This window comes from Miscanthus floridulus, chromosome 7 (assembly GCF_019320115.1).
Source record: "Miscanthus floridulus cultivar M001 chromosome 7, ASM1932011v1, whole genome shotgun sequence".
NCBI classification, from domain to species: Eukaryota; Viridiplantae; Streptophyta; class Magnoliopsida; order Poales; family Poaceae; genus Miscanthus; species Miscanthus floridulus.
The window spans coordinates 126,336,262-126,398,472 of record NC_089586.1 but is presented as its reverse complement, the minus strand read 5'-3'; the positions used below and the strand labels follow the sequence as shown (position 1 = coordinate 126,398,472).

Here is a 62,211-nt window from a genome sequence, read left to right as displayed (position 1 = left end):
CTATCCACTGAAGCCCAGACCCGGCAACATGCAAACGATGAGGCGATGGCACTGCCAGTCGCGGGCGGCGGGCGGATGACCGGTCGTGTCCTTGCCGCTGGGGACGGCCGGAGGAGAGATGGTAGTGGAGGCGACCATGCACAGGTGACGCAAACAAACAACATCGGAACCAGCAGCCGCTACGCTACAGGTTGAAGACGGTGATGCAGCCATTCAGGCCCCCCTTCACTTCGCTGAAAAAATAAGCTGAAATACTATTTCGGCTGATTTGTTATGAGAGAAAAACACTGTTCCGACTAAAAAAACAAGCTAAAAAAGTGGATTATAAGAGAAGCAAATAGGGCCTCAATCAAATCCAATGGTTGTACAGTATCGCTTGAGAGGTGGTTATTTTTCAGGCGCCTGTAAATTAGCATCTCCCATATACATGATAAAAGTTGTATCCTCTTTAACTACACAATCTCAGCATAAACTTTGGACATCTACATATCTTTTGGCCAGATTATTGCCATCTAAGTAGGAACATGGATCCCCTGTCCGGGATTTATTCTGGAAGGTGTTAGAAACGATAGGCAACATAAACGACGAAGAACAGTAAATCAAACACAGGAGACACAAGATTTTAACGTGAAAAACCCTCCCAAGGAAGAAGGGAAAAACCATGAGCACCAGCCAACAAATCTTCACTATATCGGGTGAGGTTACAAACGTCGGGGATTTACAACTTTTCTTATCCCAAGACGACGGCTTACATGAAGTATATATAGAGATGGAAAAACCCTAATAGGCGACGATCCGTACGACGGGCCTCGCTTCGCTCCGTTAAAAGTTAGCCTTTATCTTATATATAACTGAATTTGGATCATAACTCAACAGAAAGGATAGAGAGAAAATGTCCCCGTTGGCGAGGAAGGGACCGGGATGGGGAACCAATCCACCATGGAAAAATCCTTTAGGTCATGTTCGTTTCACCAGGAATGAGCTCTGGGAAGAAATCCTGGCCGGATTGTTACTTTAATTTATATAAGCTTTCACTACCGGATTGATTCCTGGCCTCTTAAAGCCGTAACCGAACGAACCCTTATTGTCATCCCTACATGGGAGGCAATATATGGATGGCTAACAAAATCTATCCAAGAGCGCACTGAGCACTGTATTGAGAATTATACTGTAACGTCTTTCACTAAAAATGACGACTAAACCAGAAATATAAAGCAGACATGTATCTGTCAGAATGGTTTAACTAGCAGCCAGTGAAATAATTGACTGGAACTGAACATCCTGAGCACAAGCTCCAATCTGCAATCTTGGAAAGGGCCGAATCTGAATGGTTCTCATGCTTTGCTTTGTTGCGGCGGCCCCGCTCTGGCAGAAGCACATACCACATGCTAGCACGTTAAAAAATCTCCATCCTGTCCCCGCCTCTTTTTCAGCTGCACGCACGCTTCCTGGCCCTGTTTCTACTACCTGCAGGCTCAGGCTGCAGTTACCACCACCACTCCACTCCACTCCACGGCTTGGAGTTCGATCACATCCCAAGCAGACACCGAACTAACCCACGACACCAGCTGATCAGCACGTACACCTCCCGCCGCTAAACCTATAACACCACCGCTACCGCGACGCGGCATCAGCCGCCCGTCGATAACTAACCGCGCGCAGCGGCAGACGACGAGAGCACAGGCATGAGAGCCTACGTGGCGACCCCGGCCGTGGCCACGCTGCCGTCGGCCGCGCCGCCGCTGACACCCGACGCCGCGGCCGTGCTGTCCTGCGCCGCGGCCGACGCGTCCAGGCGCCGCCACGCGCACACCACGCCGCTCCACGCGGCCGCCGCGCTGCTCTCCGGCCCGGCGCCGCTGCTCCGGGACGCCTGCGCCGCGGGGCTCGCGTCCCCGCACCCGCTCCGCTGCCGCGCGCTCGACCTCTGCTTCTCCGTCGCCCTCGACCGCCTCCCCACCTCCACGGAGCTCCAGCACCACCACGACGGCGGCGGCGGCGCCTTCCACGCGGCGGCCGCGCCGCCGCTCTCCAACGCGCTCGCTGCCGCGCTCAAGCGCGCGTACGCGCACCACCGCCGCATCGGGAGCGGCGGCGTCGAGGCCGACGACCACCGCGTCGGCGTGCCGCACCTCGTGCTCGCCATCCTCGACGACCCGTCCGTGGCGCGCGTCATGCGCGAGGCGTCCTTCTCCAGCACGGCCGTCAAGGCCGCCATGCTCAGGTCCCTCTCCGACCCGGCGGCCCCCGACGCCGGCGCGTACGTCAGCGCCAGGGTGATGCACCGGCAGGCCTCCCACGGCCGGGAGGACGAGCTGGCCAAGGTGGTGGAAGTGCTGAAGAGGGGCAAGAAGCGCAACCCGGTGCTGGTCGGCGACACGGCGGACGTGGACGCCGTGGTGCAGGAGGTGATCACGCTTATACAGAGGCAACGGCTCGGCAACGCGCGCATCATCTCCTTCCCCAAGGAGTTCGGCGACCCGGTCGACATGGACAGGGCACAGCTCACCGCCAAGATCAAGGAGCTCGGCGAAGCGGTGAGGTCCGCATCGAGCAGCGCCGGCGTCGTGGTCAACCTCGGCAACCTGCAGTGGCTCGTCGAGGAAAGATGCGCGGCTCATCAGGGCGAGCAGCAGGAGAAGAGGAGGGACGTGGTGCTCGACACGGCGCGAGCCGCCGTGGACGAGATGGCGCGCGTTCTCAACCTGTCCGGCGAAGGGGAGCACCGCGTGTGGGTGATCGGCACGGCGACGTGTGCCACGTACATGAAATGCCAGGTGTATCACCCGGCGCTGGAGAGCGAGTGGGACCTCCAGGCCCTGCCCATCACGCCCCGGCCTCCTCCTCCGCCGCCGCCGCCCCCGCTTGGGCTCTCGCCGAGGTTCGCTCCTCCGCCGCAATCACAGCACGCATCGCCGAGCTAGCTGACACAACAATTGCTCACTGAATCCTCCTATGTTTGTTTTCCTGATGAGACAGTGCTGGAGTTAACAAGGGCATCCTGAGCAGCTCGGTGGAGGTGTTGTCAACGGCGATGACGTCCCCAATGCAACGGGCGCCGAGCCTTTGCAGCGTCTGCATAGAGGGCTACGAGCGCGAGCGCGCCGAGATGGCTTCATCCGAGCGTGCTCCCTGTCCGGCCGAGCAGCCGATGTCGCTGTGGCTGCAGATCGGTACGCCGAGCAGCAGACTCCCGGCCGACCGCGTGCAGGTCGGTTAGTTGTTGTTGTTGTTGCACGTCGTGTCGCGCACATGTCGTACACGTCTCACAACTCCTATATGTCGTGCGTGTCAACGTACGCTCTGACACGTGGAAACTGTCGCTTCTCATTTCAGGAGAAGGCGCGGGAGGCTGACGAGCTGCGACGCCGGTGGCGCGACCGGTGCGCACAGCTGCACTCGCATGGCCGCCCACCGCTGGTCACTTGCTCCGAGTGGAACGGGGCTACCATTCTTGCAAACATGCAGGCGCCGCCGCCGGTGGTACGGCCATCGGTGCAGCATAGGGGTGCCGTGGACACGGATCTTGCGCTTGGCCTGGCGGCGGCGAGGCCGGCGTGTGAGACGGACGACAAGCTGCTCGTGAGACGGCTCACGGAGGCGGTGAGGTGGCAACCCGAGGCTGCTGCTGCAGTGGCCAGTACGATCGCGAAGGCCAAGTCCGGCGAAGCCAGGCGGCGAGGCAAGGCCGACGTCGACGCGTGGGTCGTCTTTGCCGGGCCTGACGTGGCCGGGAAGAGGAGCATGGCCGAGGCGCTGTCCAAGTCCGTCTTCGGCACGGGGGCGGCCACCGTGCGCCTCGGCTACCCGCAAGCCGGCGATGACGGCGGCGAGTCCATCGTGTCGTGCCGTGGCCAGACGGCGCTGGACCGCATGGCGGAGGCGATACGGGCGAACCCGTTCCGAGTCGTCGTGCTGGATGGCATCGACCACGCCGACAGCGTCGTGCGCGGGTCCATCCTACGTGCGATCGAGTCGGGCCGGCTCTCCGACTCGCACGGCCGCGACGTCGCCCTCGGCACCAACATCTTCGTCGTGATGTCGCAGTGGTCGCCGCCGTTGCCAGATCACCTGAGGAGCTCGCAAGAAGCCGAACCCTTTCTTCCTGACTTGCCATGGAACCTGGAGCACGGGATGATCTCCGGCGGGAAGAAGCGCAGGCCGGAGCAGCAGCTCGAAGGATACCGGCGCACAAAGGCACGTAAACACTCGGCACGGGAGCCGCTTCCCCTGGACTTGAACCTGTCCATGTCCGATGACCACACCGTTGCCGTAGACGACAGCGGCGGCGAGGGATCACGGAACTCATCCAGTGACCTCACCGTGGAGCACGAGCAGGAATACGGCCAGCCCGCTTATTCCGCCAGGTGCTCGGCGCCACCAACCGTGTCCGAGCTCATCAAAGCTGTGGACGGAGTGGTCGTGTTCAAGCCACCGGTGAACTTGGAGCCACTGATGAAGCGGAGCGTCTCCGACTTGGTGGTGCCGGCGGCGAAGTTTGGGGACATCACGGTTGGCGGGTGGTCCCTTCACGTCGACGACGGCTTGCTCGGCAGGCTAGCCGCCGGTGCCGCCCGGGCAGCTGGAGCGACGGTGGCCACGCCCATGGAGGCGTGGACCGGCGAGGTGCTGTGCCCTAGCAGCTTATGGCAGTTCAAACGTAGCTTGAGCACCAACGACGTGGACGGAGCGACGGTGGAAGGCGGCGGACGGAGAAAGGACGGCGAGATGTTCCCGATGATGCCGGTGACGGTCGACGGCAACTGATGACGCGCCGCACACTCCGACGACCTCCACGTTTTTCCATCTTTATTTGCTGGTCATCAAGATATGATCATGCACGGTGTACATTAGTACATTCATGTAAATTTTTTCAGCAATCATCAGTTTTTTGGTTTTCGGTTGGAGAGGAGTAACAATCATGAAGTAGAGACGGGACAAGAGACTAGGTAGCTAGTAGCTCCTTTTCTCATTTTTGGCCTGTTCGGCTGGGCTTATACGATCGTGGATTATAAGCTGAAACAGTATTTTCTCTCACACTAAATTAACCAAACCAGTCAGCAGTAAATAATTCACGATCGTTTACGTACTATTTCACGAAGATCATGGATTCAGTTGGCAGCAATCCATGATGATTCACACCTGCATGCTGAACAATCGTGTTAGCCTAATAGAGGATTACGACTGCTGCCTGCATGCAGTTGAACATGAAACTAAGCGGTCCAAGCAAAGGATAGTAATACTAGTACATTACTACACTTCCAAGTATAGTACTGGTCATTTCTACCGTCATTTAGCTAGTTGGTTTCTGGGTTGATAAGCTCGGCTGGTGCTGGTTTATTGTGAAAGAAAAACATTATTGGCTGGCTGATAAACCTTAACTGAAACCAACAAGCAGGCCGCCTCGGGTATGATGGCAGTATGAGCGAGCTCCGGCTCTGGCTTCTGCGCCACAGTTGGAGCAGAAGCACTGAAATCACGGCTCCTTCGTACTTGTGAGGGGGGGGGGGGGGGGGGGGGAGTGCTCCTCATTCTCCTCCAACAGTTTGGTGCGGCTTCATTCACCCAGATGCGAGAGCGGGTCTCGGAGCTGGAGTGGCATCGGAGCCGCACCTAACTGAGGGCGATGCTATATCTACTGTCACATGCAGTGGTCCTGTTCGTTTGTTTTATAATTCATACTTTTTAGCTTATTTTTAGTTGAAATAGTGTTTTTTCTCACAATAAATTAGCTGCAACAGTGTTCGGTTCGTTTTTTCAGCGAAGCGAACGGAGCGACAATGACACATTGCATTGTAAGACTGACTCCAACAGCGTAGGCAAACGGCGACCCAAACCTAAAATTAGGTCGTGCACAGTGTTTTGCGTCCCCGAAACACGTTCCAACGGAGCACGCAAAGAAGGCAGCCATTTTGCGTAGCAATGGAATCGGAAGGCAAAAAAGTGTCGTCGAGAACGACGACGCAAAACACTGCAGAGAGAGAGGGAGGAGCTCCGCTGACACGCCAGAGCCCTCCATCTCCCCTATCGCCTTGCCGCCGCCAGAGCTTGTGGCTGGCAGTCCGTGCTACTGCGAGGGCGGCGGCGGTCCGACCGGCAGGCTCGGTTCCGGTGTGGCCGCGGACAGATCCTTGGCCTTGGGGTCTGGATCCACCGCCCCTCTGGCCGGATCTGTGGTCTGCGCTCCTCGGTGGCGCGGCGGCGGCACTGCGGGCAGCGGCGGCCATGACGCAACGTGGTGGCCGGATCCGGTCCGGTGGAGCCTGCCGGCGTCCTTGCAAGTTAGCGCGCGTGGTGGGCGATAGCGGTTGCGGGCGGTTCGGCGCTGAGGTGGGCGGTAGCTGCGGGTCCAACGGCGTGGAGGTGCGACAACGGCGGCTCCTTTGGCTCCACCGCGTCCTCCTCCTCGTTGTCCGTGGTGCAGGGCGAGGTGGATGTGGACGGATCCGCGTGCTCGGCAACTGGATCCGTTCGCCGGTGGCTGGATCTGGTGGTGGCGGCCGAGCTCGCCTCCCTGCAGTACTTCCGGCGACTGGACTCCGCGCGGGTCGCCGGAGGTCGCGTGCAATCGTGGCTGCCTAGGCCGGTGCTCCGGCTGGTTGGCCCTCGGCTGCGTCTGGACGGGCTCCGATCTGGCGTCGGCGGTGGCTCCGGCCCAGGGCGCCGGGAACGGCACCGGAGCTTTTGCGTCCGTTGTTGGAAACGCAAAGTTTTGGGTGCGCTAGCTTTTTTTCTGTGCGTGGCCTATAGGAACGAATGCGTCCCATATTTGGGTTCGGTCCGTTGGAGACAGTCTAAGTACCAACTGATAATATGGTGTATATATATACAAACTGCAGGCTGTGCAGCAGTATCATCCAACAGCTCATGCCGTAGGCCGTACCACCACGTAGCATGCACTGCGTAGTGTAGGTGTAGCACATCCACCATCCATACCAAGCGCAGGGCGCAGGCGAGGAAAGTCGATCGGTCAAAAGCGGGCAGGTTGTTCCGCGTCCGCGGCGCGCGCCTCGGGAGGCCGGCAACGACCCGGAAAGCGGCACGCAGCAGTGCAGCCGCAGCTGCAGTGGCAGTGCCAAGCCGAGTTGCGCGCACTGCACACGCCGGGAGCGCGGTCGGCGACGCCCACGCTGCTGCCACTGCCACTGCCACCCGGCCGATGAGCCGAGGAGGCGCCGCCGCTTTATCCATGCCACGCATCGATCCGCCAACCGGCCAAAAGGGGGCCGGGGCATGAGCATGCATATGACGCGAGAGTTGATGAAAAGCGAAATAAAGCCACCGCAGGTGCACGCGGTAACTAATTCCGCTACGCATGGATCCGATTGGTTTGGGGGCAGTGGCCTCCAAAGATTCACCTTCACCCCACCTTCTCCGGCCGGCCTCCATGTCTCCATCCCTGTACGGACCCATCGGCCATTGCGTCGCGATATTTTTACTGCGTCATCTAGCGTCTTTTCATGGAAGATTATTTCTGCTGCGCTGCTGGTGTATTTTAATTTGATCGCGGCGTTGGAGGCAGGGATAGATGCTCTGCATGGCATGGATCAGCATTCAGCCCACTTGTATAATGTGATAATCATATTGTTTAGTGATTAATCCGCCTGATTTGCTCAGGCAGTATGCAACTTGGGTGATAAACAAGGACTCAAAATGTGCGATTATCGATCATCGTGTGATGATGAACAATTAGTCTGTCCTAACACTAATGAGCTAATTAACGCAATAAAATCTGTGTTTTCGCTTGTTCTCCAAGCATAATGTTAATAACGCTTCTCCTCGACCAGTGTTTTAAATCATGGGCTATATCATTTAGCGACCTATCTCCTCAAACAAACTAATAATCACCGGTTAAATTGCACTGTAGCGCCTATAAACCATACACAGGAGCAACTAGCTAGATCCTTCTCAAACAACTATCTACAACAACTTTGAGAGCAAGATGCAAAGACACAAATGAATCACTGTAGAGGGAGTTGTTTTTGTAACTGCTGTATTTCTTTTTCTAATAAATCTTTTTTTTTGCAACAATTGAGTTCCCAGCACCCTAACCCCTGGCGATAAAATTAGGCATCCAAGGATTTCTATTTGTAACAGCTGATTATATTAACTTTACTGAACCATGTCCTGAAAAAAAGGAATAAGAACTTTACTGAATTGCATGTAGCACCGCCCTAACTGGCTAGTCTTTTCGGCAGCAGCAAGTTGTATTTCTTTTATACACCCTTTTGTTCCAAGAAAGAGAAAGAGAGAAAGGATTCAAGATCCAAACTACTTCTGCTGCTGTGGGCATTTGAATAATCAATCTTGCCTGTACACAAGCACCAATGCTATCCCCTAGAAATACATGAACAATACTACGCTATCCCATCACGCCGCATGATGCCGCATGCAGTACGTCGTAGGTACGTACATCGTGTGCTGAAATGGAAGGGGATAGAGAGGGAATGATGATTTGTCTCCGTGCTGAAATCCCTTTTGCAGGTAGTAAAAAACAGAGTAGTTAAGCGGCGGTAGCTGACAGAGACAAAATGGCTGCATGTTTAGGGATAAGAGCCAGAGGACAAATGCACACTGTAAGTTTCGTTATAACCACTCTCTGCTGCGTACAGTCTCTGAAAGGACATGCATTAATATACAAAAAGGTCTCAGCTAGTCCATGCGGTACGTGGAAAACAGCATTTTCCTTACATATGTCGGCTTTGTTCGGGTTACTCTATATTTGACTTGTTCGACTTTTTTTTTAGTCGGAACATTGTTTTTCTCTCACAACAATTCAGTCGGAACAGTGTTTTTCAGCCAGTTTTAGTCAAGTTTCAGACCAGCGAACGGGGCCGTCTTCTGGATATATACCTCCAATTCATCTACCGTACATGACCGGATGTTAAGCATCCATGTTCATCCTGCAGTTTGGAATAACAGGAGAAGAATGAACACAGTGAAAATCTGAAATATATGCATGCATGCATGCATACTTTGCTTGAAGTAGTTCTAGTAGATAAATTAATGAACGATGATAATGGCGGCAGTGATTTATGACTAGTAGAAACCCAGTAAACAAAACCACAAGCTTTTATCTTTTTGCAGTAGGTGAAGCTTGCTCGCGACAAGGAGATGGAGCAGAGGGTGGCTAGGTAGACAAGGCCACAGATGGTAGCAACAAAGCGGATCGAGAGCAAGACGCCAAGGACAAAACTGCTGCATGTTTAGGGATAAGGGCCAGAGGACAAATGAGGCGCACGTTAAGCACGTCGTAACTGCCTTTGTGCGTTTATTTGCGGTCTCGCCCACACCGGTGGGGGGGGCTGGGGGCTGCAGATGATAAAGAGCTAAACTATCCCGCAGCTTTGGCAGCTACGAGCCTACAACCCGTTGGAATGGAATCGACGAAGGAGAAAGAAGCTGCTGCTGCTGAATCCACTCATTCTTTCATTTCTCGTTTCAGACTTTGGCCGCGTGAAAGTCCGCGCCACTGAAGCCACGGCAGCTTTGTGAATTTACCACCCCTCCTCCGCGGTCAGGTACTCCGGTCCTCACCGCTTTCAGCGCCTGCCTGCCATGCCATCGGTAAACAAAACAAACAACTCCACCTGCAAGCCCCATGCCGCCTGTAGACGGTGGGTGGACGGTGGTACCAGCACACCATTGCAGCGGCGGCAGAGATGTGCCTACGGCGACAGTGGCAAGAACAAGAAGTGGCCGATGCATGCAGCCATGCACAGCACAGCAGCTGCTACTCCAGTCTCCTGTCTCCAGTTTGTGTTTGTTGTGTCTAGTGCTTACTGCTTTTAGAGGTTAGCAATTTAGCAAGTTGGGGCATTCAGCTTCGTACGTCCCTGCCCACGCTCAAGAGTCAAGTCTCAACCATAGCTTCTCCGAAATGACGGATTGTACAAAAAAAAAACAGAACCATGACCATTTTTGGACGAAAAAGAAACTAAAATGATTTGAAATGCTTCGCTGAGCTGTGAAGAGTAGTGGGCCTTGCAACTGATCGCGCCATTTGCAACTATGCATCTGCATGGTCATTCCAAATTGTAAGTCGTTCTGGCTTGTCTCTAGACACAATTTAAATTTAGATACGTAGCAGAAGTTATGTATACAGAAAAAAACCAAAACGATTTACAATTTGGAACCGAGGGAGTACTACTTTAAAAAAAAACGTAAGGACCAAATGCTAGTGAATTGAGAATCTCAAAATTTAAAACATCAAACCTTAATCTAATTAAAACAACTTCACCCTTAGCGAGAATTAGCTAAAATATTAAGGCAAAAAAACTAATGAGCATACACACAAGCAAAGGTCCAAAAGATTTGCTGAATTAAAAGCAAGTCTAGGAGCAACTCAACATTTCAAGTGCACACAAATATAGCAATAAAAGGACATATGAAAAATGAAAGAGTTGGATAAGAGACAACTAGAATTTTCTAGTGAGTAGTTACCACTACCCCTAGTCCATGTTGGAACACCCACCAAGGGTTGAGATCTCTTGAGTCACAAAGGCTCAAGATCCACTGGGAGTAACCATTCTCCATTATGGATTGACAGGTATCAAACCAAGCATAAAGTTAAGAGTTTGCCAATAAGATCTCCATTATAAAGGTCACCTAGTTCTAGACCATCTTGGATCTGGTGAACTCCAAGAGTAACAAGTTCTCCATTGGGCCATCTTGGCTAACTTTGTTTTGCAATGCACTACGGGAATCAGTGGCTTTGCCGAGTGCCAGGGGCACTCGGCAAAGCCCAATTTGCACTCGGCAAAGGCTTTGCCGAGTGCTGCACTCGGCAAAGAACACTCGGCAAATAACCCGTCGGCAAAGGCGTCTTTGCCGAGTGTCTTTTGTCGGGCACTCGGCAAAAATGGGAATTTTTACCAAAAAAAATAGAATTTTTTTTATCGATGGAGGCCCCCACCGATCAGCGCCCACCCATCTCCGACATTTTTCGCGTGAATTTCATGGCTACGCGGCCGACGCGATTCGAACCCGAGACCTCCCGCTGTGCACGTACCTCCTCTACCACTACACCACACTCTCACTTGTGTCTGGATTCCGTTTTAGTTCCCAATATATTATACTAAACCGAGTGTAAATTGCATGTTTGAGGCCCTAAACGAATTCAAATAAAAAAGTTATAAACTACAAAGTTTCATAACTTTTTGAGATCTACACTTTTAGTTTAGGAAGTTTTTCCATCCGAGGTCGTTTACAAAATTTGAATTTTAAAATTTTGAAATTCAAACGCAGTTTTGCATGACAAGATGTTTTCAAATCAAAAAGTTATCAACTACAATGTTTCATAACTTTTCGAGATCTACAGAGTTTATTTTGGTTGTTTTTTCATCCGAGGTCGTTTGAAAAGTTCGAATTTTAAAATTTTGAAATTCAAATGCAGTTTTGCATGACAAGATGTTTTCAAATCAAAAAGTTGCCAACTACAATGTTTCATAACTTTTCGATATCTACAGAGTTTATTTTGGTTGTTTTTTCATCCGAAGTCGTTTGAAAAGTTCGAATTTTAAATTTTTGAAATTCAAACACAATTTTGCATGACAAGATGATTTCAAATCAAAAAGTTGCCAATTACAAAGTTTCATAACTTTTCGAGATCTACAAAGTTTATTTTGGTTGTTTGGTCATCTGTTCATCCGACATGGTCGTTCTAACATTGTTCACAAATCTTATATATCTCTCTTAAACTACAAGAGAGATATGTTAGATTTGTGAACAAATTTACTTTCACTTTGTCATATGAAGAAATGACCAAAACAAACATTGTACATCTTGATGAGTTATACAACTTTGTAGTTGAAAACTTTTTCATTTGAATTAATTTACTGCTTCAAAATATGCTTTGAAATTTTCTTTGCCGAGTGTCAAAAAAATAACACTCGGCAAAGAAGCTCTTTGCCGAGTGTCAAAAAAAAACACTCGGCAGAGTGTTAAAAAAAACACTCGGCAAAGAGCCTCTTTGCCGAGTGTCAAAAAAAACACTCGGCAAAGGCGGCTTTGCCGAGTGCCCGAAAAACAACACTCGGCAAACCACCTGGCACTCGGCAAAGAGCCGGTCTCCGGTAGTGATGATAATGACAAAATGTTAGTTGCATTGAGGACACTTGGTTTTCAAGGCCCCTGAGATATTGGATTTAACTTGGTGTATGTTGCATGGATATCCGTGAAAACTAAGGACACTTTAGTGCCTATATATCTGTATGATTTGGTATTGGGGGCACCGAATGCTCTAGTGATTAGCCTGTTGTTTACTTTACTTACTAGAACTGTGCAGGAGATTGCTTGTTTGGCTTGCTAATTCCTTAGCTTTGCTCCTGGCTTGTGTAGGGATGCTTTTGTTAGACTAGGCTTGAGTAATGATTATTAGAGTTCCTAATTATCTAACAAGTTTAGTGTGCTCTATAGAAATATTAGTAGACTATTCAAGCCTCCTTTAGTCTTTTTTTTTTCTCGATCACGCAAAAGGCTTGCGCGTCTTTGTATTAAAGTAGAGAAAATAGATTGATATAACATGTCTTAAAGGCATCCTAGAGGGTCAGAAGAGTTTTACGTGGACGCTCATACCCTCCGTCAACCGATTCTTTTACCAAGTAAATTGGAGTGGCAAGGAGTCACACCAAGCCAAGTGAAGGGTTATTTCTCAAAAAGATGGTCCTGTACGTATTGCGATTAAAATAGATTAATATAAAGGCTAAAATAAACACGTAATCCGATGAAAATGCAGATCTCGTCCTGTGCCCTTCTGTTGGCCTTTTTGATCTACACTGCAGCAGTGCAGTAGTAGTGAATAGTGACCATGTTGTGTGTGCTCCCAGTCATAAACGGCAACTCGCCGTGATCATGACTGCGGCAACTCGCCGTGATTATGACTCGATTTGTAACTTTTCCACTTTCATTTAACGAAGCAAGTGCTAATGCATGCTTTCGGGAAAAAAAAGATCCATATGACTAACACAGTTCGCAGGACCTTTGAAAGCCCAACTATCAGCTGTTGGGCAGTTGGGCTTGGTCTTGGGCCCAACTATCAGCAGCCTAAAAGGCCCAGAGAAAGGAAGAGGGAGCAGAAAACAGAGGAAACGAGAAACCTTACCCGTCCACCACTCTCACAGCGAAGGCCATATCCTTCCACTGCTATGGCGGCGGCTGCGGCGGCGACGACAACCTCTCCGGCGTGGGCTTCGTGGCGGTCTGCGGTTCCTGCGACCTCCGCATCGGCAGCAGGAGGCTGCTTCCGTGTTGGAGCGAAGCGCTTGTGAGGCCCCACCTCTGAACTCCGTCTTGCCTTATTTTGCAGAATGTTCTTTAGTCGAGCGCTCGAGAAATAATTCAGCGAAATTGGGTTATGCTTGCTTTCCGCGTGTCTGCAGTAGGCGTTTAGGGGCAAATTTGGGACCTCGGATTTGATTAATTTGATGTGTGCCTCTTGTATTGACTAGACATGCTTAAGCTCGTCGTTAAGGGTTTGAGTTCTTCCCCCAGTCACATCATCACAAATTCACAATAAGGAAATGCAGCATCAGAGACATACTAGTAGTAGTTTATGCAAACCAATAGAAGATGTCTTCTTCTTTTTACAATTTTTCCAATGAATAATGTAACCTCTGTTCTGGCTTTGGTCTTCCTGATGATGTTTAGCTTTACTCCTAAAATAGGTGGCCCGAGAAGATTATCTGAATCGAAACAAATTTGCCTATTTCTCCTCTTCCTCTCTTCTCTGTCTTCATCAAGTTCAATCTAGCGTATGTGCACTCACGTCATCGGTTTCATAATTTTTTGTTGTTTTGCATCGATTTTCTTTCCCTTTGGAAATGTGTAAATACAGGCTTTTTTTTTACAACAATGTAAATGCGGCCATTGTGACAACCTGCTGCTGTAACTAACATTTCCTCGGCGTCCATCAGTGCAGGGCTCCGAACGGCAAGCACCTGTCCGCACCGAGTCACAAGGCTCACAACCGCTCACGTCAAGAGCGGGGAAGCCGAAGGGCGTCCAAGCACGGAGGAGACCGTGGCCACCGGCGGCGGCCCGGACGAAGACTCCCTGCGACGCGAGCTCGAGACCGCGATCGAGGAGGAGGACTACGCGCGCGCCGCGGCGCTCCGGGACGAGCTCCGCGTGCTGCAGGAGGACGGCCGGTCCGCGGTGCTGGCGGCGAACGCGCGGTTCTACTCCGCGTTCAAGGACGGCGACCTGGTGGTGATGCACAAGGCCTGGGCCAGGGGCGACCACGTCTACGTGGTGCACCCGTCGGCGGGGCGGATCTCCGGGTACGAGATGGTGATGCAGAGCTGGGAGATGGTGTGCGACGCCGGCTACGAGTTCCCGCTGCAGATCGACCTGCGGGACGTGGAGGTGCGCGTGCGGGGCGGCGTCGGCTACGTCACCTGCCTGGAGATGGTCAGGACCAAGGGGAGCACCAGCTGGGGGAAGCAGCTGGCCACCAACGTGTTCGAGAAGGTCAATGGCGAGTGGCTCATGTGCGTCCACCATGCCTCGCACTTCGATGAGTGAAACTGCTTTGCGCTTCGATCGATGGATGAGTGGAAATAATTTTCGTCGGCGGTGAGGTATTATAGAGTACAGAAACAATATGGATTCAGATTTGAAAATTGTTGTGATTCCTGCACTGCACTCTGTTCGTTCTGCTCGGGAGAAGAGAGAGAGAGAGAGAGAGAGAGAGAGAGAGAGAGAAGAGAGAGAGAGAGAGAGAGAGAAGGAGCCAAAATGATCCAGAACACCAATTCTACATAGTTTATGTCTAGTTGCATATTCCTGTTACCGATCTACTCAGAGGAACTCGAATTGGTAGCTATAGTTCTTAGAAATCGGATTCTCAGACGGTGAGCACACTCGTCTCTGCCGCCAAATAAGCAAAAATACCATAGAACATGCACGTGACACTTAAATAAAGTTGGAAGTACAAACTTGGTAGATGACAATGCAACTTTAACTTTTGAAAAATAGATATTGTTAACTAGTGTTTGGGAGCTCTAAAATCAAACTTGACATTAAGATAAGCTCTTTTCGTTAAGTCGCCGAACACTTGAATTTATGTTTAAAGTACCATTTTGGTAAATTATATTGAGCAAAATAGTTAAATAATGCTTAAATATCTTGCTTCTACGGGTTGGTATAATGTATGGACTATTGCGTGAAGTAGGTGTTGGTTAAGGTTAATAAAGTTTTGACCTTTTAAAAATCATGACAAAAGTGCTAGTGGTTGCTAGTTCTAACCAAGCCTTTAAATTTTCTAGGTCTGAAATGGTCATAGGCAATGCCATTTTGGTATTTGAATTCCGACAAAAATGGTTAAGCACTAAAATCATGTCCTTGTATCATTGGTTGCTTCTAACTTAGCGCTTGGGTGAGGTGTAGGTCGTAGTTGAGTTGGATGTCAACTTAAACCCTTAAAAATTTCTCAAAACTCCTTAGAACGTGCGGTGAATCACGTTCCACTGCCATGTTCGTGAACTAGAGTTTGCTGTGATGAGCCCATGCTGGCATGCAGCCATCTCCTCCTTGAGTTGCTCCTTGACCTTCGTGATTGCTTCGCCTGGTAGTTGATACTGCTGCCTTTAGGTTAGGGAAATTAGTCGAACTGCATCTGAAGTCGTTAGCGGTCTTTGTGATGCTTTAAAAAGCGTGTTCGTCACTGTTTCGGTAATTGGCTTCCGTGGTCTCGGTCACCACGCGTGCAGACGTTGTGGGTGTCGAGCTCGCGCCGCGGCCAGAGCGGCAGTCATGGGCTGGTCTCGGCTGGTCTCGGCTAGTCCCATTGCTGCATGTGCGTCGTCCCGTTTGGCTGGCCGCCTGGGCGCGGTCGCTGCTGTGGGTGGTGCGGGCGCGCTGCTGGCCGTCAGTCCGTGCCGTGGTTGCGGCTGCAGTGCGTGGTCGACGTGGGGCTCACTCCGCCCCTCGTTCTACCTATCACACGGTCCATGTGTTGGAGCCCTGCCATCGTGTCGAACCGGTGGCTCGACTGCAGAAGCGATGGGACGCTCCCTTACCCTGCCTTGTCTCGCTAGCCGCCGTGGAGAGCCCGGCTTGGGTCCGGTCACTTCGAGTTAAGCGTGTCGTGCCAATGCCTCCTGTTCACCAATCGCATGCATGTGCTCTTGTGTAAGGTCGAGATGGCGGACTAGAGGGGGGGTGAATAGTCCTTTCTAAAAATAATCACGTCAGCTAACCGAAATAAGTGTGGAATTAAAACTATCGGTCTAGCCAAGACTACACCCCTCTATTTATGTTCTCTAGCACCTTCCAAAGATACTAATTAAGCAACAAAGGTGCCGGGCTAGCTAGAGCTCACCTAACCAATTCTAGATGCAAGGTCACATAAACCTATGCCACTAGTACTTCAAGCAACAAGGGAGCTCCTACACAAGCTAGTAAGCAAAAGCACAAAGCCACCTAAGCTCACTAGCAATGCTCAATAACAAGGCAACCAATGCTAAATTAGAGAGTGCAATTACTTAGCTACACAAACTAAGTAATGTGACTAACAAGGTTACACAAGCTAAATTAGCCACGCAAAGGAGCTACTTCTATGCTACACAAGCAAGAAGGTAACTAGTGAGCTACACAAGCTAACTAATTACAAGAGCAACTACACAAGCACAATGTATATGAAATATAAATACAAGCTTGTGAAAGGGGATTGCAAACCAACGGGAAGAACAAGATTGACACGGTGATTTTTCTTCCGAGGTTCACGTGCTTGCCAACACGCTAGTCCCCGTTGTGTCGACCGCTCACTTGGTGGTTCGGCGGCTAATTGGCATCACCCGCCAAGCCCGCACGTCGGGCACCGCAAGAACCTACCCCGAAAGTGAGGGTAGCCCAATGACACGCTCAACTAGAGTTGCTCTTCGCGGCTCCCGCGGGGCGAGCACAATGCTCCTCTCAAAGCTCTTCTCCGGAGCACCGCACAAGCTTCTTGCGGGCTTCAACGGAGACCACCACCAAGCCGTCTAGGAGGTGGCAACCTCCAAGAGTAACAAGCACCACCGGCTTGCAACTCGATCACCTAGTGCCACTCGATGCAACCTCACGATGCAATCGCACTAGAATCGCTCTCTCGCACAATCGAATGATCACTATCAAGTATATGTGAGATGGAGGGCTCCTAAGCACTACTACACAAGCCACCAAGGCTCTAGTGTGCTCCGCTACTGGCCCAAGGCTGACCATGGCTTCTATTTATAACCCCACAAACAAATAGAGCCGTTACACCTTCATTGAGCAAAAGTCAGGACGACCGGACGCTCCGGTCCGAGCGACCGGACGCTGGACCTCAGCGTCCGGTCGTGCGATGCACGCCATGTGTCCCTGCTTCAAATACTGTTCGCCCGATCTCAACGGTCATCTGTCGACCGGACGTAGCAGCTCAAACTGACCGGACGCAGCAACTCAAGCGTCCAGTCGTTTCCAGTAAGGTACCAGACATGACCGAACGTGTCCGGTCGGTCGCGATCGGACATAGCACCAGTGTCCGATCACTTCCAGCTACTCTACTCTACCTGCGTCACCATACGTCATCTTGACCGGACGCACACAGCCAGCGTCCGGTCACTTCCAGTGCCAGCATCCGGTCGATGACCGACGCCTGCACGCTGTCTGTCACCATTGACCGGACGTAGGACCCCAGCGTCCGGTCACTGCGTGACCAGCGTCCGGTGCACTCTATGAGACCCTATCTTTTCTGTCTAGTGCGCCGGTGGTACCGTCGGACTATCCGCACTCTACGGGCGGACACTCCGCTGGTGGAGTTACGAACCCTTCTCGCCTCCGTTCCATCGCCGAGTTGATCCACATCAACTCCAACTTCATCTCCTTTATAAATGTGCCAACACCACCAAGTGTACACCACCATGTGTATGTGTGTTAGCATTTTCACAATCATTTTTCAAAGAATTAGCCACTCAACTTGCCACGCTACTCAATCCTAGCGACGATGCAAAGTTAGATCACTCGAGTGGCACTAGATGACCGATATGCAAACAAGTTTGCTCCTCTTGATAGTACGGCCATCTATCCTAAACTCGGTCATAAACTTCTCTACACACCTATGACCGGTAAAATGAAATGCCCTAGGTTATACCTTTGCCTTGCGCATTCCATTCCATCTCCTCCAATGTCGATGCAACATATGCACCAACACAATCAACAATGATATGATCCACTTCATATCATCACATGATCATATTGGTTCATCGATCTTGACTTCACTTGCTTTTCACCGTTGTCTTCATCCATCAGCGCCAAGTCTTGCTTAACCTTCACCGCCACGCGGTCCATTGCTCCAAAGCCTCCGACTTGCCCTTCACGCTTGCAACCAGTCCATCAAGCCAAGTCATGTCTTGATCTTCTCCACCTTGATCACATGACTCAATGTCATGTCTCATGTGCAATAAGCTCCTTCATCATCACATGTGTGAGCTTTGCAACATCTCCAAGCCATTTTTACCTTCATGGCATATGTTGCTCACACATATGTATCTGTGGACTAATTACCTGTGTATCTCACATAAACACAATTAGTCTACCTAGGTTGTCACTCAATTACCAAAACCACACGAGGACCTTTCATCTTGTCGCAGCAGGAGATCTGAGTTGGCCATCTTAAGCCATCCGCCTACGTGCGGGTGCTTCTCCACGACATGGCACGACTAGAGCTCGTCTAGCCGCCCTCCAATCCGCTTAAGCTCTGGTCCTCCGTGACTCGATTCTTTGCTCCAGTAGGTGGCTTTAGAAGCCCACTAAGCACTCCGTCTTTCCCATCCCCGGCCAAGGGCTATCGACGGCCAATTGAGCATTTTGCCATCGCGGGCCATGGTCGCCGCCGTGACCGGGAACTAGGAACAGAGGTAGGATTGGAGCGATAGAAGTTTGATTGTTTGAGACCATAAACTCGCATTGACCCCCTCCACTTGGTGCTCGTGCTGTTTTGTCTAGGAGTCTCACCATCGGCGCGGTGATGCGCCGGTGCCACGCTCGGCACGCCACCGTGAGGTGCAGGCGCACATGGCTAGTGCTACGGGGGCCATCTTCGGCTTAACCATCACCTCGATCATGTTCGTTGTAAGCTGTTGATGCTCAATCACCATCCTTTTAGTCCGTTAGTGGCTCTAGGTTGCTAGAACGCTCGCGCCGCTGTGGTGGTTGGTCCATCGTCGTGAGCAGCGCGATAGAAGTCGCTGTTAGGCTCCCAACCACCACCTAGGAATGCGCGCTTAGCGGTAGGTAGAGGTCAGCTCCTTTATCCCCGTCGTAGAGAGCTTCATGTGCTTAGCGCAGCCGCCCATGCCGCTGGTCGCCATGCCGACGAACATGGGGTAGAGCAGGGGTCTCCTCGTGGTGAAGGCAACATTTTCGAGGGTTCTTAGTGCAAAGCTCTTCTATGGTGTAATAGCGTTCCGTAATGTCGCGCGATATTCTGTGAAGCTGGGGGTTCTTCTACAAATGTGCGGGTGCGCGCGCGGGTTTCCTATCGCGGGCCGCTTGTTGGGCTGGCCTGCTACGCGCACGACCATTTCCGCGCGAGCCGCCTGGGCTGTTGGACCGAATCGGTTGTCGCCGGCTCTTTTTTATTTCTAAAGCATTTTCTAATTTAACTTCTAAGGTAAATTTGTAAATTCAATATAAATTGTGTAGTTAACCAAAAATTATGAAACTAATTTTGTCAGGTTCCTAAAATCATGATCTATCTACTAGTATATTTTGTTCACATAGTTTTATAATATTCTTTGGAGCTATATAATTAATTTGAGATACTTAATATTGTCAAAATATAAATTTGTAGGAATTGTTGTGATAAATTGGTGATAGTGTTGGCTTTGAAACTTTCACAGTAAATCCCTAACATTATGAGGTGCTCACTATAATTTTTGTAGCTCCATAATAATTAGTTTGCTAAGGTAGCTAAATGAGCCCTAGTTCAAAAATATATATTTAATCAATTAAATGCCAAAACACATTGGGATTTTAGAACTAAAACATTTTTCTGTAGACAAAGCCTTACTTGACGACGTGGATACGTAGACCAGCACGTTAGTCATTAAAGCTAGCTTGTTAGCTTATGGAGCGTAATCGCATATTTAAGAGTTGCGATTACCGTTGATTAATTGCGTCTCTACGTTGCATCCACGTATATCATAATAGGAACAACGATGGATCATGGAGTTGACCGAGGTAGCGGAAAAGATGGTGCCTTGATGATCGTGTCACCTTGATAGAATGCTAACTTTTGGTTATATCTTACCTAGACAAGCCCCGACGCATAACCTCTATTATTCTACACTTTATCTTATGCTTGTGCATTAAGTTTTAAGGAGTTGAATGAAAACCGCTTGCATATATCCTTATCCTATGAGTCTTACTAGTATGACAGAATTATGTAGATTGCTATGCTACAGGACTTCGGTGGAAGTCGAGTGGTTGTCTGTCACTCGCGAGAGATAGGAAAGATATTATTGTTGTCATTATATTACTATCACATGAAATATATATGAATGATAAATAGAGACCGAGCAGAGATATGGTACCGGTATTGTTGGGTGTAAGAGGTTGTGTCCTGCGGCCAACGGGGCATAGCTTGGTTACACTGTTTTCCCTGCCCGTGTCGGTTAAGAACTGGCCGTTGCATTGAATTCTAGTCAGGTCACAGACTTATTATCCTGAGCACATACTTGCTTTTGGGAGCGAGAAGGCTCATTGCTCTCTTGTCGTGGGTTCTGACTTTTTTCGGACTAACTGATTAGAGGCGGGGATGGTGGAGGTCTAAGCACCACACTGAGTTCAGGACTCAGGTGTGGGGGCTTAGAGTCCAAGTTTGGATGTGGACCTAAACCCCTTGACAGGAGAGTGGTGGGTTAGTCCTGCTTGTTCCTAGGGTACAAGCGGAGCATGTATTTCAGGGTACCCAGCTGGGATACATTGGTTCACGAATCGCCGTGTGATACGGTATGGCTTAGTTACGATCTAGCGCCGTAGTAAGAACTGGAATATGAAAGATGCTAAAATGGTCCTGATCACTTACCAGCTGCTTGAAAAGTAGCATAGATGCTTACATAGAATGATTAGTTAATGAACTAATGATGACTGCTAATAAAATTGAATATAAGGACGCTCCTTTAATAATGCTCCTGCAGATGCAATAAATCCACAAGCCAGATAGCATTGCATATCCTTGGAGTTTTTTCTTTCCTCCTGATGAGTAAGTCTTGCGGAGTACAATTAAGTACTCAGGGTTTGTTCTACCCTGTTGTAGGTGACAGGTGGATGCTAGAGCTGACACTTGTGTACGGAAACCTCCTTGTGGGCTCAACGAGGATTTTCTTAATGTTACGGACATAGAGTTTATTTAAAACTTCCACCCAAAATATTTTACAATGGAAAAACTTATAACCTGTTATGATGTACATAACGAATCATCATGTTAATGTTTGACTTGTCATTAAATGATTTTATTTCCGCTAAAACTCTGATAACATTGTTATATTCCGCTGTTATAAACAATAAATATTATACTCTGATGTTGCACGGAAAGTGATGTAAGAAATGGCTAAAATGTTGTAAGTTTTATTCTCTCATTTATGATCCTGTTGAAAAATATAGATTTTCGGGTTCTCCAATGGGGTGTGCTCGACAGAACTGTTTAAATTAGCTCACTCTTGGGGTGTTTAATGTCTAATGGAAGACAACCACCTCCGGAAGTGAGTTATTTTAGGCAGTTCTGCCACATTCCACACCCGCTGGCAAGATGCTAGCATTCAAGACCAACCAAGAACGTCGACACGCCAGAGCTAGAGCCTAGCAACTGCAACACATACAAAGGACTATATGACACTAGAATTTGTGACTGTGGGTACAAGGCAAAGCTGTAGAAACGCTTAGCCTATTCAACGTCCGTCGCACGACGCTGGTCTCTCCCCGGAAGAGGGCCTCCATGACTTCCCGTGTTCCAGGGGGGCAGCAGCGTGGTGAAAGTTTGCTGAAACTCCTCAAAGGACGCCTCATCAGGCTTCTCCGTCTCGACCTCCTCAAGCCCGAACTTTTTCAGGAGCACCATTCTTGCCTGGGCGTCCGACTTTGTTGCTCTGAACTTGCTCTTAGCTGCTAAACGGGCGCTGCGCTTGGGGATGAAATCGCCATCATCAGTAGCCTTGGGGTCCTTGGTGATGCGCAGCCTAGGCGGTGACACCATAAGCGGTTGCTCGAGCGGCAGCTTGATGGTATCGATGAAGGACACCAAGGCGCCATCCCTAGAGGAATCCGAAGCCGGCCTATCCGTGTGCGGCGACCCACAACGAAGCATAGGTGAAGCTGGCGTTCTGGGGGCTTCGTGCTCAGTCGGTGCTCCAGCTGTCTGGATAATAGGGAGTGCGGCAACAACCTCCACCATCATCGGATCCTCCGCCACATCTCAACCGGACCGCCCCGTGTCAAGGCCTAGCGACCCACAGGAACACCCAGGAGATGGCATTTCGGGGGCTTCGTCCTCCACGGGAGCAGCAAGCACGAGAGGCGGTGTTCCAGCTGTCTTAATAATAGAGAGCGAGGCAACGAGCTCCGATCATCCGCCACGTCCCGACCGGCTCGCTCTGCGTCCAGGCGCAGCGACAGCGTTGGGTCGAATGCGGAGCAGGCAGCAGTAGGGGCCGACTTGCCTCCTACCGTGGGTGGCCATGTCCAGACAAATCTCACCAAAAAATAGGAAAATGCATAGCTTTTTTTGTGAAGTATGTCCAATCATAGAGCATATGAAATAAAACATTAATCACATACCAATCACATACGGACAAAATTAAGGTAACTTATAATCTACTACCATTGTAGAAGATGATGATATCAGGACATAAATGGACAACACATGTGGACTTTCACATGTCAAATCCTGGAATTACAAAAACATGTTGACTAGTCACTGAGACTCAATCCCAACGTCATTCATAGACAAATAGGGTTACTGAGCCCCTACACAGTGGATAAGACAGAACAGTATTGAAGTCCAACTTAGGCCTTGTTTAGATGGCTTCAAAGTTCCAAAGTTTTTTCACTCTCTCTCCGTCACATCAATTTTTGGACGCATGCATGGAGCATTAAATGTAGGTAAAAAAATAACTAATTGCACAGTTTGGTTGTAAATCACGAGACGAATCTTTTGAGCCTAGTTATTCCATAATCGGACAAAGTTTGTCAAATACAAACGAAACGTGCTACCGTGTCCAGATTGCAAAAATTTACAATCTAAACAAGGCCTTAATGGCGTTAATAATACAAGCATACCTCTTGGTCTACTATGATACTAGTGATACTAGTTAAGAGCAAAATGAGCCAATCTATCTTTCTTCAAAGCAAAACAAGTCCCAAAATAATTCAGAACACTGACTCGATGACAGTACCGTTGGCAGATACGTGACATCTCGACTTATCCTTGACCATCCAGAGTTTCCTTTTGCCACCGTTGCCATTGCCATGGTCATTGCCACCGTTGCAAATGCTGGTTGAATTGCTATTGCTGCTTGCATTGCCATTCCCATTGGTGCCATTGTCACTGCCATTCCCATTGCGCTCATAGACGCGTGGCAACACCTCCACACCGGTTAAGACACCAAATGACCGGTTAGTAACTTCATCGCCAGTGTAGTAGCCATTGCCAACAGTTACCGTAGTATGGAAGAACCTTGCAATGCAGAACTTGCCCGAGCCTAGGCTGACAAACTGCGGCTCCTGCAATTCCTGCCAGTCCTCCGGTGGCTCAAATTCCTTCCAAGTGCCCACTAGCCGCGGCCGGGAATCCAGGTTGGAGAGGTCTACAGCAGACAACTGATCCTTGACAGAGAAGCCAAACCAGAGATCGAGCTCCGGCACATATTCGATCTTGCCGTACAAGGGCAGCATCCTGTTGGTTTTTTTAGTCATATTCATCAGATCGGGATATTTTACATAGGAATAGAATACATGTTCAAGATTTACATGAGAGCCAGAGAGAAGGGGAGTGAGAGGTAGCAGACCATCGAAGGCCGTAGTGGTCGAAGCACCGGCCGGGGTCTCGTTGGCGGACGCCATCTGCGCGCCGGCAACGATGTTCGGTGGAGAGGGAGAGTCGGTGCAGTGGCGTCCTCGGCGGCGGCGTGTGCGTCGGGGTGGCGTTGCCGGCGTCGGTGGTGCTTCCCGTCGCTGGCAGCGCCCCTTCTCAAGATCGGGTTAGGGTTAGGATGTCGGTGGGGTGATTGGCGGCGCGGTGAACCTCGTACTGCGAGCCCCGGCCTCCACCTTTCCTTTATAGCGCTGTGCGACGGAGGCCCACCAACCATGTAGGGTTGGGCGCCCCCGATCAGGGCGCGAGAACAAGGCCCAAAAAGGCCGTTGGGCCTAACTGGTGGGAGATCAAACCTAACATTCTCCCCCTTGATCTCTCATCTATTCTTCGTTCTTTAATTTCATACTCAAAACTTTCAATTCATATTTTTCTTGCTTCCATCCTATTTCATCACAGATTAGTGTATAGAACTATCCCATCGTCACAGCAATTAGTGCCGTTAGACTAACAGCCACAATACACTTCTCTGTTTTAAAATGTAAACTTTCTTTGGGCCCTTCGTATATTCGGGAATCATAGGCTTTCCCTTAAACCCATGCCGGCTACGTGTTCTCTGAACACGTTGGGTGGTAAGCCCTTTGTGAGCAGATCCGTGAGCATTTTCTCTGTACTTATATGCTCAAGATTTATTATATGATCCTGAACTTTATCTTTCACAACATAGTACTTTATGTCAATGTGTTTGGCAGCACCACTTGACCTATTGTTGTGAGCGTACTGTACCGCTGGATTGTTATCACAATACAATCTCAGTGGTTCATTTATATCATCAATCACTTTCAATCTGGGTATGAATTTCTTCAGCCAATTCACCTGCCCCGTTGCCTCATAGCATGCTATAAACTTGGCATACATTGTCGAGGATGTAGTTACGGTTTGTTTGGAGCTTTTCCACGATATAGCCCCTCCTGCGAGAGTAAATATATATCCTGACGTGGATTTTTTTTCATCTCCCGCATAATCAGAATCTGAATACCCTTCTATCTGCAGGGTATCAGATCTTCTATACGTAAGCATGAGGCCTTTCGTACCCTGCAAATAATGCAGGACTTTCTTCACTAATTTCCAATGTTCAATTCCTGGATTCTTTTGATATCTGCCAAGTAACCCGGTAACAAAAGCTAGGTCAGGGCGTGTACACACTTGAGCATATTGTAAACTTACAACAGCTGAAGCATACGGTACCGCTTTCATTCGGTCAATTTCATATTGGTTCTTGGGACACTGATGTTCCCCAAATCTATCGCCCTTGACTATAGGAGCAGGTGAAGGACTGCACGTATGCACACTAAATTTCTTCAGGACATTTTCTATGTATGCCTTTTGCGATAATCCTAGAACCCCTTTCTTCTGTCTCGGTGAATCTCTATTCCCAAAACGAACGAGGCCTCACCGAGATCTTTCATATCAAAGTTTGAGGACAAGAATTTCTTCATTTCCATTAGTAGATTGATATCACTACTAGCAAGCAAGATATCATCCACATACAAAATTAGGAATATGTACTTTCCATTCTTGAACTTTGCATAAACGCAATTGTCCTCAACATTTTCTTCAAACCCAAAACCTTCTATCGTTCTATCAAACTTCAAATACCACTGTCTTGAAGCTTGCTTCAATCCGTAGATTGATTTCTTCAGGCGACAACCCATATTTTCCTTTCCTTTTATGACAAAACCTTTCGGTTGTGCCATATAAATATTTTCTTCCAAATCCCCGTTTAGGAAAGCCGTCTTTACATCCATTTAATGTAACTCCAAATCATAGTGGGCTACAAGTGCCATTATAATTCTGAAGGAATCTTTACATGAGACTGGAGAAAATGTCTCATTGTAATCAATCCCTTCTCTTTGCGTGAAGCCTTTCGCCACAAGTCGCACTTTAAATCTTTCTATATTCCCTTGGGAGTCATATTTCATTTTGTAGACCCATTTACAGTCTACTATTTTGGCTTCTTTAGGAATATTTTCTAAGTCCCAAACTTTATTGGTACTCATTGATTTCAATTCATCTTCCATGGCCTTAAGCCACTTTGATGAGTGGTCGCTTCTCATAACTTCTTCAAATGAGGTGGGATCATCCCCCATCTGACATTCTTCTGTTTCATAAACTTTATAGTCATCAGTAATAGCTGATCTTCTTATTCTTTGAGACCTTCTAGGTGCCTCTGGCACTTGTTCCACATTTGGCTGTTGTTGTTCTTCCTCATGTGCAACATTTGGTTCTATAGGTTCCTCAAGGACAGGTTCCTCATGTTCATTCATTGTCGCCACGGGAGAACTTGCAACAGGTGTTGGCACTACAGTGTCCTGCACTGTCGGTGCAACAGCAGCAGGTAGCATGAAGAATGGTTCTTCAACCATCGGAGTGGGTACATGTACCCGCTTCTCCTGTAGGCTGATTTCTCGTGCTACCATGCTCCCCCTGATCATGTTATCCTCCAAGAACACAGTGTGTCTTGTTTCTACAATCTTCGTATGTTTGTCAGGACAATAGAAGCGATATCCTTTCGATCTTTCTGGATAGCCAATAAAATGGCAGCTGACTGTCTTGGAGTCTAACTTTCCTATGTTTGGGTTAAACACTTTTGCCTCAGCTGGACAGCCCCACACACGCAAATGGTTAAGTGAGGGTTCCCTTCCTGTCCATAATTCATACGGTGTTTTAGGCACCGATTTACTTGGTACTCGATTAAGTATGTGAATGGCGGTTTTCAGTGCCTCCATCCATAAACTAATCGGTAATGTAGAGTAACTCATCATGCTTCTTACCATATCCATTAAGGTACGGTTACGTCTTTCAACCACTCCATTCTGCTGAGGCTCCCCCGGTGTGGAGTACTGAGCAACTATGCTATTTTCCTGTAGGAACCTTGCAAATGGTCCAGAAATTTGGCCATATGGGGTATGTTGCCCATAGTACTCTCCACCTCGGTCTGATCGTACTATCTTGATTTTCTTATTGTGCTGATTTTCAACTTTAGCTTTAAATATTTTGAATTTATCCAATGCTTCTGATCTTTCTTTAATTGGATAAATATTGCCATAACGAGAGTAGTCGTCTGTGAATGTTATAAACGAGTCATAACCATCCACACTTTTCACAGGAAAAGGACCACATATGTCTGTGTGGATTATTTCTAAAATTCCTGTGCTTTGTTTAGCATCTTTCTTAATTTTCTTGACATACTTTCCTTTGATACAATCAACACATTGTTCTAAATCTGAAAATTCTAAGTGTGGGAGAATTGATTCCTTAACCAATCGTTCTATTCTCCCCCTCGAAATATGGCCCAAGCGACAATGCCATAATTTCGAAGAGACAGTATCAATTCTTTTGCGCTTCTTAGTTACATTCGCAGATGGGAAATCATCCACATTCTCATCGCATACATTGTTCGCATTTTTAGCAAGAGATAATAAATAAAGCTTGTCTTGTCGGAAGGCAAGACCAACACATTTATTATCAACCAGTATCTTGCACTTGCCATCACCAAAATGGCAATCAATTCCATCATCATCAAGTTTCGAAACGCTTATCAAATTTCTACGCAAAGAGGGAACATAAAGTACTTCTTTAAGTCTAAGTACAAAACCATTATTCAATTCTAAAAAAAAACTCCAATGGCTTCAACATTGGCTTGCACTCCATTTGCAACTTTAATCGTTCTTTCTCCTCTTTGCAAGGTTCTCGTCCCACTTAACCCCTGTAAGGAATTTGCAACATGAGTAGTTGCACCTGAATCAACCCACCAAGTGGATTTATCATAACATAAATACAGGGATTCATCTACAAATGTAATAAATTCATCACCTTTCTTTAGCAGAGATTTCAGGAAGTCTGGACAATCCCTCTTGTAGTGTCCCTTCTTGAAGCAGTGCTTGCACTAATCTTTTTCAGCTCCACCATACTGCTGATTCTCATAATCCTGGGGTTTCTTTCCCTATGAATTGGAGGAAGGGGCCTTATCCCACTTAGGTTTCCCTTGTGGTTTAGAATTCTTGCCATTAAAGTTCTTTCTTTTGTTATCCTTCATAAAATGAGCGGATTCACCTTGTAAGGACTTAATCCTGTCCTCTTCTTGAGCACACATTGAGATGAGTCTTTCTATGCCCCATCTTTTAGGCTGTATATTATAATTCACAATGAAGGTGTCATATTCTTTTGGCAAAGAAGTAAAAATCAAATGAATCAGGAAATCCTCCTCATTCAAATTCATTTCATTTAGCTTAGATGTCGTAGTGTTCATCTTCAAAATGTGCTCTCTTATGCTACCACCAGTGAATTTCTCATTCACAAGCTTCTTAATCAGTAAACTGACTCTTGATTTTCTCAAGATATTCTTTGGCAGTAGCACATTCAGGGATTGAGCCCCTTATTTATTCTTCTATGGTGGCTTTGGCCACCAACAGGCACTTGCGGTTGGAGAGAGTCCATTGCCTATGTTCAAGGTCATATTTCATTCTTATTTCAGCATGATCACGCTTTGGAGCAGCGAAATCAGCGTCAGATTCATTTTCATCTCTCACCGGGTCCTCTGGCTCAGTAGGACACGGTGAGGTGATGGCAAAATCGACCTCTCCCAATGCAAGTTTCAATTCATACTTCTCCCGCCACACACGGTGATTGGTCCCATTGAGTGTCGGGATGTTGGCAATGTTCATAATGCATTTTTCTCCTGAAATCACACCAGAGTAAGTAAGAAACAATTATACATAAAATTTCATGCTTTAACTCAACGTTCGTCAAATTAAAACTTATAATTCATCCATGCAAACATTTTACATCACCGTTGGGCAGAAGTAAAATTAATGCACAATTTCTCATGGATCAAAAATTATAATATTGTTATTAACAACGTTGGTCAGAAAATAACAATATCATAATCGCATCAAAATTATCAGAAATTCATCACTTCTCTTAAAATTAAATTATCTCGTTGGTTCAAATTTAATCAAAAGAGAACGAAAATTATCATGCACAGCGAAAACATTAATAATCTTTTCATATTATTATTTTCCAGAAGCACTAAAAAAATTCACTGTTTTCTGAGCAAAATATCGTTGGATAAAATTTGCATAGAAAAATTATATCAAAATCATTCAAATTCATCAAAATAGCATTGAAATTACTCCTAGAAAATAATAACAAAATTTCATTCTTTCATTTCAGCCCAGCGCGGCCCAAGACGGCAAAAACCGGCTTGACCCAGTCCTCCGCGCGCGCGCAGGCCGCAACCAGGCCGCAACCTGGGCCTGGGCCGGCAAAGTGCCGCGCGCGCACCGCGCCCGCCTGGGCCTCGAGTTGGCCCATCCAATCTCGAGCGTCCGTCTTGATCCGACGGCCGAGTGGCCATTTCGGCCGGATCAAAAACATCGCCACGGCCGGTGGCCTGGAAACCCTAGCACATTCGCCCCTGCTCTCTCTCTCTGTCTTCTTCGCCGCACTCTCTCTTCTCTCTTTAGCGCAGCGCAACCGCAACCGAGAGCGAGCGACGACGAGCGAGCGGGCGCTCCATGGCGCCGTCGCTGGCCCCCTCGCCGGCGCACGTGCTCCCCAATGGGTGAGCACGCCGCCGTCGAGCGACCTGGCCGCGGCGCCCCTTGGCCGAGCCTAGTGAGCAGCGAGCCGAATCGGCTCTTCTTCTCCCGCGCCGGCGAAGAGCCGGTTCGGCTCTTCTTCTCCCGCGCCAGCGACGGTGAGTCCGCCCCCTTTTTACCTTCTTCCCCGTCCTTTCTCTCTTCTGGGATTAACCCATGGTGGGGATGGGGAAAAAATTAGGGTTAGGGTTCAATTTTTGCTGATTCAGTTTTCTGTATTTTTTTTGGATTTCTTTTCTTTTTCGTTCATCCGAATGGGAAACTAGGGTTAGGGTTAGGGTTTCGACCCTTCTTTCTTTCTTCTTCCCCTTATTCCCTCTTTCGGATTTGGGTCTAGGGTTTTCTCTTATCCGAAAGGATTTAGGTCTAGGGTTCTTGTTTCTATTTTCTTTTCCCGATCCGGTTTCTTCTTGGAACCTGGCTCCGGTACCATTGTTGGATTTTCTTTTAGTCATATTCATCAGATCGGGATATTTTGCATAGGAATAGAATACATGTTCAAGATTTACATGAGAGGCAGAGAGAAGGGGAGTGAGAGGTAGCAGACCATTGAAGGCCGTAGTGGTCGAAGCACCGGCCGGGGTCTCGTTGGCGGACGCCATCTGCGCGCCGGCAGCGATGCTCGGTGGAGAGGGAGAGTCGATGCAGTGGCGTCCTCGGCGGCGGCGTGTGCGTCGGGGTGACGTTGCCGGCGTCGGTGGTGCTTCCCGTCGCTGGCAGCGCCCCTTCTCAAGATCGGGTTAGGGTTAGGATGTCGGTGGGGTGACTGGCGGCGCGGTGAACCTCGTACTGCGAGCCTCGGCCCCCACCTTTCCTTTATAGCGTTGTGCGACGGGGGTCCACCAACCATGTAGGGTTGGGCGTCCCCGATCAGGGCGCGAGAACAAGGCCCAAAAAGGCCGTTGGGCCGAGATCAAACCTAACACATCCACCTCCCGACATGGCTCCATGCGTGTGTCACCGTGTCCATGCAGTAGGTGCTGGCGCTCTTCGCTGATATCAAGATTTGGGCGCCGCCGCTGACCACCGCGTAGGAGGTGATCTGTGGCCGGAACTTCATCCACGTGGGGTCATGGACGTACGGCGGTGGCGGCAGCGGTTGGTACTTCCAGGACTTGAAGTATGACGGCTTACGCTGGCCATATACGTATGCCTCGAACTGATCACTTGGCTGGTCGTCGGAGCTCTGGTCATCGGAGGTCGGCTCCATACTGGGACTGCCCTCCATGACAAAGAGGGTGCCAACATCATCATCATAGTCATCAATGTCACTGTCAGAGTCCGAGTTGGAATCCGAATGGAGATTATTGCTAGCGCTGGGGATGAAGATGAAGAAGGGCGTGTGTTTGGGTTTGTGGAGGCTGGGCATGGTCACCACGTGTCGTGTGTTGGTGTCGAAGAGGAAGGTGCGCCCAGACTGGTCCGCACTAAGGATGGCAACGGGTCGGGTTCGGATCGGGTGGAGTCTCCGTGCACCCAAAACCGAAACCCGAAATCGAAACCCGAATCCGCCTCAAAAACCGATTCGGGTGGAAATCTATCACCAAAACCAAACCCGCGGATACCCGAAACCCGAACAGATACCCAAAACCCGATTGGATACCCGAAACCCGCAGATATATATACACATATTCACATGTATAAACAAGAGGCAACAAATAATAAATATTTTCATGAGTCAACTTTAAATAAATTTAATAATCTAAGTAAACAAATTATCATTAGTATAAACATGAGTTTTAATTCCAAATGATTTATTTCGGATATCCATTGGATATCCACGGGTGGAAAACCAAACCCGAAACCGAACTCGATTGGTTTCGGGACCTCGAACCCAAAAACCGTGGGTGAAAAACCATCCCCAAACCCGAACCCGCAGAACCTGAAACCCACGAATATCCGCCCCAAACCCGATCCGTTGCCATCCTTAGTCCGCACAGAGCACCTTGTGTTCCCCGAGCGGGAAGCACTGGATCGCCCAATGGCCGTCGTGAGCTGAAGCTCGGAACGTGACGATCGGGCGTGGGAGCCGAATCCTCTCCATAGCTGACTCCGACGCCGCCTCACTGGCCGATCCGTTTCCGTATAGCGGCGGCGGCGGTCCTGGGTTGAAGAACTGATGGCGCGTTAGGTCGATGCAGCGCAACGTCCTGACGCCACCGACTTGGCTGTCCACGACCAGATTGAGAAACCGTTGCGACAGAGCCATCCTCGATGCGATCCTGAACTGAAAGAAACTCATCAGAAAAAGAAAGGAAAAAAAAAGAAGCCATTAGAACAAATTAGAGGAAAAATCATTAGGAAGGAGAGGATAAGTAAAGATGAAACAAATCTAGGTGCCAGACCTGGGGTGATCGGTTGGACCAGGGTTTTATAATCGGCCGAAATCCACCGAAATCTCCTATATTTTCGTTCTATCCGTAGGGTCCGATAAAATAAGATATCGGCCAAATTTTTTTGGATTTTTTCTTCTCCCACACATACGGCTCAAATTTAGCCCTGCCACAATCCCGCACTTATAATGTTGTATTCTTGTTTTTATCTGTGAACAAGTGATGTTTAATAGCTTAGGAATAATTTCAAACCATATTCTACGAATTTTTTCAAAACAATTTGATTTTTTTAATTTGGTCTGATATTTTTGATATGTCCTGTTTATCCATGACCTCCGATAAATTTGTATTTTCGATAATGAAAACCTTTTGGAGCAAGGGCAGGATGATGGCGGCGGAAGAGCGAGTGCTGTGAGATGGGATGAAAATTTTCAATTTTGTAAGTCTCCGTCATCTCTCCGTGGGCCGCTTGAGTGGGCCTGGGCCAAATAGGTGAACGGAAACAGTTTCATGGGTCATGGCTAGCCTTTGGACTGAACTTGCGAGCATCTCCTTTGAAAAAAAAAACTTAACAGAATCTCCAATAGTTTCCTTAAGAAAGGTAGAGAATATATTTGATAATTTTATATCAGAAATGCTAAATTATTTTCAACTCACCGCAATCAATTTTATACTTTCATTTGCATTGGAAACACTATCCTTTCTCCTTTTCTTCCACATGCCCTTCCACCTCCGGATCGGCCAATTGGATACGCGTGCTTATATTTCCACAAGATTAAATCAATTTTTCCATGTACGAAAAGATTGGAAATTGAGATAAGGAGTTGTTGCAGAGATATTTTTTCCAATCATCTCAATAAATCAAGATTATAAGTGAGTTTTGGAAACTCCTGGAAATACTCTAAATAATACTTTTTAAAAGAAAAGGATTGTTTTAATTTATCCATATCACATCTATAACAACAACAATCATAATAATAACAATAACAACAACAGTAATAACAATAATAATACATCCCTTTAAAAATATTAAAATACAATATTATGTATATACACCTAACATTAAAGAGCATAAATTCTCTCCATTTTTTCATTTGTCTCCCTTTAACAACTTGTGTGGACAATAGAACAAAAGTCGGATAAGTGTAAGATGAGCTCACTCCGCAAAAACGACCGAATGTGCTCGTCCCAAGTGAACGGTGCTCACGCCGTCTTCCCAAATGAATAGTGCAAGCACACGTCCAGGGGCGAGCGGAGCCACAGCCAGGGTAGCGGCAACCTAGGGCGGGTTGCGGAGGCAAGCGGGCTGAGGCGAACCGCAGCGGTGGCGGCGGAGGCATACGACCTGAGGTGAGCAGAGCACTACGACCGGGCTCAAGGCAGGCAGGGTTTGGCTGGGCGGAGGTGGGGAAAGGCGGTGGTGACGCGAGCAGGGCCAATGGTGGTGACGCGGACATGACAGAGATGGGCGTAGATATGACTAGGCCCAAAGGGAAGAAGCACATGTTTGTATGACATGTGGGCCGCATAGTTAACGGGGTTAACTGCTCTGCTATTTTATCCATCTCATCCCTACAACAATCCAATACAGAATAGAACCACTATATATCCTTTCAACCAAACACTAGAATGAAACTATCTCATCTCTAAAATGAAATTGTTCTATTCTACCTCACTCTCTGTCGATAGAATATCGTCGGTAGTCCTCTGAGGGATATCCCACGAAGGTAGATTGATCGGCAGGGAAGCGTGAGATCAAGAACAATAAGGCAACAGAGACACACGAGTTAGACAGGTTTAGGCCGTCAGTATGACGTAATACCCTACTCCTGTGGTATGTTGGTTTGTATTAGCTATCGTATGATATTGCGTGACTGTAGATGTATGTATCTTGTCTGCTAGGGGACCCCTGCCTCTCCTTATATACTCTGGAGGGGTAGGGTTACAAGGAAAGTATCATATTTGGTACTATACAATAGCTTGCGGTGCACGCCGAGCAACGCCGTGCACACCTTGATCTTGTGGGCTGGGCCACCTCTGATGGTGCGGTCCATGTCTTGTCTTGTGGATACCAGGGGCCATACCCCCATAGCTAGTCCTCAAGCCTGACAGTAGGTGACATAGTCACGTGGTGCCAGGGTCAGAAAGTAGAAGACCAGCCGAGCAGGCAGCCAGTCCCCGAGCGTAGCCTCGAGATGAGAAAAGTGCACATTCACCGCAAGGTGAAGTGTGCCTACTTAGTCCCCGAGCTTGCTGGAAGATGAAGAATGAATCTTGTAGTAGTGTCAAAGAAAAAGAAGTCTAAAAGCTTTGCCGACGTCATCCGACATGCGCGTATCAAGACCCCAGATGTGCTGCCCAAGATCAGCACCCTGATCCGAACAGCATGGAGCAGCTTGATAGCATACCGATGAGACGTAGCAAGATCCAACCACCAAGAGCGATGTCTGAACATCGTGGAGTCCCCGGCGTAGCTGGCGACGATGTCCGAGCACCGAGGAGTCCCTGACGTAGGCGGCGATGTCCGAGCACCGAGGAGTCCCCGATGTAGCTGGCGATGTCGGAGCACCGAGGAGTCCCCGGTGTAGGCGGTGATGTCCGAGCACCGAGGAGTCCCCGGCGTAGGCGGCGATGTCCGAGCACCGAGGAGTCCCCGGCGTAGACGGCGATGTCCGAGCACCGAGGAGTCCCCGGCGTAGGTGGCGATGTCCAAGCACCGAGGAGTCCCCGACGTAGGTGGTGATGTCCGAGCACCGAGTCCCCGACGTAGGCGGCGATGTCCGAGCATCAAGGAGTCCCTGACGTAGCTGGTGATGTCGGAGCACTAAGGAGTCCCGGACGTAGGCGGCGATGTTCGAGCACCGAGGAGTCCCCGGCGTAGCTGGCGATGTCCGAGCAGCGAGGAGTCCCCGGCGTAGGCGACGATGTCCGCGCACCGAGGAGTCCCCGGCATAGGCGGCGATGTCCGAGCACCGAGGAGTCCCCAACGTAGCTGACGATGTCCGAGCAGCGAGGAGCTCCCGGCGTAGCTGGCGATGTGCAAACACCGAGGAGTTCCTGGCGTAGCTGGTGATGTCCGAGCACCGAGGAGTCCTCGGTGCCGCTGGCGATATCCAAGCACCGAGGAGTCCCCGGTGTAGCTGGCGATGTTCGTAAGGTGAAGTGGGGTGAAGTGTGCCCACTTAGTCCTCGAGCATGAAGAATTCGAGGGCCGAGGAGTAACCGATGTAGCTGGCGATGAAGCACGAGCGACGAACAGTCTGGTCAACTGGTCGGCTGCGAAGTGAACATTGAGTAGAAGCGACCGACGAACAGTCCGATCAACTGATCGACGACGAAGTCTATGGACCTAGCGGTCCGACTAGTTGATCGGTGGAGAAGCCCGAGCACCAGGTGGTTCGATGATCCTGCAATACAAATATGTAGAACGGGTAGTACATGATGTACAAATATATGGACTCTGGAGAAAAATCAGCAATGACGATGAAATAGCGTAAGTAGCTCGACGATTAGTTGGTGTGAAGATGTATTTAATATAAACCGCCTGAACAGTTAGTGTGTAGCTGAGTCTTCAGCCCTAGCTAGCCTGTTAACCATAACGCAGAGCGCGGAACCCGTGCACGTGTAGGAGGAACAGGCGTCGCTAAGGAGCCGCTGCCGACCACCCATAAGGCAGAAGGCAGACGCTCATGCATGTGTAGGGAGGAGCTAGAGACAGGGGCGTCTCTGGAGGCGTCCGAGCATCAACAGGACTGTTCGAGGGTTTGGAAAATCGTTTGGAGAGCAATCATAGAGAAAATAGCTCGGAGAAACATTATGGTGATTAACGAAGATTGGAGAATATTTAGAAAAATATTAAAGCGTGACTTAGCTTTACACAGAACGTCTGGTCGGTGGTGTATGATGCTATCTGGCCGGTAAGAGGATGGACGTCTTCAATCTGGTCGGCGAATCTGCCCCTCAGGGCATGTTGGTAAGCGGCGGCGGCGTTGGTGAACCCGAAGGATAGGGCCATAACCCCTGGAGTTTTCCGAGCAGCCTCCGATAGATCTGGATCGAAGGGTGGTCGGCGCTGAACCAGAGTGTCCAGAGCCGATTCGGCGATGAAGAGGCAATCAGCGAGCTTCAGACCAACCCAATCGATAGATGTGATCAGATCGTCATTGTTGATGTGCCTCCTCTGGTAGCGAGGAAGCGGGTGGTGAGTCGTCGATGAAGGCGACCTCAAAGGCGGTTCTGAGATCAGATCTACAGTCGCAGGTGTGGGGGTGATCGGCGCAGAATCGATCTGCACCGGCTCGAGGAGCTCTCCGACTCCGTCAGCGTTGATGATCCACTAGATCGATCCGACCGTGAAGATCTGGCTGGACAGCGGGAGGGACGAAGAGCCTGCGGAAAAAGTCATCTTGTTCGATAAGGAAACCACACGCGAGCCCCTACCTAGCGCGCCAACTGTCGATAGAATATCGTCGGCAGTACCCCGAGGGGTATCCCACGAAGGTAGATTGATCGGCAGAGAAGCGTGAGATCAAGAACAAAAAGGCAACAGAGACACACGAGTTAGACAGGTTCAGACCGTCAATATGATGTAATACCCTACTCCTGTAGTATGTTGGTTTGTATTAGCTATCGTATGATATTGCGTGACTGCAGATGTATGTATCTTGTCCGCTAGGGGACCTCTGCCTCTCCTTATATACTCTGGAGGGGTAGGGTTACCAGGAAAGTAGCATATTTGGTACTATACTATAGCTTGCGGTGCACGCCGAACAGCGTCGTGCACGCCTTGATTTTGTGGGCTAGGCCACCTCTGATAGTGCGGCCCATGTCTTGTCTTGTGGATACCGGGGGCCATACCCCCACACTCTCTAACCAAACGGATCCTCAAGGGCACCCGCATTGGTTGTCTTATAAAGCTAACTCTAAGTATTTGTTTCATATTTTAATAGAAGAGAGAGAAAATGTAGCTCTTATCAAGAGTTAGGCTGATAGATACGTTCTAAGATCACGTGAGAGTGTCATGTAGGTCTAATCATACTATGAGTTATTGCTAAAAACTAGCACTATTGCACAAGATTGACTTAGAGCTAGCAACTAACTTATACCATTGCAGATGTCCTAGGTACTGCACCAATCTTGGACATTAATTCCTAAAGTACTGCACCAATCTTTGCATCCTTACATTAATTTAAAGCAGCACGTAGTATGATTGTTTCATCCTTGCATTAATTTAAAGCAGCACGTCGTACGATTGTTTCAGACATGCTGATGCTATGTAACTTGCTTGAATAACGCACCCACCCTTGTGAGAATGGAGATGCAGAGCAAACTGATAGCCGAGAAAAAGCTACACAAAGACGACAGTCAGAACTCACAAGTCAAAATAGTCCTCCTAAATTCACATTTGCGCAGTTAGCAGACAGCAAAAACAGCAGCGAGTACAAGTATTTTCGTCCGAACAAAATAACACAAATCAGCTTTGAGACACGTGGTCTGTCCATAACATAACTATATTACCTTGATTGAAAGTTTAAACCACCATACTCATATTCATATAAACTGTTCAGTAAATATGCGATTTAACAACCAGTGTAGTATCAGAAACTAGCTAGTTGGGCCTTGGCGCTGCCCATTCGACGTGCAGGATAAGGTTATCGTAACCGTACCCATTGAGCTTATTGATAGCCCTCTCGCCATCCTCCCTACGAACAAAGTTGACGAAGCCAAACCCCCTGCTCTCTCCAGTCACCCTGTCTATTGCCACATAGACGCGGCTAAGCTGCCCAAACTGGCCGAACAGCTCTGCGAGGTCGGGGTCGCGGGCGTCCTCTGAGAGGTTGCTCACACGGACCGAGTTCTCGTCGTTCCTGCGCCTCATCACATCCGCTCCACTTCTGTCGCCACCCAACCTCTTGAACACAGGAACATATGCTCCACTTCCACCCTTGCCAGCTGCGCCGCCAGAGCCGTCGGCGCTAGGAGGCCTGTCGGCAGAGCTTTCGCCCTGCTGTGGAGCAAGATCCTTGTAGGGGCACTTTGAGGTCCAGTGGTCACCCTTCTTCCCGCAGGTTCTGCAAACCATGAGAAGGCCTCCCCCTGGTTTATCGTTTCCCTTGGCCAGTGAATGAGCGGAACTAGATGGCCCTGCTCCGTCGGCGTTGTTCCCTGCAACCAACCAAACGAGCAGTTGGCAGTTAGCAAATGAGAGAACAGTGGTACGGGGATAATACCGATGCTAAAGCAAAACATAAAATTTTTTGAGAAAATTCAGAACCAATCACACTGTATATACAAAATGAAAAGGGATATGCACTGTCAGCTATTTTACGAAGATTCATGTTACCGCTATTGTAGAATTTAGCGGTGGCTGATGTCCACTACTGAACACATCCTTTGTCGGGTATTAACAAAAAGTAAATCGCTTGGCACCACTAGTTAATCATCCCCACATTTTGTGAGTAGCCAACTTTCCTGCGTGTCTTAGCATTCTAGCTACTAAGTGACTTCTAAAATTGCACTTCTCAAGCATGCAATTCACTCTTCTTATATTAATATTTACCGACAATGTTCATTGTCTTTCAAAAAGAAATCCAAAGTAACTAAGTCCTAATGAAAAAAAAACAGCCATATTTTTGTTTTGAATGTGTGTTCGTATATACGTACTAACAGCAACGAGACCAGACCATTTACATGATCTGCAGAATAGCATACACGTACACGTACGTATGCAGGGTACCACACCTAACTGTATCTTCAAACCAAATACATCTACTAAACATAATAGAGCTGTCCCATATATAATTTCAGTCATTGTTTTCGATTAATAATGTAAACATCAACAGTGTACATTCGATGTGCTAAGAGAGCTTTCGGTCAAAGTCAAACACATAAAAGAATGATTGTGTGCGTGCTCTGTATCAAATCTACAATTAGGTTGCCTTAAAAATACAAACACGCTCCTTGCAGTAAAGAATGATTTTGTGCGTGCTCTGTATATGGTAATCTCCCAACCAAAAGATATTGACTACGATAACTAAGTTATTTCTAGTCTAGAGATAATAATCCAACCAACCGATAAGCTATTCCTAGACTAATAACAACCACAACCAACCGATCACGTACATTCAGAGGATTGGATATCTAGTTGATCTAACTGACCGTATAGACTCCAAGTCCAAGAGCAGCAAAACCAGCATGCAGCTAGATGCAAATGCAATGAAACACCAATCTGCTTGATCATATCATGCATGAACGTGCAGCCTATCTTGATACTATTTTATCATGAACTAAGTCGACCAAATCACCCGATCGAATTTTGACTAAAACTAAGCATGCATATATATAGCAATAGAAGTACAGAACAGATGAATAACCAAAACTCCAACAGAGCATATATACGAAACGCCAAATGAACCGAAACCAAAGCAGATTTAAGTTTTAAAGGAATCATAGAACAGTTAAGTTTTAAAGGAACCATAGAACAGTTAAGTTTTAAAGGAATCATAGAACAGTAATGACCTGATGCACGTGTGCGATCGAAGAAGATCTCTTCGGTGGAGACCATGGTAAGCCGCGATCCTGCGGCCTCCTTAGCGGCGTCGCCGAACTTGGGCCACGAGCGGCGCTCGATGGCCCTCCTAGAGCGGCGCACCTTGCGGACGCGCGTGGTGGTGATGACCTTGACCTTGTTGCCCTCCTCGTCGATGTGGTACTCGATCACCTTCTTCATGCCGTTGGCGTCGGGCCCGACGACGACCGGCGGCGGCAGGAGCACGCCGAGGTCGAAGTCGCCGCCATCGTCGTCCAGGAGATCGCCCCACCGCTCCGTGTGCTGCTGATTCTGCTGCATCGCCAATCCTCTCTCGGTTCGGTTCGTCGTGCGGTTTGCTGCGCGCGTGGCGTGCATTAGGTTTTTGGTGTGCGTCGGCGATTGGAGATCGGAAGATATGTTTGCGTCTTGGGATTGGATAATTTTGGAGCTTTTTGTAATGGGTCGCCCGCACGTACGGTGGCCTGGTGGCGGTCGGATTGTGACTCTGTGAGGAGCACAAAATTACCGAATACTCCCTCCATCCCAATGTGTAGGTCGTTCTGCCATGTTCATTTTTTCCAAATTGTAAGTCGTAGTATTGCTCCCGTATTCATTCAGCTTCGGTCTATTCCAAAATTACCCTCACCACCGCTCGCTCAGTTGGCTCCTGCCTTTCGCTCGGTCGACTGCCTAGCTTCCTCTGCCCCAGATCCAGATCGAGCCTTCCCAAAATCGCCGGCGTCTTGCTCCGCCTTCCCCCAAAATCGCCGGCGTCTTTGGTCCCGTGTAATCTAGCGAGCGCTTCGATGTGCCTTCAAAACTGGAATCCACAAATGCCTCATGCGGTCGCAGCTTGGGAGCTGGATCTGGGGAGGCGCAAGAAGTAGGGCAGAAGGCGGCGGTGACGGCGCCCATCTAGATTTAGTGTACGTACCTCCTCCCCTCCAAATCTTCATTAGAAATCTTGTATTATTCGATAAAAACTTCAACTTTTCACTGATTTGGTTGGTTAATATGCACTACGTCGGACTTGTTCGGCGACATCAAGTTGCTGCTCAAGGAGTTACCCTCGTCGGGGGAGGCTCTCCACGGCGTCGGCCCAGGCGGCGCGTGGTTCGGCGAGGTTGTGCCGGTGCCATCAGCTTCCGCCTCGTCATCAACAGCGCCGCGGCGTTCAACGAGTCCCTGTGGCGCGCCATCGACGGCGTTCTCCACTGGTGCGCCGCCGCCGCCCAGCAAGCGTCACTGCAACGCGCTGGCGGCGGCTGTGTCGGCGCTCGTCGTCTGCTCACGCTCGTTTTCCTCCTCGGGCACCACCGCCCCACCAGTGCGTGTATCAGTCCGTGCCTCGGATCTGTCATCTTCCCTTCCTTTTGATGCTGATCCTCTAACCGTGCATGTTTCGTGCTCTTGCAGCAAACTATGGATCGGACGAGCGCGGTCTTCAGCACCGTAAGCTTCTCCAGTCTCGCCTGCAAACTTGTTTAACTGCATACTCCCCTCAGAAGTCCCATTATCTCAACAAAAAAAAAAGATTAGTACAGTCCCAGTTTCTGAACTGACGCCTTAGATGTGCTTGGGGTTGCTTTACTAGGAGCTGGTTGGCCTCGGGTATGGAGTATCTGAACAAATGCTTTGCAGCACGAGGGAGCCGTCAAGTCGGATGGCAGAGGACAGAGAATCTAGGACATGTTTGCGCACACTTTCGGTATATATGCTGAATTTGAGCGTTTCGGATTAGACGGTGTTGTGTTTTTCACTGGCGTTTCGTTGGTGTGCCTTGATGCTGAATTATGTGTTATGTTCATATGGTATGGATGTGGATGCAGCTTCATTATATGATGATACTCTTCTTTCGGAGAGCTTGCACTGATGGACTACTGCATGACGACAATCTACTATCCTTTGATGGCCGCTGCTTCTGCTGTGTACGCTGCTCTCTGCACATTGAGGTAGAGTCCTCTCTAGACAGAAACTCTGAAGTACTAGATCGGCCAGACACGCCAGTGACGCCCAACTTCCTCACCCAGCTCACTGAGGTCACTTTCCATTTCAAAACTTGGTGACATTCAGTTTTCAGTACATCAGACGATTCAGACCTGAAGAAGTTGAGACATGTCTGAATGAATGTCTGAAACTCTGGTTGTTCTGTCTGTCAGTAAGAATATCTTGCTCTAATTAAGCAACTCCGCTCTGCTGTTAAAGTTTTGTGACTTCCAATTCAATCTAATAATGCAGAACAACTGGCTTATGACTGTCATAAAATGGTTCCTGCATTATCCATGCTCAAAGTGTCAAAGTAGGCAACAAAACGACATTAAAATTAGAGGTGATCCTTGGTGCTTTCTATGGCTTATGACTGTCGATAGTCCTTGGTGCTTCATACCGGTCTGTGTGAAGTAGAATTATGATACTCTATAGCAGTCTAGAGTTTCATCTTGACAGCAAAACAACTATTCTTAGTGTGCAGCCCCCATGTTATTATTTTATTCCTATCAATGATGTTTAGTTTACCAATCTACGTACACTGTTGTTAGTTCAGTATGATACTGTAGCAGATTGTTTGAGAAGCTCATTTATTATATCCGCAAGAGCCGAAAAAGTAAGAAAAAACACATGAATTAACTCTGAGCTAAGAAACTATTGATGACTGAAAACTGAGCTGACAAACTATTGATGATTGAAAAATAATGATGGAGTGTTGCTTTCATGCATGTGCAGGCTAAAAGATTAGTGAGAGAATGAGGCCACCTTGGAGTAACATTGCATATAAGTACTATCACTCATACATAGGTTCTGAATCAATATTTTGTTCCTCTCTATAAATTAAAAATAATCTCTGAAAATGTGCTAGCATAATCTTTACAAAATCTCTTATAGCAACACACTAAGATACTCAACCGAATTGTGCTAGATGGGCTAGCGCGGTAGCATAGAGACCATTCTCGCATGACAACCGATGAGGTAGCCTCCCTTCTCTTTCTAGGCGTTGCTTATTCATATGTGGGAGTTTGTACATATTTCCTCCTCCAATTTTCATGACATCTTTCATGCACAATTGTAGACTTAGCAATACTCGATTCAGAATTGCCTCATCATATTCTTCAAACTCTTCCTCCACATTATGAATTAGATCTTCAATAGTTTCTGGACTTCCACAATCAGTTAAGGACTGTATAGAGTTGAAGAAACCAAGATCCAAAACATTCATGTCTGGGGAGTTTGCTGGCTGTTGCATTAGTCTAATGTCTAGACCAGTAGCCGCCACAGTTTCAAGAAAAGCTGGGTCATTTGGACGAACATGGGTTCTAGCATTGTCTTGTTGAATGAAAATAGTCTTGTCTGCGTCTTCTTGTGGCCACTTATCTTTGATGGCTAGGATAACCTTTTCAAGCAAATATTGCCTCATCACCTCCCTGTTGACTATGATAGGTTTAGTTTCTAAGGTCCCTCTTTCTCTCTTCTGGCTCCTCCTTGCCGTAGGCACCTGTTTCACAAATGGCCATACTTCGAGCTTTCTAGAAAATGTCAAATTTACTTCCTCATCATATTTTGGCCTACCTACAGCAGTCAGGAATATGACTTTACCAATGTTGTTCTTGTTCTAAATAGTGCTTTCAGGATCATCTTCTTCAGGCGTCAGGTAGTATTTTTCCCCTTTTTGGTCATAAAATACCATTTCTCATCAATATGCACTATATTTTGTATATCAATGAATTTAGGTTCTGCATGCCCTAGAGTTTCCTGATCCAACATTGGAATGCAGAACTGCAGTCTATCCCTTTTGTTGCTCTCTCAAGTGTGGCTTCAATGTACTGGAGTGACGTCTTATCTCACCCAGCTTGAACTTCCTGTGCAATGTCGAAACACTGACGTCTAAGGATTTTACTAGTGACTTTAAGGTGAATCTTCTATTTAGTGGAATTGTGGCCATTTGAGAGAGATCAAGTTGAACTTTCTTGCGACCCACTTGACCTGTTCTTCTGTTAGAAACATCAACCTCTTGTCCTAGTGCAATCTGCTCACATGCACATTTCTAGATCCTTTGGATAACTCGAATATGAGCATGAAAGAAAGTAGCAACCTCCTTTGTTGCATTCTTTGGTAGTTTCCCATTTATGCTCTTAGCATGCAAAGATGTGTACACAGCGTATCTCTGAGCATCAGTTAACCATCTCCTTAACCTCATTTGTGGTACCACATCTGCAAGTGTAATAATAAGAGAAGAAAATTAGGTTGATTCAGATTAATGGTTTTTTTAATTCATGGCATTGAACAACGAAAAGATTATAAATCAACAACATGCCAACATGCTATTCAGAACTCACTTATGGATAAGCCAACATGCTATTTTTGTAAGAGCACAAGAAAATGGAGAACATGATGATGTTATTTAGCCACGAGCATATTGGATTTGTATTTGTTGGCTAGATCAAAATTTCTAACTCATCAGTCATATTCCAGCATATTTTTAACTCATCAAGCCTGCTAACAGAGGAGCGAGGAAGAGGCAGATGCAGAACTTATACCTGTAGCAACAGAGTCACCACCTTGATCTTCAGCTAGAGTGTTGGCATCCTCATGGGCTGTAGAATCGCCTTCTCCAGGTATGATTCTGCTGTCTGAAAATTAGGTTGATTCAGATTAATGGTTTTTTTTAATTCATGACATTGAACAACTAAAAGATTTAATCAACAACATGCCAACATGCTATTTAGAACTCACTCATGGATAAGCCAACTTGCTATTTTTATAAGAGCACAAGAAAATGGACAACATGATGATGTTATTTAGCCACGAGCATATTGGATTTGTATTTGTTGGCTAGATCAACATTTCTAACTCATCAGTCACATTCCAGCATATTTTTAACACATCAAGCCTGCGAACAAAGGAGCGAGGAAGAGGCAGATGCATAACTTATACCTACAGCAATAGAGTCACCACCTTGATCTTGAGCTAGAGTGTTGGCATCCTCGTGGGCTGCAGAATCGTCTTCTCTAGGTATGATTCTGTTGTCTGAAAATTAGGTTGATTCAGATTAATGTTTTTTTTAATTCATGACATTGAACAACTAAAAGATTTAATCAACAACATGCCAACATGCTATTCAGAACTCACTCATGGATAAGCCAACTTGCTATTTTTATAAGAGCACAAGAAAATGGACAACATGATGATATTATTTAGCCACGAGCATATTGGATTTGTATTTGTTGGCTAGATCAACATTTCTAACTCATCAGTCACATTCCAGCATATTTTTAACATATCAAGCCTGCCAACAGAGTAGCGAGGAAGAGGCAGATGCAGAACTTATACCTACAGCAATAGAGTCACCACCTTGATCTTGAGCTAGAGTGTTGGCATCCTTGTGGGCTGCAAAATTGCCTTCTCCAGGTATGATTCCGATGTCTGAGTCTTCTGGAGGTGTACAATTAAGGTCTAGCAAAACAGTTTCTGCCATCTGAGATGAATTGCAGATCGAACCACTCAATTTCACACCTATTGATATAGATGATGCAACATTTGATGAGTTGGCTTGGATGCAAAGAACTAGAGGGAGGTCAGCTGGACGGGGGTGATCAGGCTTGGATAGCTCACTTGGTGATCACATAGCTCTAATTCTGCTACAAATCCAGTGAGGCTGGGTGGCCAGCGCTGGTGAGCTAGGCTCACCGGCGAGTGGCCAGACATGAAGAAGTGGATCTCGCGCCGGCGCAATGGCTTCCTGGCACTGGCGGGAAGATGCTCTAAGAGAAATTTGAAATCGGAGGTTGCATTTCTGAGAGAGAGAGATTGGAGGTTTCGTTTCAGAGAGAGAGAAAAAAAAAATTTGAAATTGTTGGTGTGCGTATGTGTAATTGCTTCGTGTACTTTATTTGAAATTGTCTTCATGTGCTAGCTGTCACCCACAAGTTGCCTACATTAACTTTATTGGCAAAGGGGCAGAAGTGACTACACCTTACCTTAATCCCTGCTAAAACCTCTAGAACGACTTACAAAATGGGATGGAGGGAGTATCAACAATCGGGGTTCAGATCACATCGTGCAAAAAAAATCATAGAGTACCACATCGAATTTGTAAGACGGTGTCCTTTTCTTAACGGAGGCGGACACAAAATTCAACTGCCTCGTTTATTGCCTGCGATTAATGGAGGTGGGCATTTTTTATTTATCGAGGCGGTTGTATTAAGTAAACCGCCTCCAAAAATAATATATTTTTGGAGGCGGTTGTCTTGAGATTACCGTCTCCGCAAATCTATTTTGGGAGACGGGCACACTATAAGACCCGCCTCAAAAAGACCGTGGCCCAACAGACCCAGGCGAGGCCCGATAACCATCTTCAAGTATAAATTGATAGACTTAGGGTTTTTGGTTCACTCTCTTTCTCAGACAGAGTGAAGGCTTGAGATGGCGACTAGAGGGAGATGAATAGTCATTTCTAAAACTTAATCGTGTCGGTTAACCAAAACAAGTGCGGAATTAAAACTATCGGTCCAGCCAAGACTACACCCCTCTATCTATGTTCTCTAGCACCTTGCAAAGATACTAATTAAGCAACAAAGGTGTCGAGCTAACTAGAGCTCACCTAACCAATTCTAGGAGCAAGGTCACACAAACCTATGCCACTAGTATTTCAAGCAATGAGGGAGCTCCTACATATGCTAGTAAGCAAAAACACAAAGCCAACTAAGCTCACTAGCAATGCTCAATAACAAGGCAACCAATGCCAAATTAGAGAGCACAAATACTTAGCTACACAAACTAAGTAAAGTGACTAACAAGGTTACACAAACCAAATTAGTCACGCAAGGGAGCTACTTCTATGCTACACAAGCAAGAAGGTAACTAGTGAGCTACACAAGCTAACTAATCACAAGAGCAACTACACAAGCATAATGTATATAAAAGTAATCACAAGCTTGTGTAAGGGGATTGCAAACCAACGGGGAGAACAAGGTTGACACGGTGATTTTCTCCTGAGGTTCACGTGCTTGCCAACACGCTACGTCCCCGTTGTGTCGACCACCCACTTGGTGGTTCGGTGGCTAATTGACATCACCCGCCAAGCCCACACGTCGGGCACCGCAAGAACCTATCCTAAAAGTGAGGGTAGCTCAATGACACACTCAACTAGAGTTGCTCTTCGCGGCTCCCGCGGGGCGAGCACAATGCCCCTCACAAAGCTCTTCTCCGGAGCACCGCATAAGCTTCTTGCGGGCTTCGACGGAGACCACCACCAAGCCGTCTAGGAGGTGGCAACCTCCAAGAGTAACAAGCACCACCGGCTTGCAACTCGATCACTGAGTGTCACTCGATGCAATCTCACAGTGCAGCACACTAGAATCACACTCACTCGTAATCGATTCACACTATTGTAAGCACAAATGAGTTAGAGGGCATCCAAGCACTCCTACACAAGCCACATAGGCGTGAGGGTGCTCAGCAACCAGCCCAAGGCCAGCCACACACTCTTTTTATAGCCCCAAGGGCTAAAATAGCCATTACCACTTCACTGGGCCAAGCGCATACTGACCGGACGCGCAGGTCATAACGACCGGACGCAGAAACCCAGCGTTCGGTCACTTACAGAGAGGTTCCAACGACGTTTTTCAACGACCGGACGCGTCCGGTCATCACTGACCGGACTCTTCCAGCGTCCGATCGCTTCTAGACACGTTAAAAACACTGACCGGACGCTGTGACTGGACTCGCAGGCGCTCGTTTTTTCACGCCAGCGTCTGGTCACAGACCTTTCAGCGCTAAAACGGCTATAACTCTTAGCTCCGAACTCCGATTTCGATGATCTTAGACATTTTGGAAAGCTTACTCAGAGGGCTACACATCCCACATCCATACTTGATCCATATCATAATGGATCAAAACAGTATTCCAATCCAAGGACCATCCTATAGTTCGGAGTACACCGAAAAACCTTTTTGTCTTCTCTAAGTTGATTCACGACAACTCTAACTTCTCCTTTGCAAATGTGCCAACACCACCAAGTGTGCACCACCATGTGTATGTGTGTTAGCTTTTCACAAACATTTTTCAAGGGATCAGCCACTCAACTTACCACGCCACTCGATCCTAGCGATGATGCAAAGTTAGATCACTCGAGTGGCACTAGATGACCGATATGCAAACAAGTTTGCCCCTCTTGATAGTACGGCCATCTATCCTAAATCCGGTCATCAACTTCTCTACACACCTATGACCGGTGAAATAAAATGCCCCAGGTTATACCTTTGCCTTGCGCATTTTATTCCATCTCCTCCAATGTCGATGCAACACATGCACCAACATGATCAACAATGATATGATCCACTTCATATCATCATGTGATCATATTAGTTCATCGATCTTGACTTCACTTGCTTTTCACCGTTGCCTTCGTCCATCGGCGCCAAGTCTTGCTCAAGCTTCACCGCCACGCGGTCCATCGCTCCAAAGCCTCCGACTTGCCCTTCACGCTTGCAACCGGTCCATCAAGCCAAGTCTTGTCTTGATCTTCTCCACCTTGATCACATGACTCAATGTCATGTCTCATGTGCAATAAGCTCCTTCATCATCACATGTGTGAGCTTTGCAACATCTCCAAACCATTTTCACCTTCACGACATATGTTGCTCACACCTATGTACTCGTGGACTAATCACCTGTGTATCTCACATAAACATAATTAGTCCACCTAGGGTTGTCACCCAATTACCAAAACCACACAAGGACCTTTCAATCTCCCCCTTTTTGGTAATTGATGACAACTCTACAAAGATATGGAAATTAAGCTCTTTTGGATTCATATTGCTTGCCCAAGCAATTTTACTATGTGTAAATGATTTTGGACAAGTACCATAAACCCGAAATGGTAGTATTAGCTCCCCCTACATATGTGCTAGAGTGTTTGTTTTGAAGCTCGCACATATGCATAGATTCAAATTGTGGGAGAGTAATTACTACTAAATGATGCTAAGGTGTATAGAGTAAACCTTTGAAGCGTGATACCAATCGGAGTTGCACCTTTAAGTTCATCCTTAGCACCATGGTTAGCTAGATATCACTTGGAAATAAAATCACTAGTACCTCGTGAGATCAACATTAAAACCAAGGTACTAGCATTACTTGAAAAGTATACCAAGTGTCTAGCTATCATCCTATGCGTGCTAGTTTTTATTTCATCAATCAAATTCTACGACTAGCATACTTCACACAAGCATGCATATTGAATTTAAGAACTTATGCAATGCAAGCAAGCACATGAATATGCACATATCAAATGCAATCAATCAAAGTTCATGAGCTTGCTCCCCCTTTTTGTGTGCTTCTCTTGTCCAAGAATTTTGATCCATCTCTTTTCTTTAATGTTGCTCCCTCTTTGTCCATGTCCATGTCCAACCTCTACTTCTTTGTTTCAATCTCTCCCAAAGCTTCCCAAAGCTTTCATATCTACAATCTCAATCTTAAAGCTTTCATATCTTTGTACAATCTCTCCCCCTTTGTCATCAATTTCCATAAAAGGTGTGCTTCTCATTGATGCAAAGGTACGCATTTTGGGGTAGATGGTTGAGGCTTGAATCTTGCGTTTTTATGGACATCACTTGATTGTTGGAATGACACCACTTGAAGATACCACTTTTAACTTGTACCACTTGTATATTGTGTAGGGCTTCTTGAGATACCACATATAGGATCTTTGATCTTGATATCAATTTGTGTGACACCTCCCCCTATGTGATAGTATGGGTCATCCATTTGATACACTTGAGCTCTTGTGGGTGAGGGATGCATTCTTCATTTGATGATCACTTAAAGTTGAGGATCACTTGTGGAACCATCGTCTTGCATGATTGATGCCATGTGTAGATGTGATACCACTTGAAAGAATCTTCTAGTATGGAACCACTTGTTGGATTTATCAATAAAAACTATTTCTTGAATATTTGCTATCTTCATGAGTACCACTTATAGGATATCACTTGTGAGTTGATCTAGACATCACTTGTAGATTCTTGATGAAATACTTGAGTCTAGATACCACTTGTAACAAACAAACTAGATATCCATTTGCATTGTTGTCTTGTGCTTGTACTCTTATCACTATCATGAGTTTCTATGGTTGACTTGAACTAAATTGATTTGCTTAAGCTTCCAAGTCCAGTTTGAACCAATGACAAGCTTCTTGACACCTCTTACAAGGGTTATCTTGCCAATGTTGTACTTGTCACTTGTTAGCAATCCAAATTAAGTCAAGTAATTGGTTTTACTAGCTCATGAACAAATTCATATACTAACCACTAGATCAATTTATCATTCAAGCAATAGTGGTAGGCTATGAATTTAAACATTTCATTTGTTATGCATGATCCTATGAAGCATGTACTATATGCACTAACCACATACTAGTAAGGGATGAAATGATCATGCACATTACAATGATACCTTTGCTATGTTGGAGTAGAGGGTAGTCACATAGATTCCAATTCATTACTCTAATAGCAATGTGAAGTCCAATTATAAGCTTGGTGAAGACCAATAGATACCATTTTGAATTTCACTCTTCACCCATATGAAATGAATACCACTTATGATCAAGTGCACTTTCTTGTTGTGGTTGGCTTGTTTCTTCTTTTCATCTTTACTTGCGTGAGAGCATCAATTTGAGAATACTACTTGAAATATCATGACTAGCTCTCTTTTGGGTGTTGCTTGCTTTTCTTGATCAACCCTTTTGATTGCTTCAACTAAGCATATCAAATGTTCCTCGGATCACCACTTCCATGTTAGCCTTTCAAGTACCACACTTGGTTCACCTACACATAGGCGGCAAGCCCCTACACTAGGGAGAAGTGACCTCTCTCCAAGAACCATTCTTAATACTCACTTGAAATAACTTGATTGATTGATCCAAGTGATGGACTTAACTTGATGAGTAACCTTGATTCCTTCTTTAAGTCCTTTTCTTTTTACTTATTTAGGTCCTTTTGTTTCTACCAAATGATCTCCAATCATCACTTGAACTTAAACTTCATCTTCAACTCGAGTTTGATCTTGATTTTCATCTTGAGTACCAAAAGTGTGCAAAGTACACTCTACAATCAAATAGCCTCATACTCTTATCTTGTCATGCTTTTAGATCATCTCAAAACCAACTTAGGTACCTCAATTACTCTTAAACATGTTTTCAATTTGAGGACCTTTCAATCAAAGTGACTCTAGATCAATCCAACATTTGTCACTTTTCTGGCAGATTATGTACCCTTTAAAGAAATAAGCATATCTCCCAAAGTACAAATCTAAATACCACGAAATTTGGTGGAGATGTGTTTCACTTAGTTATCTAGCAGCTATAAAAATTTGAGTTTCATTTGACTTCTATATTGCTACTAGATTTCAATTATTCTACCACTGCTACATGCTAAAACTGCTGCACTATAGCTGACAAGTTTCACTCCAAAACTGAGGCATCTCTTATCCAATTCTCATGAAATTTCTACAAAATCTCATAACATAAGTATAGAGCATGTACACCAATTTTTATGCCAATCCAATAAGTTTTGATCACTCAAACATGACTAAGATCATAGCTAGCTCAGATTTTCAATATAGGACATATTTCAATCACTTGAGCTATACTTCATCAAGTATGAATCAAACTTGAAACCAACTTCTTTGAATACTTTCACAAGACATAAATCCATTCAATCCACTTACTAAATGTCATCTCATGAATTTATCCAACACAAATCAATCCAAACTCAATTATCCATTCAATCAACTTATAGCAAGCAACATTGCATATTTATCCAATTTAATCAACTCATATGCACCCAAATGAAATGATCAACAAGAGATATATCTTGGTTAGCTCATGATCATCCAATTAGCAAGTTTCAACCCAAATATCTTTGCAAGCCATCAAATATTCCAATAAATTACCCCAACTTGAATATGACACTTGTATGTTGATAGCACTTGGACTTCACTCAATTTTTACTTGGCATTGGGTTTGGATGTGCACTAGGCTTCATATCTTGACTCAACATATGATGATCAATATGAAATCAATTGAATCAAGTCTCCAATGCCAATGGTACCTACAATCAATCATCCACTTTTTGATGGTACCCAAACAATTTTGGGTCCTCTCAAGTTAGGAGCAACATACTTAGGCATAGCCTTAGTATAAATAGCAGGATATTTTGCAATTGCAACCAATGAGGTACCATTGCTATCCTTCCTAAGCATAGAATTAGCATCAATTGAAATAGGCTTAGGAGTGCTACCTAGGGGACATGAATGTGCCATGTGTCTCCTTTTTCGATATGAGTAGCACTTTCTCTTTGCTTGAGCCTTTTCTTCCTTGCTTATATTGTGCTTCTCATTGCCTTGCTTCTCCTTGTTTGCTTGAGCCTTCTTCTCAAGCTTGTTTGGACAACCCAAAGCTAGGTGGCCCAATGTGTCACAACTATAGCATCTCATATGAGCAATCTTCTTCATTTTCTCTTATTTGTTCTTGCTCATTTGCTTTGCATCTTGATTCATTCTTGGACGCATTGCTCTTTCTCTTGCTTTTTGCACCCCTTCTAGTTTTCTTCTTCTTTATCATCAAATCACCACCATCTTCATAGTTGATCTTGATTTGCTCTTGGGGTGTCTTCTCTTGCTCAACTTATGGCTTTGGTTGAGGCTCTTTCTAGTTGCTTCACCAATTGCTTGGTTGGGCATATTGAGGTAAGGTGACCCCAAGTGCGGCACTTGAAGCACTTCACATGCTTGAGCCTCTCTTCTTCTTTTATCTTCTTGAGCTTCTCAATGTTAGGGCAACCATTTGCAAGGTGTTCCGCTTCATGACACCAGTAGCACATGATATGAGAGAGCTTTCTTTGTTGTATCTTCTTCATCTTTCTTTCTCTTTTTATTTCGCCCTTTGTTATCTTCTTCTTGAAGCCAAGGCCACACTTGTCACCATAGTTTCTTTGAGTCTTCAACATGTGCTCAAAGGTGACTTTTGAGTTGTAGCACCTCTCTAGCTTGTTGCTCAAATTTTTCACTTGTTCATTGAGCTCATTGTTCTCCTTTAAAAGGTTAGTTTCACAAGACATAGAAGTAGAACAAGCATATATATGTGAAGAGCATGGCATATCTAATAAATCATCACAAGAGGCGAATACATGCTTCTTGCCTATATCACACGGATTAGCAACAATTTGTGATTTATCATTTGATCCATGTGATGAGCTCGTATTATTTTTAAGTTTCTTTGTAAATATTTTAATGAGAGAAGCATGTTGTTCTAATAATTCATCATGAGATGTAAGAAGTGTCTCATGATTCAATTTTAGCTCATCATGTGAAGATTTAAAAGCATCAAGTAATTTCTTATGTTCTTCACAAGAGTTCTTTAGAAATGAGTTTTCATTTTCTAATTTCAATGTTTTAGCTTTCTCATTTTCTAAAGACGTGGTTATGCTAGCAAGTCTACTAACAAGCTCATCATATGAATCAACATGATTAACCACATTAGCATTTGATACAGTGGTGTCACCTTGTGACATGAAACAATGTGGTGTAGTTGGAGAGCTTGTAGTAGCATCATCATCATGGTTTGAGCATGAACCAACATTGTCAAGATCACCACCAAGTGTGCTTGAGGTAGAATCTTTATGTGCAACACTTGTGGCATCATCATCAACCTTGTCAAGTGAACTTGTAGTGGATCAATCATCATCATCATCACTTGACCATGAGGTGGAGCAATCTTCCACAATCACCACATTGTGGTTATGCTCAACACACTCATGTGCCTCCACCTTGTGATCATCCTCCTTCTTGAATTTTCCATCATCACTTGTGGTGGAGTCACCGTAGAAGGCTTGGAGTGCCATCCACATATCATGAGCACTTTCCAAGTCCCATACACGTCTAAAAACATCATCATGTAAAGCACACATTAGATAATAAAGAGCACGATGATCAAGTTATAAGCAATCCTCTTGCGCTTGGGTTAGGTTGTCCTTATCCAAAGCAACATGAGAAAAACCAACAACAATGATCCACCATGCCTTGGGACCCAATTCACGAAAATGATCAAGCATATGACGTTTCCACCGTGCATAGTGTGTGCCATCAAAAATATGTGAGTCACAAACAACTTGTAGCCCAAAGTTCGCCATCCTCTCGGATCGGTAAATACCACAAATGAGAGACCTCGCTCTGATACCACTTGAAGGGTCGAGATGGCGACTAGAGGGGGGTGAATAGTTGTTTCTAAAACTTAATCACATCGGCTAATCAAAACAAGTGTGGAATTAAAATTATCAGTCTAGTCAAGACTATACCCCTCTATCTATGTTCTCTAGCACCTTGCAAAGATCATAATTAAGCAACAAAGGTGCCGGGATAACTAGAGCTCACCTAACCAATTCTAGGAGCAAGGTCACACAAACCTATGCCACTAGTATTTCAAGCATTGAGGGAGCTCCTACACATGCTAGTAAGCAAAAGCACAAAGCCAACTAAGCTCACTAGCAATGCTCAATAACAAGGCAACCAATGCTAAATTAGAGAGCGCAAATACTTAGCTACACAAACTAAGCAAAGTGACTAACAAGGTTACACAAACTAAATTAGTCACGCAAGGGAGCTACTTCTATGCTACACAAGCAAGAAGGTAACTAGTGAGCTACACAAGCTAACTAATCACAAGAGCAACTACACAAGCACAATGTATATAAAAGTAATCACAAGCTTGTGTAAGGGGATTGCAAACCAATGGGGAGACAAGGTTGACACGGTGATTTTCTCCCGAGGTTCACGTACTTGCCAATACGCTATGTCCCCGTTGTGTCGACCGCTCACTTAATGGTTCGGCGGCTAATTGGCATCACCCGCCAAGCCCACACATCGGGCACCGTAAGAACCTACCCCAAAAGTGAGGGTAGCTCAATAACACACTCAACTAGAGTTGCTCTTCACGGCTCCCGTGGGGCGAGCACAATGCCTCCCACAAAGCTCTTCTTCGGAGCACCGCACAAGCTTCTTGCGGGCTTCAACGGAGACCACCACCAAGCCGTCTAGGAGGTGGCAACCTCCAAGAGTAACAAGCACCACCGGCTTGCAACTCGACCACCTAGTGCCACTCGATGCAATCTCACAATGCAACACACTAGAATCACACTCACTCGCAATTGATTCGCACTCTTACAAGCACAAGTGAGTTAGAAGGCATCCAAGCACTCCTACACAAGCCACATAGGCGTGAGGGTGCTCAGCAACCAGCCCAAGGCCGGCCACACACTCCTTTTATAGCCCCAAGGGCTAAAATAGCCGTTACCCCTTCACTGGGCAAAGCGCGTACTGACCGGACACGCAGGTCATAACGACCGGACGCTGAAACCCAGCGTCCGGTCACTTACAGAGAGGTTCCAACGACGTTTTTCAGCGACCGAACGCGTCTGGTCATCACTGACCGGACTCTCCCAGCATCTGGTCGCTTTTGGACACGCTAAAAACACTGATCGGACGCTGTGACTGGACTCGCAGGTGCTGACCGGACGCTGGACCCCAGCGTCCGGTCGTTTTTTGCGCCAGCGTCCGGTCACAGACCTTTCAGCGCTAAAACGGCTATAACTCTTAGCTCCGAACTCCGATTTCGATGATCTTGGACATTTTGGAAAGCTTACTCAAAGGGCTACACATCCCACATGCATACTTGATCCAAATCATAATGGATCAAAACAGTATTCCAATCCAAGGACCATCCTACAGTTCGGAGTACACCAAAAAATCTTTTTCTCTTCTCTAAGTTGATTCACGACAACGCTAACTTCTTCTCCTTTGCAAATGTGCCAACACCACCAAGTGTGCACCACCATGTGTATGTGTGTTAGCTTTTCACAAACATTTTTCAAGGGATCAGCCACTCAACTTGCCACGCCACTCGATCCTAGCGATGATGCAAAGTTAGATCACTCGAGTGGCACTAGATGACCGATATGCAAACAAGTTTGCCCCTCTTGATAGTACGGCCATCTATCCTAAACCCGATCATCAACTTCTCTACACACCTATGACCAGTGAAATAAAATGCCCCAGGTTATACCTTTGCCTTGAGCATTTTATTCCATCTCCTCCAATGTCGATGCAACACATGCACCAACATGATCAACAATGATATGATCCACTTCATATCATCACGTGATCATATTAGTTCATCGATCTTGACTTCACTTGCTTTTCACCGTTGCCTTCGTCCATCGGCGCCAAGTCTTGCTCAAGCTTCACCGCCATGCGGTCCATCGCTCCAAAGCCTCCGACTTACCCTTCACGCTTTCAACCGGTCCATCAAGCTAAGTCTTGTCTTGATCTTCTCCACCTTGATCACATGACTCAATGTCATGTCTCATGTGCAATAAGCTCCTTCATCATCACATGTGTGAGCTTTGCAACATCTCTAAACCATTTTCACCTTCACGGCATATGTTGCTCACACCTATGTACTTATGGACTAATCACTTGTGTATCTCACATAAACACAATTAGTCCACCTAGGGTTGTCACTCAATTATCAAAACCACACAAGGACCTTTCACAAAGCCCGAGCGGTGTGGCACTCCCTCCCTCTCCCGCACGACCCTCGCGAGCACGACTCCTCCCTCTCCCATACTCACTCCCTCTCCCGCACGAGGCCGACCAGCGCCCCTCTCTCGCACTCACTCCCTTTCTCTGCCCTCCTCCCCCATGCCTCCCTCACTCTTCTTCCTCTCTCTCTCTCTCCCTCCAGCGCAGTAGGAGCGGCAGGCGGGCCGACGGCGTGGGGCGCCGCCTCCTCCAGGTGGGATCCGCACCCCTTCTCCACCCCGACGGTGGTGGGCAGCCGCGCGGGGCCATCACCGGCAGGCGGCGGCAAGGGCCCTCGCGCGCTCGACGGCTGCTGCTGCGGCGGCACCGGGCACGGGCAGGGGCGGCGCGAAGCAGGGCGCGGCTCTCCTCCGACGCGGCCGTCTCCGTGCAAGGGCGGTGCGGATCTCCTCCTCCGGGGCCCTCTCTCCCTCTCCTTCTCCGGCGAACAGCGGCTACGGAGGGCGCCCCGACAATGGAGGCGGCAGATCTGCGGCGAGGAGGCAGGTCCAGCGGGGGCCGCACCAGATCCGGCTTGACCCCACCACCTCCACCAGATCCGTCTACAGGGGCTCCATGGAGGGCGCGTCCAGGTGCGGATCCGGCGACGGCGGCGCATCCCGGGCCGGCAGTGCTGGCGGATCTAGGACGACGGCGGCGTGGCTGGGTTCGACGTCGGGCCCATATGGGCTGACGTTGGGCTTGGCTGCTTTTTTATTATTTTAATTTGATTTACGGAGGCGGGCAAATCAACAGTCTCCGTGGGTCACGGTTAACCTTTGATCGGAGGCGGATGGATTGCCTGCCTTTATTAATCGATTTTGTTCGCCTCCAATAAAATTTCTGTAGTAGTGTCGGTCCTCACCGTTCCTCCTAGGAGAACAAACAGTATTAGAGGACTGGAATGTGCTAACGGTGTGGTCTTACCTATGGATAGTGCCATAGTGGCAAGGGTTGAGCGGCCCAGTCTATGACAGACATGTATGATGTTGCCTATTGGATGAAACATGAGTTTGGAGGTTTTCTCGGCAAGTTCTGCTGTGATTTCTTCTTAATATAAAGCTGTAGAGGCAATCTTTCCCTACCAGTTAAATATTTCCCAAGTACAACAATTGAAAATTCATGTTTTATTTTCTATTCAATAGATGCTCAGTCATAAATCATGCTAATATTTATTTAGATTTAATTTTTTTAGAAAAGAGCATGCTTCATGTGCTAGTCCCTAAAAAAATTCGCCGAAATTTCGGCTGAATTTTGCAAAATTTGGTAATTTTGGTGGTGGCGGAAATTTTTGCAACACCAAAATTAAAAACCCTACTGTGAATTACATAGTCTGAGATCAATGTTTTTTCTCTCTTGAAAGTAAAGAAAACCTGGAGGCTGTTGAGGCGGTATCGTCGGGGATGGGCTACAGTAGGTGTATAGCGTATGGGCTAGTTTGCGAGAAGAATTTTTTAATTTTAATTAGTCCATGATTTGATAATATGATGCTATAGAAAACTAGAAAGAAAATGATGTCGACGTCGTTGCCTCCTGTCTGTCTGATACTCTGATGACTACTGTGGTCCCTGGCCCTGGAGTGGGGCTTCGCGATCTCCGCCCGTCCGTCCCAACGGTTCAATTCAATTCAGCGGCCCAAGCAACCAAGACGGTCGTCCTAGCTAGCCCTGGGCAAATTTAACCGAGAACAAAAAGCCGAACCGAAAGAACCGGAGCCGAAACCGAAAGAACCGAAACCGAAAAATTCGGTTCCTTATTCGGTTCCTGATATTGAGGAACCGAAATAACCGAAGAAAATTCGGTTCCTACTCCCGGTTAACCGAATTAACCGAAAGAACCGAATTACATGAATTATACTTCACTTACCTGTATTTTGTAGGATTATGTTTGATTTATGTGTAGTGTTTTATATTTGAACTACTATATATTTATGTTACTATATTGCTATTATTTTCTTATATATTATTATTATTATTAAAAATGAATATATTGTTGTATAAATTTGTCTTAGAACAAGTATATTTATTATTGTCTCGAGGTTTTCTAAAAAATTCGGTTAGTTCAATTAGAACTGGAACCAAACCGAAATAACCGAGAACCGAAATACTCGGTTCCTGAAAATTTTTTGAAACCGATCAGTTTCCGTTTTCTCGGAACCAAATTTCATTGGTAGTCCAGGCAACCGAACCGAAACCGAACCCATAACCGAACACTGACCCCTGGCGTCCGCCCCTCCCCCTCGTCATCAATTCAGAGCCTTCCTTTTCCACCACCCAACGTCAAGGACGCTGCCACCTGCCGGCCGCGGCGGGCAGCGTGTGTCAAGCTGGCCCACGGGCCACGGCCACGGCCCCACGCCACCGCGGCGCGTACGTGCAGGTACCGTCTCCCTCTCTCTCCCCGTTGCTCCGTTTTTTAGCAAACCGCGAGTAAGGCTTTTGGTCCGGGCTCGGGTCCAGAATCAACCGACGTGTTCGATGGAACACCACCGGGCCAGCAGGCCCCTTCAGAGGTTACCGCGTCGGCGCGCACGTGCCGCTGCCGTCTCCCCGGGGCCACTCTCGGACTCGCGTTTCGAAATTCCAAACCCTCTCTCTCTCTCTCGTAATCCGATTCGCTTACATGACAGGTAGGCCTGGATGATTCCGGGTCCACATGGCAACCAAACGTACGCTTGAAGGCTAAGGTCACAAACTGGGCAGTGGGCACAGGCATACCAGACACTGGATTTTTTTAATAATCATAACGTAATCATAACCAGACACTGGAATAAAGCGAGTGGTTGCGTAGAGTAAGGCCCTTTTGGGACTCATCAAAACGGCTTCATCGATGAAGCCAAAGCTGATAAAGCCAGAAAAACTAGTTTTTTTTCTAGTTCATTTTAACCCCGGTATCGGTGTTTTAGACCGGCGGGTCCTCGACCAACTAGTGAAAATGTACTACGTGCCTATAATTCCGGATGGTGATGCAAAGAGACACAGGGTTTATACTGGTTCGGGCAATAGGTACCCTACGTCCAGTCTGAGAGATCGATCTTGTATTTCTTGCACCGAAAAGCTCGTAGTAGGGGGTTACAAGCAGACGAGAGAGGGAGCTAGTCCCAGGTCTCTGCGAGGAGCAGTGCGAGCTGCTTGAGATGTTGATCTCAAGCAGCGGGGAAGTGTGCGCGTTGCAGCGTGTGTTCGTCTATCTTGTGAGCTCGTATGTGCCTGAGTGTGTGTGAGCGTGAGAATCCGCCCCCAGAAATAGCCCCGATCCCTCCCTTTTATAGTTGAAGGGGGACAGGAATGATACATGTGTTAGTTACGTGGCGTCGTGTGAACAGAGGCGGCTGTCCGAGCCCTATAGCCTGTTACTGTGGCGGCATGGTCGATGGAGTGATTCTGCCCTCGAAGTGCTGGAGCAACGCGCCGGTCACATCCGATCCTGTGCGACGCGGGAGCCCTAGTGATAGCTTGACGTAGGGTCTGGCGGGCGACGTGCCGGTCGTTGTGTGCTGACCGCGCGAAGTGCCGATGCTCAGTTGGTGCCGAGGCCGAGCCATCGTGGGGGGCTCGGCGGGCGCGAATCCCAAGATTGTCGAGACCCTAAGGTAAACTGCCGAGGCGTGCAGGGAGCAGTTGATCCTGCACACTGATTCCGAGGTTACAGGGACCCGAGCTTAACTCCTCATGCCGCGTTGTCCTCGGAGTAGTTGAAGTTAGGCAGCACAGTGCGGTATGGGCATTAGTCGTGGGCACAGTGCTGCGCACAGCGGCCAATAACCCTTGCTCTGTCTTGTCTCGGACGGCATGGCATCGATGTGACTTGCGTCTTGTCGGTCACTCCGCCGTACCGAGCCGTCGTCCGGATGATATCGTGGGAGTGGTTGGTCGAGGCGGAGGCGATGGGGTTGTTTGCCGAGCCGGCCTTGAGTGAGGCGGAGAATCGGTAACTCGTCCGAGGCCTTCCGAGCGAGGCCTCGGGCGAGACGGAGAATTGGCTTCCCGTCCGAGGCCTTACGAGCCGGCCTCGGGCGAGACGGAGAATCGGTTTCCCATTCGAGGCCTCTCGTGTGAGGCCTCTAGCGAGGCGGAGAGTAGGTGGCCTCGGACGAGACCGGGGTTTAGCCAATAGTTGTCTCTTGGCTTTGATTTTTAAAAGGTTTAAGCAATTAGCTTGGGCTTTCGATTAGGGGACCTCTTTTTATGGTACCCGACAGTAGCCCCCGAGCCTCAGGGAGAGTGTGAGCACTCCCCCTGAGGTTTTGTTGAGACTCGACTCGCGGCACCTCCTGGCGGGATGGTGTTTCGTACTTCGAGGCCTCGGTGGGTGCGCACGAGCGCACCCGCTGGGTGTAGCCCCTCCTTCAGGGGCTTTCCTCGCGTCGTGTGGGGGGTTTTATTGCGTTTGCCGAGCCCATGAGTGCGAGTTCGGGTCACTGAGCCTTGGTTTGGTTGCGGGAAGAGCCCCCGAGCCTCTGCACGAAGCAAGAGGGCGGTCAGGAGTTCCCCTGGCTTTTCGTGCGTCCCTCGCGCGTCCTTTTCGTTCAGACGGAGGGGTTGTTTACTGAGCCCCCTCGGGTGCGAGCCTAGGTCGCTGGGTCTCGGCAGGTTTGCAGGAAGAACTCCCTAGCCTCTACACGGAGCGAGAGGGCAGTCAGGAGTTCCCCTGGCTTTTTATACGACCCTCATGCATCCTTTTCGTTCGGAAGGAGGGGTTGTTTGCTGAGCCCCCTCACGTGCAAACCTGGGTCGCTGGGTCTCGGCAAGTTTGCAGGGACAACTCCCTAGCCTCTGCACGGAGCAAGAGGGCAGTCAGGAGTTCCCCTGGCTTTTTATATGACCCTCGCGCATCCTTTTCGTTCAGAAGGAGGGGTTGTTTGCCGAGCCCCCTCGCGTGCGAACCTGGGTCGCTAGGTCTCGGCAAGTTTGCAGGGAGAACTCTCTAGCCTCTGCATGGAGCGAGAGGGCGGCCAGGAGTTCCCCTGGCTTTCTATATGACCCTCGCGCATCCTTTTCGTTCAGAAGGAGGGGTTGTTTGCCGAGCCCCCTCGCGTGCGAACCTGGGTCGCTGGGTCTCGGCAAGTTTGCAGGGAGAACTCCCTAGCCTCTGCACGGAGCGAGAGGGCGGTCAGGAGTTTCCCTAGCTTTCTATACGACCCTCGTGCATCCTTTTCGTTCAGAAGGAGGGGTGGAATATGCCAGGCTACCCTCGGTGGGCGCAAGCGGTGACACTTCCGGTGAGCTGTTATCGGGTAAGTCCGAGTAGAGGCCCATACCCCGTTCGATAGGGGTTGGCTAGCGGTCTAGAGATGCACTCTAAAAGTACCAAAGGACTTCTCTAGTGGGTGCCGGGGCCGTTCGATGGGCCCCGGTGGCTCGATGCCTCCCTACGGTGGGATCCCATTCGGAGACCTCCCTGCCGGTCTCGGACACGACTTAGGGCATCCCAAGCGTTTCGCTTGCTTGGGCCTCGGCCCTGTATGGGCTCGCCCATGGTCGTCCCTGACTCTGTTGCCCTGGGGCGGCTATCGAAACCCTCAGGGGCCCAGCCTTCGAACCCCTGGACCGTAACGGGCTCTATGCCCTTTATCGTGTTTTTCTGAGCCTTCGAGTGCGAGCTTGGGTCGCTTGTCTTCGTCCTAGGTGCAGGAAGAGCCCCTAAGCCTCTGCTCGGAGCAAGAGGGCAATCAGGGGTTCCCCTAGCTTTTCGTGCGTCCCTCGCGCGTCCTTTTCATTCGAACGGAGGGGTTGTTTGCCAAGCCTCCTCGGGTGCGAGCCTAGGTTGCTGGGTCTTGGCAAGTTTGCAGGAAGAACTCCCTAGCCTCTGCACGGAACGAGAGGGCGGTCAGGAGTTCCCCTAACTTTTTATACGACCCTCGCGCATCCTTTTTATTCAGAAGGAGGGGTTGTTTGCCGAGCCCCCTCGCGTGCGAACCTGGGTCACTGGGTCTCGGCAAGTTTACAGGGAGAACTCCCTAGCCTCTACACAGAGCGAGAGGGCGGTCAGGAGTTCCCTTGGCTTTTT

At 47.7% G+C, this 62,211-nt stretch overlaps 3 protein-coding genes and 1 pseudogene across 3 annotated transcripts; 2 read left to right on the top strand and 2 right to left on the bottom strand.

The window, feature by feature from the left end:
* Positions 1-1,524: 1,524 nt before the first annotated feature.
* On the top strand, positions 1,525-5,026 carry LOC136464667 (protein SMAX1-like). Its single transcript, XM_066463631.1, has 3 exons — positions 1,525-2,881; positions 2,980-3,211; positions 3,337-5,026. The coding sequence occupies exons 1-3, from the start codon at positions 1,686-1,688 to the stop codon at positions 4,765-4,767; spliced, it is 2,859 nt and encodes a 952-aa protein (XP_066319728.1). The 5' UTR covers positions 1,525-1,685; the 3' UTR covers positions 4,768-5,026.
* An 8,070-nt stretch (positions 5,027-13,096) lies between these two features.
* On the top strand, positions 13,097-14,675 carry LOC136464666 (uncharacterized). The gene is made up of 2 exons (XM_066463630.1): positions 13,097-13,264; positions 13,914-14,675. Exons 1-2 carry the CDS (start codon positions 13,146-13,148, stop codon positions 14,521-14,523), a joined length of 729 nt encoding a protein of 242 aa, XP_066319727.1. The 5' UTR covers positions 13,097-13,145; the 3' UTR covers positions 14,524-14,675.
* Positions 14,676-23,388: 8,713 nt separating this feature from the next.
* On the bottom strand, positions 23,389-31,935 carry LOC136464664 (uncharacterized; annotated as a pseudogene).
* Positions 31,936-37,548: 5,613 nt separating this feature from the next.
* Positions 37,549-39,983, bottom strand: LOC136464663 (uncharacterized). The gene is made up of 2 exons (XM_066463629.1): positions 39,567-39,983; positions 37,549-38,213 (listed from the first exon to the last, which is right to left on the bottom strand). Exons 1-2 carry the CDS (start codon positions 39,952-39,954, stop codon positions 37,657-37,659), a joined length of 945 nt encoding a protein of 314 aa, XP_066319726.1. The 5' UTR covers positions 39,955-39,983; the 3' UTR covers positions 37,549-37,656.
* Between the last annotated feature and the right edge of the window lie 22,228 nt (positions 39,984-62,211).

Bases quoted from the DNA above. Each gene is read 5' to 3' on its own strand.
- LOC136464666 (XM_066463630.1), top strand. From the start codon at position 13,146: ATGGCGGCGGCTGCGGCGGCGACGACAACCTCTCCGGCGTGGGCTTCG. The intron at 13,265-13,913 runs GTGAGGCCCCAC...GGCGTCCATCAG, and splicing joins CGTGTTGGAGCGAAGCGCTT to TGCAGGGCTCCGAACGGCAA.
- LOC136464663 (XM_066463629.1), bottom strand. From the start codon at position 39,954: ATGCACGCCACGCGCGCAGCAAACCGCACGACGAACCGAACCGAGAGA. The intron at 38,214-39,566 runs GTCATTACTGTT...GGTTGGTTGCAG, and splicing joins CGATCGCACACGTGCATCAG to GGAACAACGCCGACGGAGCA.
- LOC136464667 (XM_066463631.1), top strand. From the start codon at position 1,686: ATGAGAGCCTACGTGGCGACCCCGGCCGTGGCCACGCTGCCGTCGGCC. The intron at 2,882-2,979 runs GTTCGCTCCTCC...CTGATGAGACAG, and splicing joins CCGCTTGGGCTCTCGCCGAG to TGCTGGAGTTAACAAGGGCA. The intron at 3,212-3,336 runs GTCGGTTAGTTG...TTCTCATTTCAG, and splicing joins TCCCGGCCGACCGCGTGCAG to GAGAAGGCGCGGGAGGCTGA.